At 41.9% G+C, this 72,089-nt stretch overlaps 2 pseudogenes across 1 annotated transcript; both read right to left on the reverse strand.

Moving 5' to 3' along the window:
• Positions 1-1,054: 1,054 nt before the first annotated feature.
• Positions 1,055-52,715, reverse strand: LOC114201132 (Y-box-binding protein 1 pseudogene; annotated as a pseudogene). The gene is made up of 3 exons (XR_015767881.1): positions 52,477-52,715; positions 3,541-3,605; positions 1,055-2,898 (listed from the first exon to the last, which is right to left on the reverse strand). The product of XR_015767881.1 is annotated as a Y-box-binding protein 1 pseudogene (transcript).
• On the reverse strand, positions 36,491-37,659 carry LOC114201133 (26S proteasome regulatory subunit 10B pseudogene; annotated as a pseudogene).
• Positions 52,716-72,089: the final 19,374 nt, after the last annotated feature.

Here is a 72,089-nt window from a genome sequence, read left to right on the forward strand (position 1 = left end):
CCATGGGGTGGGGCAGATGGGGGGGCAGCCACCCTGGACTAGCCCTACAGGAAGATGCATCAGTGCTGTGCCTCCCCCTTCCTACAAAGCTATCCAGGCTTCACAGGGCTTTGCCTCTCTGGCCACCTGAGAAGCTGCCTACTGGGCCTCTGATCTACTCTGGCCCCATGCTCTTAGGTGGCCTCACCTCGGGGTTTGGCCTAAATGCCAGCTCCCTGCCCCCACCCCCACCCCTGCTCCCAGGCTCTGACTATCCTGGGGTGGGTAGGGGTGGGGGTAGGGCTGGCACCCAGAAGAGAGTCATCAGGGTGGCCTGGATTTCAAGAGCCTTCACCCAGAGAGCTCTGTTCTAGGCAAGCTTTCTGCAGACAGGTTGAGGGGAGGATGCCAGGAGCCAGGAAGCCAGGTCCAGGGAATTCACCAGCTTATCCCAGAAGGTCAGAGATACTAGCCCTGGGGCCAGGCCATCAGCAAAACATTCCTGGGACAGGGTGTTGCATGTAGTTAGGCCATGGCAGAGCTGGGGCTTCACCTGGTCTTTCCCTCATGCCACCCAGTGACAAAACTTCCTGAAGGGCAGGGCAGTACCTACAGGTCCCAAGGCATCCACTGATTTCAGGTATGGCTCCAGCCCTCCATGTGAACTAAGCCCTTATCACCATCCTGCCCCTGGACCATCTCTAGTCTCCAAGCTGGTATCCTCATCTAAGTTCTACCCCTCCAAGCCCCTCCTGCATGCTGTCACCTCCCTCATACACCTAGAACAAAGGTCAGCAAACTAAATCCAGTCCACCACTTGTTTTATAAATAAAGTTTTACTGAAACACAGTCATAGCCACTCATTTATGAATCATTTATGGCTGCCTTTGGGCTACAACTACAAAATCAAGTATGACACTTTTGGTTTGAAACACTCTCAGGAGCCTCCTGGTGTAATCTGAAACTGATTCCTTTACTCAGAGGGCAGGGAGAGACCAAAGAAAGAGGCAGTCTACTCCAGGTTGGTAGGTGGCAGGGTTTTTTTATTTGTTTGTTTAAGACTTTTATTAATGGGTGCTTGCCATTTGTTGACTTTTTTAAAAAAATCAAGTAAATTTTTATCACACATTAAAAGTGAGGTTCTTAAAAATCTCAACTTGACCAGATATGAAACAATTTAAAAACCTTTAAAAATGTATTGAGGAAAAACCAGGCTTTAAAAAAAAAAAAACCACATTTGTCATTACCAAAAAGAAATATCTTTAGGTAACAATAATAAAAAACCCATGATGCATAGATAATGCAGATAGTTCTATTTATCTGGTCAGTGGGCAAAAAGCAAGCACTTAAGGTCTTCAGCTCCAATCTTTTGTTTCATTTCTTATTGCTGGAATTTCATCTTCATTTCTTCATGTTGGAAGACTAAACCAGATGATGGTAGAGATGGTAAGCCGGCATTTGCTCAGCCCCGCCCTGCTCAGCCTCCGGAGCTGACGAATTCTCAGCTGGTGGATAGGCTGCTTTCCTCTCTTTGCCATCTTGTGGTTTAGGGTTTTCTGGGCGTCTGTGTCGGTAATTGAAGTTGCGGCGGTACCGAAGTTGAGGTGGCTGCTGACCTTGGGTCTCATCTGCTTGATTTTCCTTGTCTTCCTTGTTGCCATCCTCTCTAGGCTGTCTTTGGCGAGGAGGACCCCTGCGGAATCATGGTCTATAACCATATACATATTCTGTCTCACTGGTCTACCTTGTTCTCCTGCACCCTGGTTGTCAGCACCTTCCATCACTTCTCCCTGCACAGGAGGGTTGGAATACTGTGGTCGCTGCCCAGAGGGTCTCCTCATGTAGTAAGGTGGGAACCGTCGCCTGCGGTAGGGCCAGTGCTGTAGGGCCTGGCCTCAGGAGCACTTTCCGACCCCTCGCTCTTTTGCCCACTCCCACTAATCTGGTAATTCTGCTGGGAAATACGTGGAGGACCCCTGCGACATGGATAGCGTCTATAATGGTTATGGTCTGCTGCATGTTTACTGCCTTGCATTGGAACTCCACCAGGGCCTGTCACATTTGCTGCCTCCACACCCTTTTCTCCTTCAAAAACATCAAACTCCAGTGTCTCCATCTCCTACATTGTGAAGGTACTTCCTGGGGTTATTATTTATGACAGTCTGGTGTACAAATACCATCTTTCTTACCATACCAAATGACATCTTCCTTGATGTCATTCCTGTTGATGAAACCATATCCATTTCTTACAATGAACCATTTTACTGTTCCCAAAACCTTCCTTGTGATGATGTTCTTGTCCCCGCCAGCAGGTGCTGTGGATGTAAGGCTGCCCGGGCCACAGCTCCCTGTGCCATTCCCTATGCTGCTATGGATAGTGGCAGCAGTGCTGAGGGCTGGGCGGTGGGCGGCCGCTGGGTCTCAACCTTGCTGCTCATGGTTGCAGTGATGGTGACTGGGGCCAGCGGCAGCAGCTGCGGCTCCTCCCGGGGTGTGATGGTAACTAGGCCCGCGGCCGCGGCAGCGGCAGGGTGGTTCAGGGCTCCTGGGGTCTGCTCTCCACTCCCACTACCAATTGAACTCGGTAGGTGGCAGTTTCAATAAGCAAAGGGAACTTACATACAAGGTTTTTCTTGGGTGGCAGCAAAATTAATGGATCCCTGCCCCCATTCAACAAATCTTAAAAGTTAACAAAGAGATTTAACTGGATTCAGACCAGTATACCACACAGGTGTTCTCAATATCACATCATTACCTTAAGGCTGTGTCCTTGGAGCAGACTCGGGGAGCAGGAAAGGCAACTACAACCCACATTCCAAGGACAGAGGAGGAGGGTGAGAAGCCTCTGAGAGCCCTGCTCCAGCTCTCAGATCAATCAGCAATCATGTGTTTCCCATGACATTCCCCAACAGGCACTACCTGTAACAGAGATAACATAGCCCAAAAATCCTAAAGTGTTTACTCTCTGGCCCTTTACAAAAGTTTGTCAACCCCTAATGTAGACTGTTTCACCACAGAGATTCTCCCTCAAGCACCCCCAGCATCTCCCAGTGAACATAGGATTTGTGGCCCAGAAGCAGACCTTCTGAATTCTGACCTTTTCTCCACCACTCTCTGCAAAAACTTTCCCTTCCTTTCCTGCATATGAGATTGTCTAGGCCTGCACTTTGCAAGAACAATTCCTTTAATGTTATGCATTGGTTGTATGGCCTATGAACACACGTGTGACCAGCCTGTGAATGTGCATGGTTCTTTCTAAGCAGTGCTGAAGGTATCCTTGAATAAGTCAGCATCATTATTCAGCTCCTCATCTAATCCACACATTAATAGAAAATGGAAGGATTCCCTTGGAAATTATTGTATGGGGGAAAATCAATTATTTACAACTCATATTCAGTTAAGTAATCATTCTTAATGCCTAGAGAAATTTCCTGGTGGGGCTCATGCTAATGCAGTAAGGTAGATGGTCATGTCCACAGCACCTGCTTTGACAAATCGAGGGGAAGTCCCCATTATATAGACCATGTCCAAGCCTGAGCTTGAAAAACAATTGCATCTCACCTTCTTGCTCTTCCCTGTCACAAGAAAGGACGTACCCCACGTGGTAGCTGCCCCGCAGTCAGGACCTAGAAGAAGGAGACATTGGGAGCAAAGCTGAACAGGGCCAAAGAGCAGCAACCACCCTCAGCACCAACATATAACGTAAGCAAAGTAAGTATGCTTGCAAGTCACTAAGACTGTGAGTTTGTTATGCACCAAAGTTGACTAATAGAGATAGAATTATTAGGATTTTCCAGGGTCCTTCTTGCACAACCTTAATCCTTTGATGACCTCAACTTTTATGCTAACATCTCTAAAATGTATTCCTGAGCTCCAGAACTATCATCTGCCTACTGGTTTTCTTCTTAGCAAGACCTAGAGGCATCTGAAGTACAACAATCCCAAAACTCATCCTCTTTCCTAAGATACGGCTTTCTCTTCCTAGGATTCCTCTGGCAACTTGCATCATGCCTATTTAACCTTGAACTACACTTCCCAGATCACTGACCCTGGGTAGTTCCAGGGTAGCGTAGCCAGAGAAGACATTTTGTGGAAGATTTAGAAAGTATAGCTAAAGAAGCAGCCATGTGCTTTATGCTTCAAAGTTGATACAGGGCCAGCTTCTCTTGGAAGTTGCAAGTACAAGTCAGATGGTGGGGCCCTGGGTACTCACCCAGGAACATGCAGGGGTTCTGGGGTCAAAGCAGGGAGGCAGTCCTGTTTGTGCAGGCAGAACTATAGGTACTGGAACAGTGCTTATGAGGGGCACTGAGTCAGACCTGGGCATGCCTACTCCAAGGGGCAGAAGAGGGTGAGATCTGTGATCAAGGTCATCTCAGAGCAACAGGTGAGCACAGAGAACTTAACAGGGTCAACATAGAAGAAAAGTACTCTCAGAGCACAGAAGAGGTCAGATGGTGAGCCACACAGGCTGCAGAGCTGGGGGGAGCGTGCTGTGCTGAATCTCAGGTGGGTTTTCCTCAAAGACACTGGATGATCTTGTCCCAGCACATCACCTCCCTGTTTCTTTGGATATCCCCATGTGTAATGAGAGGAGTGAGACAAATGATAGCTCTCTCAAGTCCTTTTAAGTTCTGGCATAAACACTATAATTTTATGTTTTGCAGTTCCTTCTACCAGCTGTTTTTGCATTTTCTAAAAGGAAATCATTTGCTTGTACATTTTGCCTTCTCTGCCCTCCTTTCCACCACAACCCTGTTTTCAGAATTATGCAAACTGCATTTGCCACCCAAGGTGAAGCTGATTAAAAATGCTAAATGAGACCTTAATGGAGTGTCTACCATCATTTCATCTTGCTTAACACTAGCGAGCGACCATCCGTCCTCATGCAGAGCTTCCTGCTCAGATCCCAGACACATGTCATCATTAACAGTGATTAACAGGCACAGGAAAAAATCATGCTTAAAGGTACATGGTGAGCACTAAAATTACTGATTGATAGCATGATTCTGAGAGTCTTGCAGAGACATTGCCTCCCTTTCCCCTTCCTTTACCCCCCACAACCACACAAACTTTTATTAGCATAACTTTAAATTTCTAGTACTCACTTCAGCAGGCTAGAAAATTTAATAAAAAGTACACCCAGGGGGCTCTCTCAAAAATCCTCTTTATTTTATAGAGGAACTGGTTTGAATTATAGCAAGAAAAATCTCAGCTACAGAAAAGAATCAGCAATTCAACAATATTAGTCTCTAGGAATTCAATCAAAATGACTCCAAAAAAAAAAAAAAAATGCAGCTGACTTAGTGTTTGACTGTTCTTGAAACATCTTTTTCCTGGCTTCTGTGTCATTTCTTGAAATCTATCTTCCTATATCTCCCATTTCCCAAGCTGCTTCTCAGCCTCCTCCATACTCACTCTCTGGGCCTTGACTACAAAGGACTGAGCTATTCAAGATGCCATTCTGTCCCCCATTTCTCCTTCTAGATGACTTACTCTGGCCAACACCAGCCACAGACACCATCTATATGACAGAAACTCATCCATTTATGTGCCCAGTACTAACTTCATCTGTGACCTTCAGACCAGCTGACTGCCATCCTACCCAACCTTGAACTTTCCTCTGTGGTATTACAAAAGTACAAAACTTGGCATGTCCAGCTGAGCTCATCTTGTTTCCCATACCAGTTAGGTTCTTCTCCAGCGTCCACATCCCAGTGGGGCTTCCATCAATTCAATGACACAAGCCAAAACCTAAGAACATCTATAATTGTCCCTCTCCTTCCTTATCCCATGGCCAGGCCATCATTGAGTCAATAAGTATTGGCTTCTAAGTCAGATAGATATATAGATAATAGGTAGATGATAGATGATTGATAGGTAGATAGACAATCTCTTAATATATATACTGAATTTTGTTCCATATAAGTAGTGAATATACATCATTTTCAAAAAAAAACATATAATCACAAAATTTGGTCATGTATAAAGCCAAAAAATAATGTCAAATAATTCCCTAAAGCAGAAATCATATGAACCACAATCATTAGCCATGATGCAGTAAAATATGGACCTCAAAAGCCTAGGCCTCCAAAAACTTTATTAAATCTAAAAATTTAAATATATTATTTACAATATATTATATATATTTCTCAGGGGCACCTGCGTGGCTCAGTCAGTTGAGCATCTGACTCTTGATTTTGGCCCAGGTCATAATCTCAGGATCCTGGGATGGAGCTCTATGTTAGGTTCACCACTCAATGGGAATTCTGCTTGTCTCCCTCTCCGTTTGTCCTCCCCCTCCCCCGCTCACACGCTCTCTCTCTCTCTCTCTTTCACTCTCTCTAAAATAAATCAATAAACTTTTTAAAAAATAAAATAAATATATTTTATTTACTCAGGCTAAAGAGAAATCAAAACTGAAATTTCAAACTAGAGGAGAAGGGAGCAAGATGGCAGAGGAGTAGAAGACCTGGATTTCCTCTGGTCTCAGGAATTCAGCTGGATAGGGATCAAACCATACTGAACACCTACGAACTCAACAGGAGATAGAAGAAAAGAATAGCAACAACTCTTTGAACAGAAAAGCGACCAGTTTCTGGAAGGTAGGACATGTGGAGAAGTGAATCGGAGGCGATATTCAGGAGGATAGATGGTGGGGGAGGGGGTCTCCATCTGCCTCTTCTGGCAAGTGATAGAGGTGAAAGACCGGGGGTGCCTGAGTGGTCAGAGCTCTAGGGTGTCAGAGCAGGGAAGCCAGCTGCAGAGACGGAGCTGAGGTGCGGCCTCTCAGCTCGGGGTTGCCATAAACTGTGATTGGTAACAGTCGGGCCACTGCTCCTCCATCAGGGACCCAACAAGCAGCAGATCCGGGGAGACTCCTCTTCCTCCCCCTGGAGGAGCAGCGTGGGAGTGCACCGCTGGGATCTGCTGGGTTTGAAGACTCCACACGGGATCGGGTGCCAGAGATAGAAATGCTTGGTCACAGGCGGGTGAGCATGGAGTGCTGCCGGACACCAGGGAGACAGGAGTGACTGACTGCCTTTCTCTGGGGACGCACTGAGAGGCGGGGCCCCGAGTTCTCGGCTCCTCCTGGTTGGAGATTAGGAGGCCAACATTTTCACTCTCGTCCTCCAAAACTGTATGGAAAGCTTGCAGGGAACAAAAGCTCCCAAGAGCAAACCAGAGCAGATTGCTTAGCCCGGCCCAGCAAGGGCAGGGCAATTCTGCCTCTGGCAAAGACATTTGGGAACCACGGCAAAAGACCCCTCCCCCAGAAGATCAGCACAAACAGCCAGCCAAGACCAACTTTACCAATCAATGAGAACGGGAGAACTCCAGTGCTGGGGGAATACTGCACATAGAATTCATGGCTTTTTTACCATGATTCATTAGTCTTTCAAAGTTAATTTTTTTAACTGTCTTTTTTTTTAAATTTTTCTTTTTCCCTTTTTCATCCAACATATCAATCCCTTTTTAAAAAAAAAAAACATTTTTATTTTTCCTTTTCAGAGTCATATTCTATCCCTTCATAGTAGTTACCCTTATTTTTGGCATATATATATGTTGTTCTCTCTTTAAAAATTTGAAATACAGTTTCATCTAATATATCAAAATATACCCTAAATCTCTAGTGTAAGGCTTTGTTCTAGTCTCCTGCCTGATCACATTCTCTCCCCTTTTTCTTTCTTTCTTTCTTTTTATCCTCTTCTTTCTTTTTTCAAACACCTTCTTATCAATTCTTTTTAAAAATTTTTTATAATTTTATATAATTTTTTATACTTTTATAAATTTCATCTTTAAGATCATATTGCATCCATTCATCATATCAACCCTTATTTTGTACATATTTAAGTCTTTCTTTCTTTAAAATTTTAGGAGGCACTATTTTCTAACAGAACAAAATACACCCAAAATCTACTGTGTGCCACTGATCTATGCACCAGCCTGATCATATTTGATCATATTCTGGTTTTTTTTGTTTTGTTCTGTTTTTGTTTTTATCTTTTCCTTTTTCTTTGTTTTTTCTCTTTCTTTTTTCTTTCTTTCCCTTTCTTTTCCCCTGGTATCAGGTCTTACATGATTTCTTTAGTGTATATTTTCTGGGGACATTGTTACCGCATTAGCATTTTGTTCTCTCATTCATCTATTCACCTCTGGACAAAATGACAAGACGAAAATAATCACCTCAACAAAAAGAACAAGAGGTACTACCGTCTGCCAGGGACCTACTCAATACAGACATTAGTACGATGTCAGACCCAGAGTTCAGAATCATGATTTTAAAGATACTAGCTGGGCTTGAAAAAAACATAGAACTTATTAGAGAAATGTTTCGGGAGAAATAAAAGAACTAAACTCTAACCAAGTCGAAATCAAAAAGGCTATTAATGAGGTACAATAAAAAATGGGGGCCCTAACTACTAGGATACATGAGGCAGAAGAGAGAATCAGTGATATAGAAGACAAAATGATGGGGGGAAAAAAGAAGCTGAGAAAAAGAAAGATAAAGAACCACTGGATCACGAGGGCAGAATTCGAAAGATAACCGATACAATAAGACGAAACAACATTAGAATAATTGGGATCCCAGAAGAAGAAGAAAGAGAGAGAGGGGCAGAAGGTATATTGGAGCAAATTATAGCAGAGAACTTCCCTAATGTGGGGAAGGAAAAAGGCATCAAAATCCAGGAGGCACAGGGAACCCTTCTCAAAGTCAATAAAAATAGGTCAACATCCTGACATCTAATAGTAAAACTTACGAGTCTCAGAGACAAAGAGAAAATCCTGAAAGCAGCTCGGGAAAAGAGATATGTAACCTACAATGTTAGAAACATTAGATTGGCAACAGACCTATCCACAGAGACCTGGCAGGCCAGCAAGGACTGGCATGATATCTTCAGAGCACTAAACAAGAAAAATATGCAGCCAGGAATACTATATCCAGCTAGGCTGTCATTGAAAATAGAAGAGGAGATAAAAAGCTTCCAGGACAAACAAAAACTAAAGGAATTAGCAAACACAAAACCATCCCTCCAAGAAATCTTGAAAGGGGTCCTCTAAGCAAAGAGAGAGCCTAAAAGCAGCATAGACCAGAAAGGAACACAGACAATATACAGTAACAGTAACCTTATAGGCAATACAATGGCACTAAATTCATATCTTTCAGTAGTTACCCTGAATGTAAATGGGCTAAATGCCCCAATCAAAAGACACAGGCTCTCAGATTGGATTAAAAAACAAGACCCATCGATATACTGTCTGTAAGAGACTCATTTTAGAACCAAAGACACCCCCACATTGAAAGTGAGGGGGTGGAAAACCATTTACCAGGCTAATGGACACCAAAAGAAAGCTGGGGTGGCAATCCTTATATCAGACAAATTAGATTTTAAAACAAAGACTGTAATAAGAGACAAGGAAGGACACTGTATACTATTAAAGTGTCTATCCAACAAGAAGATCTACCAATTGTAAATATCTATGCCCCTAACATGGGAGCAGCCAATTATATAAGGCAATTAATAACAAAAGCAAAGAAACACATTGACAACAATACAATAATAGTGGGGAAATTTAACACCTCCTTAAGTGAAATGGACAGATCATCAAGCAAAAGATCAACAAGGAAATAAAGACGTTAAATGACACACTGGACCTATTGGACTTCACAGATATATTCAGAATATTCCATCCCAAGGCAATGGAATACACATTCTTCTCTAGTTCCCGTGGAACATTCTCCAGAATTGATCACATCCTAGGTCACAAATCAGCTCGCAACCAGTACCAAAAGATTGGGATCATTCCTTGCATATTTTCAGACCAAAATGCTTTGAAACTAGAAATCAATCACAACAGGATAGTAGGAAAAACCTCAAATACATGGAGGCTAAAGAGAATCCTACTAAAGAATGAATGGGTCAACCAGGAAATTAAAGAAGAATTAAAAAATTCTTGGAAACAAATGAAAATGAAGACACAACTGTTCAAAATATTTGGGATGCAACCAAGGCAGTCCTAAGAGGAAAGTATATAGCAATGCAAGCCTTTCTCAAGAAACAAGAAAGGTCTCAAATACACAACCTAACCCTACACCTACAGGAGCTAGAGAAAAAACAGCAAATAAAGCCTAAACCCAGCAGGAGAAGAGAAATAATAATGATCAGAGCAGAAATCAATGAAATAGAAACCAAAAGAACAGTAGAACAGATCAACGAAACTAGGAGGTGGTTCTTTGAAAGAATTAACAAGATTTAGACACCCCTGGCCAGACTTATCAAAAAGAAAAGAGAAATGACCCAAATCAACAAAATTGTGAATGAAAGAGGAGAGATCAAAACCAACACTAAAGAAATATTATGAGAAACTATATGCCAGCAAATTAGATAATGTAGAAGAAATGGATGCATTCCTAGAGGTGTATCAACTACCAAAATTGAACCAGGAAGAAATAGAAAACCTGAACAAACCTATAACCACTAAAGAAATTGAAACAGTCATCAAAAATCTCCCAAAAAACAGCCCAAGGCCAGATGGCTTCCCAGGGGAATTCTACCAAATACTTAAAGAAGAATTAATACCTATTCTCCTGAAACTGTTCCAAAAAATAGAAATGGAAGGAAAACTTCCAAACTCATTTTATGAGGCCACAAATACCTTGATCCCAAAACCAGACAAAAACCCCATCAAAAAGAATTATAGACCAGAATCCTTGATGAACATGGATGCAAAAATTCTCACCAAAACACTAGCCAATAGGATCCAACAGTCCATTAAAAGAATTATTCACCATGACCAAGTGGGATTTATCCTGGGCTGCAACATTGGTTCACATCTGCAAATCAATCACGATGATACAATACATTAACAAAAGAAAGAACAAGAATCATATGATCCTCTCAAAGATGCAGAAAAAGCATTTGACAAGTACAGCATCCTTTCTTGATCAAAACTCTTCAGAGTATAAGGATACAGGGTACATACCTCAATATCATAAAAGCAATCTATGAAAACACCCACAGTGAATATCATTCTCAATGGGGAAAAGCTGAGAGCTTCCCCCTAACGTCAGGAACGTGGCAGGGATGTCCACTATCACCACTATTATTCAACATAGTATTAGAAGTCCTAGCCACAGCAATCAGACAACAAAAAGAAATCAAAGGCATCCAAATCGGCAAAGAAGAAGTCAAACTCTCACTCTTTGCAGATGATATGATACTTTATGTGGAAAACCCAAAAGACTCCACCCCAAAACTGCTAGAACGCATAGAGGAAATCAGTAAAGTGGCACGATATAAAATCAATGCACAGAAATCAGTGGCATTCCTATACTCCAACAACAAGACAGAACGGAGAGAAATTAAGGACTCGATCCCATTTACAATTGCACCCCAAACCATAAGATACCTAGGAATAAATCTAAGCAAAGAGGCAAAGAATCTGTACTCAGAAAACTATAAAATACTCATGAAAGAAATTGATGAAGACACAAAGAAATGGAAAAACGTTCCATGCTTATGGATTGGAAGAACAAATATTGTGAGATGTCAATGACCTAGAGCAATCTACACATTCAATGCAATCTCTATCAAAACACCATCCATTTTTTTTTCAAAGAAATGGAACAAATAATCCTAAAATTTGTATGGAACCAGAAAAGACCCCAAATGGCCAGAGGAATGTTGAAAAAGAAAAGCAAAGCTGGCGGCATCACAATTCCGGACTTCCAGCTCTATTACAAAGCTGTCATCATCAAGACAATATGGTACTGGCACAAAAACAGACACATAGATCAATGGAACAGAATAGAGAGCCCAGAAATGGACCCTCAACTCTATGGTCAACTCATCTTCGACAAAGCAGGAAAAAATATCCATTGGAAAAAAGACAGTCTCTTCAACAAATGGTGTTGGGAAAATTGGACAGCCACATGCAGAAGAATGAAACTGGACCATTTCCTTACACCACACACAAAAATAGACTCCAAATGGTTGAATGACCTAAATGTGAGACAGGAGTCCATCAACATCCTAAAGGAGAACACAGGCAGCAACCTCTTTGACCTCAGCCACAGCAACTTCTTCCTAGAAACATCGCCAAAGGCAAGGGAAGCCAGGGAAAAAATGAACTATTGGGACTTCATCAAGATAAACACTTTTGCACAGGAAAAGAAACAGTCAACAAAACCAAAAGACAACCGACACAATGGAAGAAGATATTTGCAAATGACATATCAGATAAAGGGCTAGAATCCAAAATCTATATAGAACTTATCAAACTCAACACCCAAAAACAAATAATCCAATCAAGAAATTTGGCAGAAGACATGAACAGACATTTTCCAAAGAAGACATCCAAATGGCCAACAGACACATGAAAAAGTGCTCAAAATCACTTGGCATCAGGGAAATCCAGATCAAAACCTCAATGACATACCACCTCACACCAGTCATAATAGCTAATATGAACAAGTCAGGAAACGACAGATGTTGGCGGGGATGCAGAGAAAGGGGAACCCTCCTACACTGTTGGTGGGAGTGCAAGCTGGTGCAACCACTCTGAAAAACAGTATGGAGGTTCCTCAAAAAGTTGAAAATAGAGCTACCATACGATCCAGCATTTACACTACTGGATATTTACCCCTAAGATACAAATGTAGGGATCCGAAGGGGTACGTGCAGCCCGATGTTTATAGCAGCAGCGTCCACAATAGCCAAACTGTGGAAAGAGCCAAATTGTCCATCAACAGATGAATGGATGAAGAAGAAGTGGTATATATATACAATGGAATATTATGCAGCCATCAAATGGAATGAGATCTTGTCCTTTGCAACGACGTGCATAGAGGTGGAAGGTGTTATGCTGAGCGAAATGAGTCAAACAGAGAAAGACATGTATCATATGACCTCACTGATATGAGGAATTCTTAATCTCAGGAAACAAAGTGAGAGTTTCTGGAGTGGGGGTGGCGTGGGAGGGATGGGGTGGCTGGCTGATAGTCATTGGGGAGGGTATGTGCTATGGTGAGTGCTGTGAATTGTTCAAGACTGTTGAATCACAGATCTGTACCTCTGAAACAAATAATGCAATATATATTAAGAAAAAAAGAAGAAGATAGCAGGAGTGGAAGGATGAAGGGGGGAAATCGGAGGGGGAGACGAACTATAAGAGACGATGTACTCTGAAAAACAAACTGAGGGTTCTAGAGGGGAGGGGGGTGGGAGGATGGGTTAGCCTGGTGATGGGTATTAAAGAGGGCACATTCGGCATGGAGCACTGGGTATATGCACAAACAATGAATCATGGAACATTACATCAAAAACTAATGATGTAATGTATGGTGATTAACATAACAATAAAAAATTTAAAAGAAAGGAGAATTACAGACCAATATCCTTGATGAACATGGATGCAAAAATTCTCACCAAAATACTAGCCAATAGGATCCAACAGTATATTAAAAGGATTAGTCACCACAACCAAGTGGGATTTATTTCTGGGCTGCAAGGTTGGTTTAACATTCACAAATCAATCAATGTGATATAATACATTAATAAAAGAAAGAACAAGAATGATATGATCCTCTCAATAGATGCAGAAGAAGCATTTGACAAAGTACAGCATCCTTTCTTGATCAAAACTCTTCAGAGTATAGAGATGGAGGATACATACCTCAATATCATAAAAACCATCTATGAAAAACCCACAGTGAATATCATTCTCAATGGGGAAAACCTGAGAGCTTTCCCCCTAAGGTCAAGAACATGACAGGGATGTCCACTATCACCACTGCTATTCAACATAGTATTAGAAGTCCTAGCCACAGCAATCAGACAACAAAAAGAAATCAAAGGCATCCGAATCGGCAAAGAAGAAGTCAAACTCTCACTCTTTGCAGATGATATGATACTTTATGTGGAAAGCCCAAAAGATTCCACACCAAAACTGCTATAACTCATACAGAAATTCATTAAAGTGGCAGGATGTAAAATCAATGCACAGAAATCAGCTGCATTTCTATACACCAACAACAAGACAGAAGAAAGAGAAATGAAGGAGTTGATCGCATTTACCACTGCACCCAAAACCATAAGATACATAGGGATAAATCTAACCAAAGAGGCAAAGAATCTTTACTCAAAAAACTTAGGGTACTCATGAAAGAAACTGAGGAAGACACAAAGAAATGGAGAAACATTCCATGCTCATGGACTGGAAGATAAAATATTGTGAAGATGTCAATGCCACCTTGAGCAATCTACGCATTTAATGCAATCCCTTTCAAAATACCATCCACTTTTTTCAAAGAAATGGAACAAATCATCTGAAAATTTCTATGGAACCAGAAAAGAGCCCGAATAGCCAGAGGAATGTTGAAAAAGAAAAGCAAAGCTAGTGGCATCACAATTCCGGACTTCCAGCTCTATTACAAAGCTGTCATCATCAAGACAGTATGGTACTGGCACAAAAACAGACACATAGATCAATGGAACAGAACAGAAACCCAGAAATGGACCCTTACCTCTATGGTCAACTAATCTTTGACAAAGCAGGAAAGAATGTCCAATGGCAAAAAGACAGTCTCTTCAACAAATGGTGTTGGGAAAATTGGACAGCCACATGGAGAAGAATGTAACGGACCATTTCCTTACACCACACAAAAATAGATTCAAAATGGTTGAAAGACCTAAATGTGAGACAGGAATCTATCAAAATCCTAAAGGAGAACACAGGCAGCAACCTCTTCGACGTCAGCCACAGCAACTTCTTCCTAGAAACATCGCCAAAGACAAGGGAAGCAAGGGCAAAAATCAACTTTTGGGACTTCATCAAGATAAAAAGCTTTTGCGCAGCAAAGGAAATAATCAACAAAACCAAAAGACAACCGACAGAATGGGAGAAGATATTTGCAAATGACATATCAGATAAAGGGCTAGTATCCAAAATCTATAAAGAACTTCTTAAACTCAACACCCAAAGAACAAATGATCCAATCAAGAAGTGGGTAGGAGACATGAACAGACACTTTTTCAAAGAAGACATCCAAATGGCCAACAGACACATGAAAAAGTGTTCAATATCGCTCGGCATCAGGGAAATCCAAATCAAAACCTCAATGAGGTATCACCTTACACCAAACAGAATGGCTTAAAATGAACAAGTCAGGAAACGACAGATGTTGGTGGGGATGCAGAGAAAGGGGAACCCTCCTACACTGCTGGTGGGAATGCAAGCTGGTGCAACCACTCTGGAAAACAGCACGGAGTTTCCTCAAAAACATGAAAATAGAGCTACCATACAATCCAGCATTTGCACTACTGAGTATTTACCCCAAAGATACAATGTAGTAACCCGAAGGGTACATGCACCCCAATATTTATAGCAGCAATGTCCACAATAGCCAAACTATGGAAAGAGCCAAGATGTCCATCAGCAGATGAATGGTAAAGAAGATGTGATGTGATATATATATATGATATATATATATATCATATATCATATATCATATATATCATATATATATCATATCATATATCATATATATATCATATATATATGCAATGGAATGTTATGCAGCCAATCAAAAAATAATGAAATCTTGACATTTGCAATGATGTGAATTGAACTAGAGGGTATTATGCTAAGCGAAATAAGTCAATCAGAGAAAGACAACTATCATATGATCTCACTGATATGAGGAATTCTTAATGTCAGGAAACAAATGAGCATTGCTGGAGTGGTGGGGGGTGGAAGGTATGGGGTGGCTGGGTGATAGACATCGGGGAGGGTATGTGCTATGATGAGTGTTGTGAATTGTGTAAGACTAATGAATCACACACCTGTACCTCTGACACAAATAATACATTATATGTTAAAAAAAAATAAAGATAGTAGGAAGGGAAAATTGAAGGGGGAGTGGTTCAGAGGGGGAGATGAATCATGAGAGACTATGGACACTGAGAAACAAACTGAGGCTTCTGGGGGGCAGTGGGGTGGGGGGATGGTTTAGCCTGGTGATGAGTATTAAGGAGGGCATGTATTGAATGGAGCACTGGGTGTTATATGCAAACAATGAATCATGGAACACTACATCAAAAACTAATGATGTAATGTATGGTGACTAACATAACATAATAAAATTAAATTTAAAAAAGAAAAAGATTTAAACACCTGCTTCTGTAGAAAGGCCTGGGAAAGAATCATGATGGAGAATAGAAGTGAAGAGTTTGATTGTGATGGTGAAGAAGAAGACAGAGATTGAGAAGCAGGTGAGACCCCAAATGGGTGCCAGAGGAGTAGGTGCCTATCACCCATTGGAGGGCTGGTGCCTTATCCTTCAGTCCCACTGAGGAAGCCCCTCCTCTCCATATTATCTCATGGCTGCCCTCACCCACATGTGGCTGCAGAGCCCAGTTCTTCTCCCATCTCAGGGCGAGGCATTTGGGTGTCCCTCTCTGGTTTCCCAGCCTCTCCCTCTCCTCTCAATCATCCCCATCAGTGAACAAATGTGTTCTGGGGTCTCCCATGAAAAGCAAACCACTCCTACCAGATACTTCTGCATTTATCTTCTTTTTTTTCTTTAACAAAACTTTTCAAAAGAACTATCCACACTCTGTCTCTCCTTCCTCTCTCCCACTGGCTCTTCCACCTTCTTTAGATGAGCATGAGCTCCAGTGCATTTGCCCTTTTATGTCTGTATTGACCTCTCACAATGACCAACATGGTCTCCTCCTTCAATTCTCTCTTCTCTTGTCTGCTATGACACCATTTTATCTGTTTCCCCTCTTCTATCTCTGACCTCTTTCAGCCTCATCCTGTATGCACTGCCCCTTTCCACGAAATGCCTTTCTGTCAGTCTTCCCATCACCTCAAAGCCATTGCTCCTGAAGGTCCCTCTGCCCACATTACAGCTCTTTACATCTCTCAGGACTCAACACATGGAGACCTTCCCTGACCCCACATCCTAGAGCAGTCTTTCCTACATTTTTTGCTCAGTCACATTACCCACTTATGTCCACCATAGCATAGTACCTAACTATCCTCTTTATATATATTATTCAATTGTTTACAAAATGTTCTCCTACTTGAAGGTAAACACCATGAAGGCAGGAGCCTTATTTGTCTTGCTATCAGTTATACCCTGATATGATGTAGGAACACAATCATATTCACTGAGTGGATGCATACATTTATTTATGAATTCACAAGGAAGAGCTGCATATCAATCCACATAAGCTGGGTTGTGCTAAAAGGAATAAACCAGCCCCAAATCTCTCGGGCTCAAAATAATAAAAGCATACTTTGTTGCTAACATTACAAAACTATTGTACTGTGTGTTTGCAGAAAGTCTTTCTCATTGCAGTCACAAAGGAAGCTCATTGGACAGCCAGCAGGCCAGAGGGAAGAGGAAATCCTGGAGGGTCACACAGCAGCAGTAAAATAGCCCAGCCCCAATTGGTGCATGTCACTTCCACTTAGGACTCACTCCCTAGATTTGCATGGGGGAATGCCAGGTGAGGACCAGCCTTCCGTGTGCCTGGAGGGAAAGGCAAGCCAGGCATCAGAGAAGCAGAGGACTGCCACAGCCACTGAGGGGACACTGGGAGGAGTCAGCCAAAGAGGTGAGAGAAGAGCCAGAAAGAATCCAAAAGGAGGTGGTCAATAATGTCCAGTCCTGCAGAGTGCATCTGCAAGTCTCCATTGCACTTGGTGACTCTAGCACATGACTTTCCAGGAGACTGAAAACAGAAGCCAAATTCAGTGGGTTGGGCCAAAGGGAGGCATGAAGAAATGGAACCATGACAATAGGCAGAACTTTCAGGAAGTGTGATTGGCAAGGAGGGATTGAGGCAGTAATGAGAGACAGAATGAAAGCAGTAATTTCTTAGGTCAAGAGACAAGCAGGTATGCACTATGGGACAGGTTAGAGACCAAGAGGACACAGAAGAGATGGGGAAAAGATGTGTCTCTTCTGCAGAACTTGGGGTGGGACTGGACAGAGGACAGTGAGGGGGAGGGTGCCTCTGATGGGTGGATTGGAAATGGGACAGAGATCCTAAGAGCTCTGGGGGACCCTGATAAGACTCTGCCTATTTTGTCAGCTATTACAGAATTATTATCCCATGCTCTGCTTACTCAACAAAATCAGAAACTGCAGTTGTGAGAGAAGGAGGCCCAGATGACAAATAACTGTTAAAAGAATTTTCCTGGGTCAAGTAATTATTACCCCACAGAGATGGGAAGAATTAAAAGGAGAAGGACACTGCCAACAGTAATCAGAGCACAGATGCTGAGAAAAAGAGGAAGACACATGTCAGGAAAGGAGGTAGATGGAGTGGCCAAAAGTCAGTCCCAAAGGTGGGAGGCCAGGTAGGTGAGGTCAGCACAGAGCCAACCACCACTATCCAGGTCAGCATGGAGGCTGGCAGTGACAGAGCAACTGGCTCCTGTTTGACCAACGGTCAAGGTCAAGGTGACTTTAATAACTGGGTAGGTAAAAGGATCTTAAAAATAAGACAATTTTCTTGGATGTGACATAAAAGCTAAACAAATCATTCAACAGAGGACATGTAAACAGAACTTAATCACCAAGAACCTGGTCATAAAAGGTGTTTCTAAAAGTGTAGAAGAGTGGAGGTGTTGGGGGCAGAGGAAGCGCGGGGGGTAAGGAGCCAGGCCTAACCATACAGCTCAGATGCACCTGAGTCCATGGGTGGGGGCAAGTGGGACACAAGAAACTGAGGACATTTACCTCTGTATCCTCTCACCCCTTTGCAGGCACAACCTCATGTCCTCTAAGGAGCCTGCCATGCTCAGGGCTGCCCTGGTAGCACTTCCCAGAGGAATGCTTCTCAGAACTCTGTCCTGGTTACCAAGGACAGACAAGAATGCTGCAATGCCTCCATCCTAATACTCCTATGTGAACGAATCTGTGTTAAAAAGTGTTTTCTTAGGTGAAGAAACTTTGGCAGTCACTCACAAGGGTTCCATAGGAGATAGACACCAGCTTGCTGATGGATGTTCCTTTATAAGGAAGTGGAGGCTTTTTGTGACTGTCAGCATATACTTTTAGACAATATACAGGTGTGGGTGGGGGTGTGTGCATGTGCACACACACACGCACGCACGTGCACATCTGTGGGGTTGTTTTATTTTTATTTTTTTAAGATTTTATTTATTTATTTGGCAGAGAGAGACAGCGAGAGAGGGAGCACAAGCAGCAGGGTAGAGGGAGAGGGAGAAGGCTTCCCACTGAGCAGGGAGCCCTATGCAGGGCTCGATCCCAGGACCCTGGGATCATGACCTGAGCCAAAGGCAGAGGCTTAATGACTGAGCCACCCAGGTGCCCCTGTGGGTTTTTTTTTTTTTAAGATTTATTTATTTATTTTAAAGAGAGTATGAGTAGGAGTGGGGGCAGAGGGAGAGAGAAAATCTCAAGCAGACTCCCCACTGAGCACAGAGCCCAGTTTCAGGGCTCTATCTCACAACCCTGAGATCATGACCTGAGCTGAAATCAAGAGTCAGACACTTAACTGACTGGGCCACCCAGGTGCCCCCCCTTCTAAAGATTTATTTATTTATTTTTATTTATTTATTTTAGAGAGAGAGATGCATTTTTTATTCTTGAGCATCATAGGGGCAGAAAGGTGGGAACAGAAGAGGTAGGTAGAAAAAGTCAAGCCCACCACCACTCTGATTTTTATAGATGTGGAAAAACTAAAGTAACTGCAAGAATGCTTGCTTTTAAGCAATGACAAGGATTGAAATTCTGAGGAAAATGCATATATTGTGTTTTCATACATTTTCGATATTCGTTAGTGGTACAGATTAGTATTGGGCTTTGTTAATTTTCCTTCCCTAATGCCAAAGTACACTGTGAAGCTTCCACTGCTAATTCTACCTCAAGTAATTACATTTCTCAACACAGAAACAAAATTTTAAATTAATATTCACAGCTTCCAAATCTCTATGATAGGTAGAGCTTTTACTTAGACTAAGAGTTAGCTACTCCAAGATAAGGACTTTTAAAATGGGAGGGGCTTGAAAGGGGGAATAATAGCACATAACATTGCTTCAGCCCTAAATTATGTGTTTTATGTACATTATCTCATTTCATGTCTTGGAATGAGCTGGTTAGATGGTTATTAATAATTTATTTGTTTCAACATAAGAAAATCAACCAGTGCAATAATACACCACATTAATAGAAAGGGGGGTAAGGGGAACATGATTATGTCAATGACACACACACAAAAAAAAAAATTTGACAAAAATCTATCCTCCCATGATAAAAAAAAAAACCTTCAGAAAACTAGAACAAGAAGAGAATTTTCTCAACATGATAAAGGGCATCTATGAAAAACCCACAGCTAACATTATATTCAATGGTGAAAGATTGAAAGTTTTCTCCCTAAGATCAAGAATAGGACAAGGATGTCCACTTTGATTACTGCCATTCAACATTGTGCTGGAAGTACTAACCAGAGCAATTAGGCAAGAAAAATAAATAAAAAGCACCAAAACTGGATGGCAAGAAGTAAAACTATCTATATTCACAAATGACATGATCCTATATGTAAAAACAAAACAAAACAAGAATCCACCACTAGAGCTAATCAATGAATTTGATGATGTTGCATGTTACAAAATTAACACACAAAAATCAGCTGTGTTTCTGTATACTAGCAAGAAAATTTTGAAAAGGAAATTATGAAAATAATTTTATTAACAAAAGTATCCAAAAAATAAAATAAATTTAACCAAGGAATAGATGTAACCAAGGAAATAAAAGACAAGTACACTAAAAATGATAAACATTACTGAAAGAAATTAAGGAATGCTTAAATAAATGTAAAGTATTCTCCATTCATGGACTATAAGATTTAATATTGTTAAGATGTCAATACACCCCAAAGTGATTTACAGATTCAGTGTAATCTCTATCAAAAGCCCAATGAATCAGAAAGAGACAAACCATATGAGACTCTTGACTCCAGGAAACAAACTGAGGGCTGCCAAAAGAGAGGTGGGTGGAGGGATGGGGTGACTGGGTGATGGGCATTAAAGAGGGCACGTGATATGATGAGCACTGGGCGTTATACATAACTAATGAATCAGTCAACACTATATCAAAAAATAATTATGTAGTATACAGTGGCTAACTGAACATAATAAAAAAATCAAGAAAGAAAACAAAACAAAACAGAACAAAAAACTAATGATGTACTATACCTTGGCTTATTGAATTAAAAAAAAAAGCCCAATGACCTTTTTTGAAGAAATGGTAAAACTTATCCTAAAATTCATATGAGATTGCAAGGAATAAAAAATAAAACAATATTGACAAAAAACAAACTTGGAGGACTCATACTTCTTGTATTAGTTTGCTTGGGCTACAACAACAAAATACTACAGACTGTGTGGTTTACATAAGAAAAATTTATTTTGTCACAGCTCTAGAGGTTAAAAGTCAAACACCAATCAACAGGACTGATTTCTTCTGAGGCCTTTCTCCTTGGCTTGTAGATAGCTGTCTTCTCCCTGTGTCTTTGCATGCTCTTTCCTCTGGGCATATTTGTGTCCTAATTTCTTTTTTTTATAAGGACACCAATCATGTTGCATTACAGCCTAAATTAAGATGAGATCTTAACTTAATCATCTCTTTAAAGGCCCTAACTCCAAATACACTCACATTCTAGGGTAGTGGGAGTTAGGACTTCAATATATGAATTTGGAGAGGACACAATTCAGCCCATGACACTTCCCAATTTCACAACTTACCAAAGGTACCGTAATCATAATAGTGTGGCACTGGCATAAGGATAGACATATATAAATAGAATAGAATTGAGAATTGAGAAATAAACCCATACATCTGAGGTCAATTAATTTTTGACAGGCATGTAAGACTATTCAGTGGGGAAAGAATAATCTGATATTTCATTTGCAAATATCTTCTCCCATTCTGTAGGTTCCCTTTTACTTTTTTTGACTATTTCCTTTCCTGTGCAAAAGCTTTTTATCTTGATGAGGTCCTAATCGTTCATTTTTGGTTTTGTTTCCCTTGCCTCTGGAGACACATTTAGGCCTTTCATCCATTTTAAATTTATTTTTGTGTGTGGTTTAAGAAAATGGTCCAGTTCCATTCTTCTTCATGTGGCTGTCCAATTTTCCCAACACCATTTGTTGAAGAGACTTTTTTCATTGTATATTCTTTCCTGCTTTGTTGAAGATTAATTGACCATGTAGTTGCAGGTCAAACTTTTGGGCATTCTTGACATATTGACAATATTAAATCTTTGACTCTGTAAACAGGAGATATCTTTCCATTCATTTTTTAAATTTAATTTAATTTAATTTTTTTTTGTTAGTCACCATACAAAACATCATTAGTTTTGGATGATAATGATCCATGATTCATTGTTTTCATATAACACCCAGTGCTCCATGCAGTACGTGCCCTCCTTAATAGCCATCACCAGGCTAACCCATCTCCCCAGCCCTCCCCTCTAAAACCTTCAGTTTGTTTCTCAGGGCCCATAGTCTCTCATGGTACATCTCCCACTCCGATTTCCCCCCATTCATTTTTCCCTTCCTTCTCCTAATGTTCTCCATGCTATTCCTTATGTTCCACAAATAAGTGAAACCATATGATAATTTACTTTTTCTGCTTGACTTATTTCACTTAGCATAATCTCCTCCAGTCCCAGTTAAGTATTCATCCTTTCTGATGGCAGAGTCATATTCCATTGTATATATGGACCATATCTTCTTTATCCATTCATCTGTTGAAGGGCCTCTCAGATCTTTCCACAGTTTGACTATTGCAGACATTGCTGCTATGAACATTGGGGTGCCTATGGCCCTTCTTTTCACTATATCTGTGTCTCTGGGGTAAATACCCAGTACTGCAATTCCTGGGTTATAGGGTAGCTCTATTTTTAATTTTTTGAAGAACCTCCACAGCATTTTCCAAAGTGGCTATACCAACCTGCATTCCCACCAACAGTGTAAGAAGGTTCCCCTTTCTCCACAACCTCCCCAACATTTGTTGTTTCTTGCCTTGTCAATTTTTGACATTCTAAATCGTGGAAAGTGGTATCTCAATGTGGTTTTTATTTGAATTTCCCTGATGGCTAAGATGATGAACATTTTTTCATGTGTCTGTTAGACATTTGTATGTCTTCTTTGGAGAACTGTCTGTTCATATTCTCTGCCCAATTTTTGACTTGATTATTTGGTTTCTGGGTGTTCAATTTGAGAAGTTCCTTATGGATCTTAGAAATCAGCATTTTGTCTGCAGTGTCATTTGCAAATATCTTCTCCCATTCTGTGGATTGCCATCCAAACCTCACTCAAAAAAAAAAAAAAATAGAAAACTCTTGAATTCACCAACTAACTTTACACCGTAAAGAGCTAGAGAAAAAGCAACAAACAAAGCCTAAGCCATGCATTAGAAGAGAAATAATTAAGATTAAAGCAGAGATCAGTGAATTAGAAACCAGAAACACAGTAGATCAGATAAACGAAACCAGAATCTGGTTCTTTGAAAGAATTAATAAGATTGATAAACCACTGGCCAGACTTATCCAAAAGAAAAGAGAAAGGACCCAAATTAATAAAACTATGAATGAAAGGGGAGAGATCACAACTAACACCAAGGAAATAGAAACAATTATTAGAAATTATCATCAATAACTATATGCCAATAAATTAAGCAACCTGGAAGAAATGGATGCCTTCCTAGAAACCTATAAACTGCCAAGACTGAAACAGGAAGAAATTGACAACATGAATAGGCCAATAACCAGTAACGAAACTGAAGCAGTGATCATAAACCTCCAAAAAAAAAAAAAAAAAAAAGAGTCCAGTCCTGATGGATTCCCTGGGGAATTCCACCAAACATTCAAAGAAGAAATAATACCTGTTCTCCTGAAGCTGTTTCAAAAAATAGAAAGAGAAGGAAAGCTTCCAGACTCATTCTATGAGCATTACCTTAATCCCCAAACCAGGCAAAGACCCCATCAAAAAGGAGAATTTCAGACCGATATCCCTGATGAATATGGATGCCAAAATTCTCAACAAAATCCCAGCTAATAGGATCCAACAATACATTAAAAGGATCATCCACCACGACCAAGTGGGATTTATCCCTGGGATGCAAGGGTGGTTCAACATTCACAAATCAATCAATGTGATAGAACACATTAATAAGAGGAGAGAGGAGAGCCATATGGTCGTCTCAATTGATGCAGAAAAAGCATTTGACAAAATACAGCATCCTTTCCTGATTAAAATTCTTCAGAGTATACGTATAGAGGGAACATTCCTCAATCTCAGAAAATCCATCTATGAAAAAAGCACAGCGAATATCATCCTCAATGGGGAAAAGCTGAAAGCCTTTCCCTTAAGATTAGGAACATGACAAGGATGCCCACTCTCACCACTATTGTTCAACATAGTACTAGAAGTCCTAGCAACAGCAATCAGACAACAAAAAGGAATAAAAGGCATTCAGATTGGCAAAGGAGAAGTCAAACTCTCTTTGCAGATGACATGATACTTTATGTCGAACATCCAAAAGACTCCACCCCCAAATTACTAGAACTCATACAGCAATTCAGTAATGTGGCAGGATACAAAATCAATACACAGAAATCAGTTGCTTTCTTATACACTAACAATGCAACTGTAGAAAGAGAAATTAGATAAATGATTCCATTTACAATAGCATCAAAAACCATAAGATACCTCGGAATAAACCTAACCAAAAAGGTAAAGGAACTATACTCTAGGAACTACAGAACACCCATGAAACAAATTGAAGAAGACATGAAAAGATGGAAAAACATTCCATGCTCATGGATTGGAAGAATAAACATTGTTAAAATGTCTGGTACAGAGCAATCTGTACCTTCAATGCCATCCTGATCAAAATTCCAATGGCATTTTTCAAAGTGCTGGAACAAACAATCCTAAAATTTGTACGGAATCAGAAAAGACCCTGAATCACAAAGGAAATCTTGAAAAAGAAAAACAAATCTGGGGGCATCATGTTGCCGATTTCAAGCTATATTACAAAGCAATGATCACCAATACAGCATGGTCCTGGCACAAAAACAGACATACAGACCAATGGAACAGAATAGAGAGCCCAGATATGGACCCTCAACTCTATGGTCAAATAATCTTTGACAAAGCAGGAAAAAATATGCAATGGAAAAAAGACAGTCTCTTCAATAAATGGTGCTGGGAAAATTGGACAGCCACATGCAGAAGAATGAAACTTGATTATTCTCTAACACCATACACAAAGATAAAATCAAAATGGATGAAAGACCTCAATGTGAGACAGGAATCCATCAAAATCTTAGAGGAGAACATAGGCAGTAACCTCTTCAACATCGGCAACAGCAACTTCTTTCAAGACACATCTTCAAAAGCAAAGGAAACAAAAGCAAAAATGAACTTTTGGGACTTCATCAAGATAAAAAGCTTCTGCACAACAAAGGAAACTAATCAAAACAAAGATATCTTTCCATTCACTTATTCTTTCTTTCAGCAATGTTTTGTAGTTTTCACTGTATAAGTCTTTCACATCCTTGATTAAATTTATTTCTAGGTATTTTATTCTTTTGGATGCTATTGATTATTATTTGTTGTAAATGGAATTGCATTCATAACTTTCTGTTCAGATTAGTCTTCACTGGTGTATAGAAGTGCAACAAATTTTTATATGTTGATGTTATGCCCTGCAACTTTGCTGAATTTATTTATTGGCTGTAGATTTTTTGTGTGGATTCTTTACACATTCTATATATAGAATCAAGTAACTGTGAATAGGTTTAGTAATTATTGATTTTATGTTGGTAATTATAAATTTTACATTGCTAAGTGATTTTTTTTTTTTTTTGGTTTCTTGTTGAAGAGTATTGAGCTTTATCCTGGAAGGTAATAAATTTTCCTAAGGATAATGTTGAGCCTGAAGAGGCTTGTATTTGCCTTTCTTAATGTATCTAGATTAGTCTTTCTTAGCCATGGTTTCTAATCTGAACCACAGAATGCAAAAAATAAAAAATGTTTTTAGTGAATTTTTTTCTCAATTTCCTGATGATAGTAATAACTACTAACATCTTAGATACATAGAATGGAGAAATGAAATTCATTATGTACAATGGATGGTTTGGAGCATTAGCACTTAATTCTCTTGAACAATCTCAGTAAGAGATTATAAAGAATTTATCAAACTCAACACCATAAAAACAAAAAACCCAGTCAAAAAATGGGCAGAAGATGTGAAAAGATATTTCTCCAAAGAAGACATAGAAATGGCTAATAGACACATGAAAAAATGCTCAACATTACTCAACATCAGGGAAATACAAATCAAAACCACAATGAAATACCACCTCACACATGTCAGAATGGCTAAAATTAACAACTCAGGAAATGACAGATGTTGGCTAGGATGCAGAGAAAGGGGAACCCTCTTACAATGTTGATGGAAATGCAAACTGGTACAGCCACTCTGGAAAACAGAGGTTCTTCAAAAAGTTAAAAATACAGCTACCCCATGACCCAGCAACTGGATACAAACATAGTGATTCGAAGGGGCACATACACCCCAATATTTATAGCACACTATCTACAATAGCCAAAATATGGAAAGAGCCCAAATGTCCATCAACTGATAAATGGATGAAGAAGATGTGGTATATATATACATAATGAACTCAGCCATCAAAAAGAATGAAATCTTGCCATTTGCAACAATGTGGATAGAACTAGAGTGTATTATGCTGAGTGAAATAAGTCAGTAGAGAAAGACAAATACCATATGATTTCATTCATATGTGGAATTTAAGAAATAAAACAGATGAACATAGGGGAAGGGAAGGAAAAATAAAATAAGATAAAGGGACACCTGTGCGGCTCAATCAGTTGAACATCCAACTCTTGGTTTTGGTTCAGGTCATGATCTTGGGGCTGTGGGATTGGGCCTGCATAGGGCTCTGCACTTAGCATGGAGTCTGTTTGTGCCTCTCCCTCTCCTTTTGCCCAACCCCCTGCTCACTCTCTCTCTCTCTTTCTCTCAAATAAATAAAATCTTAAAAAATAAAATAAAATATTAAAAACAGAGAGGGAGGCAAATCATAAGAGATTATTAACACTAGGGAGCTAACTGAGGGCTGCTAGAGGGGAGGTGGGTGGGGGATGGAGTAAATGTGTGATGAGCATTAATGAGGGCACTTGTAATGAGCCCTGGGTGTTATACACAAGTGATGAATCACTAAATTCTACCCCTGAAACTAATACTACACTGTATGTTAACAAATTACAATTTAAATAAAATCTTGAAAGAAAAAAAAGATGTTCATTAAAAATAAAAGAGGAATACCCAAAATATATCTAAAGATTCAGTAGGATTTTTTTGCAAGAATATACCAATCCTGGGTGCCTGATGGCTCAGTTGGTTAAGTGTCTGCCTTCAGCTCAGGTCATAATCCCAGGGTCCTGGGATTGAGCCCTGCATAGGGCTCCCTGCTCAGCTGGGAGTCTGCTTTTCCCTCTCCTTCTGCCAGTCCCTCTGCTGCTCCCTCTGCTTGTGCTCTCCTTCCTTCTCTGTCAAATAAATAAATATATTCTTTAAAAAAAAAGAATAAAACAATCCTAAGATTCACATGGCATTGTAAGGAAATCTAATAGTCAAATAAAATTGAAAAAGAAGAGCAAAGTCAGAGGACTTACACATCTCAATTTCAAAACTTACAACAAAGCTATAGTAATCAAAACGGTGTCCTGCTGGCATAAAAATAGACATATAGAACAATGGAATAAACTTGAGAATCTAGGAATAAGCCTATATATTTGTGACCAGTTGGTTTTATCAGTGATGTCAAGACAGTCATCCTAGGGGAAACGAATAGGCAAACAAGTGGTGCTGGGACTAGACCTCCATAAGCAAAAAAATGAAGTTGGACCTCTACCTCACACCATATACAAAAATCAACTCAAAATTAGTCAAAGATCTAAATATATACCTAAGATGTAAAACTCTGGGATAAAAAACATTGAGGTAAGTCTCCATACCTTGGATTTGACAATGTACTCTTAGACATAACTTCAAAAACAGGAGCAAAAAAGAAAAAAGGATAGATTGGATTTGTCTAAATCAAAAAACTTTTGTGAATCAAAAAACATTATCAAGAAAGTGAAAAGACAGTCTAAACAATGGGATGAAATATTTGCAAATCATATATTTGATAGGGTCTATTATCAATAATAAAGATTTCTCACAACTCAACTACAAAAAGACAAAAAAAAAAAACCCAGCTAAATTACAAGCAAATAACTTGAATATACCTTATGCCAAAGAAGATATACAAATAGCAAACAAGCATTAGTTATTAAGGAAATGTAAATCAAAACCACAATGATACCTCTTCATACCCATTAGGTTGGCCATAAAACACACACACACACACACACACACACACACACACACTCACAGACACACAATAACAAGTGCTGGTAAGAATTTGGAAAAATTGGAACCCTCATATATTGCTGGAATTGTAAAATACTGCAGTCACTGTGGAAAACAATTTGGTGCTTTCTCAAAAAGTTAAAACAAAATTACCATATGACCTTGCAATTCTACAACTTGGTATATGCCTAAAGGAATGTAAATACATATCATAGACAAATTTGTACACAAATGTTTATAACAACACAAATCACAATAACCAAAAGTAGAAACAACCCAAATGTCTATCAGTGGATGAATAGCTAAACAAAATTCATGCAATGAAATACTCTTAAACCATAAAAAACATGACATACATGCTACAGTGTGGATGAACCTCCAAAACATTATGCTAGGTGGAAAAAGCCAGACACAAAAAGTCACATATTATTTTATCCTTATTTATTAAATACCCAGAATAGATAAATCCTAGTGGTAGAACAAAAATGCAATTTCCAGGTGCTGAAAGCTGAAGGCAGAGAGGAAAGAGGAGCAATTGCTTAATGGATATGAGGTTTTACTTTGAAGTGATAGAAACATTTTAGAACTGGATAGAGGTGGTAGTTGAACAACACTGCAAATATACTAAACGCCACTGAATTGTTCACTTTTAAAAAATGGTTAATTTTACGCTATATGGATTTTATCTCAATAAATGAAATGGGGATGGGTATTAAGGAGGGCACGTGTTGTGATAAGCACTGGATGTTATACGCAGCTAATGAATCATTGAACACTACATCAAAAACTAATGAGGTACTATAACAGTGGCTAACCGAACATAATTACTAAATAAATAAATAAATAAATGAGGGAAAAGTAAAGGGATGGAGAAATATACACTCTTCTAATACTAATCAAAAGGCAGCTGGAGCAGCTATATTAATTTCAAACAAATCAGACTTCAGAACAAGGAAAGTTATCAGGAAAAATAAGAGATGTTATATAAAGTGACCAATTATCAAAGAATTTATAACAATCTTTGACAAATAAACCTAGCAAGGGAGCATCAAAATACATGAGAAAAAAACTGACAGGACTACCAAGAAAAATAGACAATCCACTATTATAGTTGGAAACTTCAATGTCATCCTTTCAGTTATTGATAGATCAATCAAATCAGATATAGCACAATCGAACAACTTTGATCTACTCCAAATAGAAACAGAACACTTATTCTTATCAAGCTTGAATGAATATTCACCAGGATATACCACATTCTGGACCATAAAATACACTTTAACAAATATAAAAGAATAAAAATCTTACAAAATGTTTCTCAGATTACAATGGAACTAAGCTAGAAATCAATAACAAAAGCATAGCTGGACTATATTTGGAAATTAAACTTATTAACTTCTAAATATCACATGAGTCAAAGAAGTATAGAGAGAAACTTGAAAATATTTTGAACTAAATGAAAATGCAACTTTTCTGTGAGGTGCAATGAAAGCAGTGGTTAGAAGGAAATATAGAGCATTAAATAGATATATTGGAAAAGAACTAAAGTCAATAATCTAATAAACTTTCACCTTAAAAAAAACAAGAGAAAAAAGCAATTGAATTCTAAAAAAAAACAGAAGAAAAGAATAAAAATTAGAACATAAGTATATAAAATTGGAGGTGGGAAAACAATAGAGAAAATCAATGAAACCAAGAGCTGATTTCTTTAAATATCAATAAAAATCATGGAATTCTAGCCTGGCTTAACAAGGATGAAAGAGAGAAGGCATGAATTACCAATATCGGAAATGAAAAGGGGATTACCACTGCTGATCCCATGACATTAAAAGGTTAATAAAGGAATACAATGAACAACACTATGTCCACATATTAGTTAGCTTAAATAGATCAATTCCTTGAAGGATATATATTATAAAAACTCAAAGAAGGGTAAACATATAATTGAATAGACCACTGCATACTAAAGAATTGATTAACTAATAACCTTCCAGATAAGAAGTCACCAGGCCCAGATGTTTTCATGGGTGAATCCTACCAAACATTTAGGGAAGAAATGAAACGAATTACCCCCCCTCTTACAGAAAATAGAAGCAGAGGAAATATTTTTTAACTCATTCCATGAGGCCAGCATTATCCTAATTCCAAAGCAAGTTAAAGATATTATGAGAAAAAAAAAACTACAAATTGGTGCCATTGATGCAAAACTCCTCAACAAAATGTTAGCAAATTGAATTCCACAATGTATACAGAATTATACAATACTACCCAGAGGGATTTATTCCAGATATGCAAGACTGGTTCAATATTTGGAAATCAATTAGTGTAATTTACCACATCAACAGGCTAAAGAAGAAAATTCATATGATCATACCAAGTGATGCAGAAAAAAAGTTTTGACAGTATAAAGGAATGAAATACTGACATGTATAACAGCATGGATGAATCTCAAAAACACTATTCAGAAGGAAAAAAGCCAGACTCATAGGAATATATACTGTCAGATTCCATTTACATGAAACTCTAAAGAAGATAAATCTAATCTTTGATAGAAATCAAAACAGTAGCTTCCTTGGGTTGGAGGGACTAACTGCAAATGCGCTTTAGCACTTTCTGCAGTGATATATAGGATCTGTGTCATGATAAGGCTATAGGTTACATGGGCATGTGCATTTGTCAAACTCTACATTTAAGATCTGTGAATTAAAGTATACTTCAATAAAATAAAGGTTTCATAAAGAAAAAATGGGCACTCTATAAAGGAATGTTAATAAGTGATTGGCATTGTTCTCAATATTATTTTTATTTTTTTAAATCAGGGGATTCTTTTTTCAACCAATATAATTTGTATTTTAAAGAGTATCTAGGATATAGAGGCTATCAATAATTGTTTGTTGTTGGGTTAATGACTGAGTGGGAATATTCAAAGGTATACTTCAAATTATCTTCAGTTCTGTGAATTCCATTTACTAAATAAAAATAATTTCTTTTCACAGTTACTCTGACAAGTAAATGATACATTACATATTACACAAACTGCTCTGTAATGGTGGTGGTGGTGATGGTGGTGATGGTGGTGGTCAGAGGTGTGATTGAGATTGCGTTGCATGCTGTTGATGCTCTTGAAAATCTAATCTCACCATCAATGGTGCCTCCATTTTTCTGCGGGAATAAAATCTTTGCCTCCATACCTCTTCTATAAGTGGGTCTGTATGTAAAACCTCCAAAGACTGATGGGAAATGATGGTACTATTCTGAAAGTCCTATAATACAGTTAACAATAAACCTTGGTCTCTCATCCCTTACTCCACAGTGACAGAAGACAAAGAGCCCTTAAATATTTATATGTTCTGTTTAGGGCTTCACTCTGACCAAGATGATTAACAATGTACCTTGATGTATACAATATGTAAATTAATATGATATAGTCCTAGAAAAAGCAAATAAATTTCTGAAAATTAAATCCTATTTTTTGTTATTATATCCTAGGGAGTTTTTATTTTTAATTTTTTTAATTTTTTATTTTTTCCCCAGCTGCTGTGCATGTTGTGTTTTTTTAAAATTTTTTTCTTGTTATGTTAATCACCATACATTACATCATTAGTTTTTGATTTAGTGTTCCATGATTCATTGTTTGTGCATAACACCCAGTGCTCCACGCAGAATGTGCCCTCTTTAATACCCATCACCAGGCTAACCCATCCCCCCACCGCCCTCCCCTGTAGAACTCTCAGTTTGTTTTTCAGAGTCCATCATCTACCATGGTTCTTCTCCCCCTCCGACTTATTCCCCTTCATTCTTCCCCTCCTGCTATCTTCTTCTTTTTTTGTGCTTAACATATACTGCATTGTTTCTTTCAGAAGTACAGATCTGTGATTCAACAGTCTTGCACAATTCACAGCACTCACCATAGAACATACTCACCCCAATGTCTATCACCCAGCCACCCCAGCCCTCCCACCCCCCACCACTCCAGTAACACTCAGTTTGTTTCCTGAGATTAAGAATTCCTCATATCAGTGAGGATATGAGGAATAACATAACATAACAGCATAACACCCTCCAGTTTCATCCACGTTGTTGCAAACTGCAAAATCTCATTCCTTTTGATGGCTGCATAATATTCCATTGGGCATATATACCACATCTTCTTTATCCATTCATCTGTCCATGGACATCTTGGCTCTTTCCACAGTTTGGCTATTGTGGACATAGCTGCTATAAACATTGGGGTGCACGTACCCCTTCGGATGACTACATTTGTATTTTGGTGATAAATACCCAGTAGTGCAATTGAGGATCGTATGGTAGGTCTATTTTCAACTATTTGAGGAACCTCCATACTGATTTCCAGAGTGGTTGCACCAGCTTGCATTCCCACCAACAGTGTAGGAGGGTTCCCCTTTCTCCGCATCCACGCCAACATCTGTCGTTTCCTGACTTGTTCATTTTAGCCATTCTGAATGGTGTGAGGTGGTATGTCATTGAAGTTTTGATTTGGATTTCCCTGATGCCGAGTGATGCTGAGCACTTTTTCATGTGTCTGTTGGCCATTTGGATGTCTTCTTTGGAAAAATGTCTGTTCATGTCTTCTGCCCATTTCTTGATTGGATCATTTGTTCTTTGGGTGTTGAGTTTGATAAGGTCTTTATAGATCTTGGATACCAGCCCTTTATCTGTAGTGTCATTTGCAAATATCTTCTCCCATTCTGTCAGTTGTCTTTTGGTTTTGTGGACTGTTTCTTTTGCTGTGCAAAAGCTTTTTATCTTGATGAAATCCCAAGAGTTCATTTTTGCCCTGGCTTCCCTTGCCTTTGGCGATGTTTCTAGGAAGAAGTTGCTGCGGCTGAGGTCGAAGAGGTTGCTACCTGTGTTCTCCTTTAGGATTTGGATGGACTCCTGTCTCACGTTTGGGTCTTTCAACCATTTGGAGTCTATTTTTGTGTGTGGTGTAAGGAAATGGTCCAGTTTCATTCTTCTGCATGTGGCTGTCCAATTTTCCCAACACCAATTGTTGAAGAGACTGTCTTTTTTCCATTGGACATTCTTTCCTGCTTTGTTAAAGATGAGTTGACCATAGAGTTGAGGGTCCATTTCTGGGCTCTCTCTTCTGTTCGATTGATCTATGTGTCTGTTTTTGTGCCAGTACCATATTGTCTTGATGATGACAGCTTTGTAATAGAGTTGGAAATCCGGAATTGTGATGCTGCCAGCTTTGCTTTTTTTTTTTCAATATTCCTCTGGCTATTCGGGATCTCTTCTGGTTCCATACAAATTTTAGGATTATTTGTTCCATTTCTTTGAAAAAAGTGGATGGTATTTTGATGGGGATTGCATTGAATGTGTAGATTGCTCTAGATAGCATTGACATCTTCACAATGTTGGTTCTTCCAATCCATGAGCATGGAATGTTTTTCCATTTCTTTGTGTCCTCTTCAAATTCTTTCATGGGTATTTTATAGTTTTCTGAGTACAGATCCTTTGCCTCTTTGGTTAGATTTATTCCTAGGTATCTTATGGTTTTGGGTGCAACTGTAAATGGGATCGACCCCTTGATTTGTCTCTCTTCTGTCTTGTTGTTGGTATATAGGAATGCCATTGATTTCTGTGCATTGATTTTATATCCTGCTACTTTACTGAATTTCTGTGTGAGTTCTAGCAGCTCTGGGGTGGAGTCTTTTGGGTTTTCCACATACAGTATCATATCATCTGCAAAGAGTGAGAGTTTGACTTCCTCTTTGCTGATTTGGATGCCTTTGATTTCTTTTTGTTGTCTGATTGCTGTGGCTAGGACTTCTAATACTATGTTGAATAGCAGTGGTGAGAGTGGACATCCCTGCCGCGTTCCTGACCTTAGGGGGAAAGCTCTCAGCTTTTCCCCATTGAGAATGATATTCGCTGTAGGTTTTTCATAGATGGCTTTTATGATATTGAGGTATGTACCCTCTATCCCTATACTCTGAAGAGTTTTGGTCAAGAAAGGATGCTGTACTTTGTCAAATGCTTTTTCTGCATCTATTGAGAGGATCATATGATTCTTGTTCTTTCTTTTCTTAATGTATTGTATCACGTTGATTGATTTGCGGATGTTGAACCAACCTTGCAGCCCAGGGATAAATCCCACTTGGTCATGGTGAATAATCCTTTTCATGTATTGTTGGATCCTATTGGCTAGTATTTTGGTGAGAATTTTTGCATCCATGTTCATCAAGGATATTGGTCTGTCATTCTCCTTTTTGATGGGGTCTTTGTCTGGTTTTGGGATCAAGGTAATGGTGGCCTTATAAAATGAGTTTGGAAGTTTTCCTTCCATTTCTATTTTTTGGAACAGTTTCAGGAGAATAGGTATTAATTCTTCTTTAAATGTTTGGTAGAATTCCCCTGGGAAGCCATCTGGCCCTGGGCTTTTGTTTCTTGGGAGATTTTTGATGACTGCTTCAATTTCCTTAGTGGTTATAGGTCTGTTCAGGTTTTCTATATCTTCCTGGTTCAGTTTTGGTAGTTGATACATCTCTAGGAATGCACCCATTTCTTCCAGGCTATCTAATTTGCTGGCATAGAGTGGCTCATAATATGTTCTTATAATTGTTTTTATTTTTTTGGTGTTGGTTGTAGTCTCTCCTCTTTCATTCATGATTTTGTTGATTTGGGTCATTTCTCTTTTCTTTTTGATAAGTCTGGCCAGGGGTGTCTAAATCTTGTTAATTCTTTCAAAGAACCAGCTCCTAGTTTTGTTGATCTGTTCTACTGTTCTTTTGGTTTCTAGTTCATTGATTTCTGCTCTGATCATTATTATTTCTCTTCTCCTGCTGGGTTTAGGCTTTATTTGCTGTTTTTTCTCTAGCTCCTGTAGGTGTAGGGTTAGGTTGTGTATTTGAGACCTTTCTTGTTTCTTGAGAAAGGCTTGCATTGCTATATACTTTCCTCTTAGGACTGCCTTTGCTGTATCCCAAAGATTTTGAACAGTTGTGTTTTCATTTTCATTGATTTCCATCAATTTTTTTAATTCTTCTTTAATTTCCTGGTTGGCCCATTCATTCTTTAGTAGGATGCTCTTTAGCCTCCATGTATTTGAGTTCTTTCTGACTTTCCTCTTGTGATTGAGTTCCAGTTTCAAAGCATTGTGGCCTGAAAATATGCAGGGAATAATCCCAATCTTTTGGTAGCGGTTGAGACCTGATATGTGACCTAGGATGTGATCAATTCTGGAGAATGTTCCATGGGCACTAGAGAAGAATGTGTATTCCATTGCTTTGGGATGGAATGTTCTGAATATGCCTGTGAAGTCCATTTGGTCCAGTGTTTCATTTAAAGTCTTTATTTCCTTGTTGATCTTTTGCTTAGATGATCTGTCCATTTCTGTCAGAGGGGTGTTAAAGTCCCCCACTATTACTGTATTGTTGTCAATGTGTTTCTTTGCTTTTGTTATTAATTGCCTTATATAATTGGCTGCTCCCATGTTAGGGGCATAGATATTTACAATTGTTAGATCTTCTTGTTGGATAGACCCTTTAAGGAGGATATAGTGTCCTTCTTCATCTCTTATTACAGTCTTTGTTTTAAAATCTAATTTGTGTGATATAAGGATTGCCACCCCAGCTTTCTTTTGGTGTCCATTAGCATGGTAAATGGTTTTCCACCCCCTCACTTTCAATGTGGGGGTGTCTTTGGGTCTAAAATGAGTCTCTTGCAGACACCATATTGATGGGTCTTGTTTTTTAATCCAATCTCTTTTAATCCAATCTGTCTTTTGATTGGGGCATTTAGCCCATTTACATTCAGGGTAACTATTGAAAGATATGAATTTAGTGCCGTTGTATTGCCTGTAAGGTGACTGTTACTGTATATTGTCTGTGTTCCTTTCTGATCTATGCTGCTTTTAGGCTCTCTCTTTGCTTAGAGGACCCCTTTCAAGATTTCTTGGAGGGCTGGTTTCGTGTTTGCAAATTCCTTTAGTTTTTGTTTGTCCTGGAAGCTTTTTATCTCTCCTTCTATTTTCTTTTTTTTTTTTATTTTCCTTAACTTTATTTTTACATTAAGCCCGGTATCTGTCATGCAGCCATCAAAAACCTTCCAGTAAATTACACAGGTTTGTAGTCCAATTTAGACTCTAGCTTCTTAGAATCAGCCACTTTTCTGACTGCTTTCGTGAAGTCTTCCTGTACTACAATTCATGATCAGCACGAATTGCAAACAACCTGCTTCAGTACAAACATTTCTCAGGTCTGCTCCATTAAAGCCATCTGAAAGTTTCACAATTGTTTCATAATCTATTTCACCATGCTTTGTAATCGGACCTGCATGAATTTTCAATATATCTAATCTTGCTTGTTTGTTTGGTAAATCAGTATGTATTTTTCTATCTAATCTTCCTGGACGAAGCAAAGCAGGATCCAGTGTATCTGGTCTGTTTGTAGCCATGATCATTTTAACTCTTTGTAGAGTATCAAATCCATCCATTTGATTCGGTAACTCCATCAAAGTTCTCTGATCTCTCTATCAGCTGAAGTACCCTCAGAAAACCGACGACCACCAATAGCATCTATTTCATCCATAAAAATAATGCAGGGTTAGTGATCCCTGGCATAATTAAACATTTCTCTGATCAAACGAGCACTTTCACCAATGTACTTGTCTACAATAGAACTAGATACAACCTTTAAGAAATTGTAGTCCAGCTGGCTAGCAACAGCTCATGCCAAGAGTGTTTTTCCTGTGCCTGGTGGTCCATATAACAAACAGCCTTTTGGAGCTATTATTCCTACACGCTGGAATAATTCTGGGTTTGTAAGAGGTAATTCTATCACCTCTCTTAATTCCCGAATCTGTTCTGATAGTCCCCCAATCTCAGAATAAGAAACATTCTTAGGGTCCTCATGAGACATGTTGTAGACCAATGGATCCACCTCTCTTGGCAAATATCTCATGATAGTTAGTGTAGTCATATCCAAAGCAACTCTTGTTCATGGCCTCAGCTTACTTTTATCAAGCTGTTGACAACAACCCACAACATATCTTGGTCCATTTGTAGCTTTAACAATGAATTTTTCTTCAGTTAGTTGCTTAAGTACTTCACCCACAATCTGTCCAACATTCTGTAGGGCCTTCAGATCATTTTCAGACTTTTCATACTGCTTGGTAAGTTCTTTTAATTGTTCCCTTAACTCCTTGAGGTGGCTGTCGATCTCCCTGTGCTCCGGCAGCTCTCTCCTTCTATTTTCAATGACAGCCTAGATGGATATAGTATTCCTGGCTGCATATTTTTCTCATTTAGTGCTCTGAATATATCATACCAGTCCTTTCTGGCCTGCCAGGTCTCTGTGGATAGGTCTGTTGCCAATCTAATGTTTCTACCATTGTAGGTTACATATCTCTTCTCCTGAGCTGCTTTCAGGATTTTCTCTTTGTCTCTGAGACTCGTAAGTTTTACTATTAGATGTCAGGATGTTGACCTATTTTTATTGACTTTGAGAAGGGTTCTCTGTGCCTCCTGGATTTTGATGCCTTTTTCCTTCCCCACATTAGGGAAGTTCTCTGCTATAATTTGCTCCAATATACCTTCTGCCCCTCTCTCTCTTTCTTCTTCTTCTGGGATCCCAATTATTCTAATGTTGTTTTCATCTTATTGTATCGCTTATCTCTCGAATTCTGCCCTCGTGATCCTGTAGTTGTTTATCTCCCTTTTTCTCAGCCTCTTTATTTTCCATCATTTGGTCTTCTATATTGCTGATTCTCTCTTCTGCCTCATTTAGCCTAGCAGTTAGTGCCCCCATTTTTTATTGCACCTCATTAATAGCCTTTTTGATTTCGACTTGGTTAGATTTTAGTTCTTTTATTTCTCCAGAAAGCGTTTCTCTAATAACTTCCATGCTTTTTTCAAGTCCAGCTAGTATCTTTAAAGTCATGATTCTGAACTCTAGGTCTGACATCGTACTAATGTCCGTATTGAGTAGGTCCCTGGCAGACAGTACTACCTCTTGTTCTTTTTGCTGAGGTGATTTTTTTCGTCTTGTCATTTTGTCCAGAGGAGAATAGATGAATGAGAGAACAAAATGCTAACAGGTTAACAACGTCCCCAGCAAATATACTCTAATCAAATCAGAAAAGACCTGAAACCAGGGGAAAGGAAAGGGAAAGAAAGAAAAAAGAAAGAGAAGGAAAAAAAAAGGAAAGGATAAAAATAAACAAAAACAGAACTAAACAAAAAAAACAGAATATGATCAAATATGATCAGGCTAGTGCATAGATCAGTGCCACACACTAGATTTTGGGCGTGTTTTGGTCTGTTAGAAGAAAGTGCCTCCTAAAATTTTAAAGGAAGAAAGACTTATATATGTACAAAATAAGGGTTGATACAATGAAGGGATGGATGATGACTGTAAAGATGAAAATTATAAAAGATTTTATAAAAGAAATTGATAAGATAAGAAGTTGTTTGAAAAAAGAAAGAAGAAGATTTAAAAACAAAACAAGGGAGAGAATGTGATCAGGCAGGAGACTAGAACAAAGCCATACACTAGTGATTTAGGGTATATTTTGGTCTGTTAGAAGAAACTGTATCTCAAAATTTTAAAGAGAGAACAACATATATATATATATATATATATATATATATATATATATATGCCAAAAATAAGGGTAACTACTGTGAAGGGATAAAATATGACTCTAAAAATGAAAAATAAAATTTTTTTTTTAAAAAAAGGGATTGATAAGATGTTGTTTGAAAAAGGGAAAAAGAAAAATTAAAAAAAAAAACAGTTAAAAAATTAACTTTGAAAAACTAATGCATCATGGTAAAAAAGCCGTGAATTCTATGTGCAGTATTCCCCTGGTGCTGGAGTTCTCCCGTTCTCCTTGATCGGTAAACTTGGTCTTGGCTTGCTGGCTGTTTGTGCTGATCTCTGGGGGAGGGGCCTGTTGCCATGGTCGCAAATGTCTTTGCCGGGAGGTGGAATTGCCCCATCCTTGTCAGTCTGGGCTAAGCAATCTGCTCGGGTTTGCTCTCAGGAGCTTTTGTTCCCTGCAAGCTCTCGGTACAGCTTTGGAGGGCCAGAGTGAAAATGGTGGCCTCCCAATCTCCGCCCAGAGGAGCCGATAACTCAGGGCCCCACTCCTCAGTGCGCCCCCAGAGAAAAGCAGTCACTCTCGTCTCCCCGGTCTCCGGCCACACTCCGCGCTCACCCGGCCTGTGACCGAGTGTTTCTATCTCTGGCACCTGACCCCATGTGGAGTCTCCAAACCCAGCAGATCCCTGCGGTGTGCTCCCGCACCACTCCTCCCCGGGGAGGAAGGGGAGTCTCCCCAGCTCTGCCGCTTTTTGGGTCCCTGCTGGAGGAGCAGTGGCCCGACTGGGCCGCGGATCACAGTTTATGGCAACCCCGTGCTGAGAGCCCGCGCCTCAGCTCCGTCTCTGCAGCCGGCTTCCCCGCTCCGATATCTGGGAGCTCTACCGCACTCAGGCATCCCCAGTTTCTGTGACCCCGAGCGTCCTGAGACCACACTGTCCCGCGAGGTTTCCACCCCCCGCTTAGCCACTGGAGCAATGTCCCTCAGCGGAGCTCACTTCTAAATATTCTGGTTTTGTGCTCTGTGGCTCTATCACTTGCCAGAAGCGGCCGACGGATGCCCCCTCCCCCGCCATCTATCCTCCCGAATATCTCCTTGAATTCATTTCTCCACACGTCCTACCTGCCAGTAAGTGGTCGCTTTTCTGTTCAGAGAGTTGTTGCTATTCTTATCTTCGATCTCCTGTTGAGTTCCTAGGTGTTCAGAGTGGTTTGATCCCTATTCAGCTGAATTCCTGAGACCAGACGAAATCCAGGTCTCCTACTCCTCCGCCATCTTGCTCCGCTCCCCTAAATCCTATTTTTTAAGGATTTTATTTATTTTAGAGAGAGCAAGAATGCGAGTGCACAAGCAGGGGGAGCAGCAGAGGGAGAGGGAGAAGCAGTACCATGGGATCATGACCTGAGGCAAAGGCAGATGCTTACTTGACAGAGCCACCTGGGTGCCCCTTAAATCCTAGTTTAAATTCATCCAACAAGCTGGATATTTATGAATAAGCCTCCCCGTTTCTTTTAGAAAAGTGCTAATGTTCACATATTGTGTTTGCTTAAAGACATGGACAGTGTCAGTCTTCCTTAATCATTCTATACCCTTCACAGCCCTGGGATGAGCACTAGAGAGTAGCAGACAAGTGAAGGGCACAGGCCCTGACCCTACAGAGCCTCCAAGGAACAGTAGTTCCTCAGTAGTTCTCCAGCTTCTACTTGATATTTTTGTACTTTTCAAAGACCCACTTCTTCCACCATTGATGGAAGTTCCTAAGGGGGGGTTGGTCTTGGGGGAAAAGACGAGTAGCCCAGATATTCCTAAGCCCAAGTTAAGAATCTCATTTGTCTTTACTTATATTAGTTTTCTTACAACTCACAAAAAGTCCTTAGGGTATACAGGTCAGGACTATTGAGATTATAATTACTATTACCATTTTATAAATGAGCAGAGAATGACAGATCCGAGCCCAGACCCAGTTCTCCTAGTTCTCCAGTTCTCCCCAAGGTGGGCTTCCTACCCACAGTTCTTGCCCTGTCCTACTCATCCATCTCTGGAGGTAAACCAGTTATAGCACCATGTCACTACAAAATGTCAGAGATGTGATATCAACAAACAGCCTTATTTAGGGTGCATAAATATCTCTTTTTTCCCCCAGAGCTTTTAAGTGGGAATATTAGATGAAATAAACTAAAAAGTTAAAGAATATTCAAATCAGTTCAATTAAATAATATTTATGGAGCAATCAGTACTAAGTACAGAAGTTAAAGCAATGTTTTGAGGAGCTCAGAGTCAAGGAGGCACAGAAGAGCAAGTAAATTGCCTCTTGCTGCCACACACAATAGCCAAAGAACACACCCCACCCCTCAGGGGCAATGGTATGAGGAGGTCCATGTTATCCATGGCCTGGAGGCAGGGTCAGGGCATCCATGTCAGTGTTGAGGGCAAACAGGAGTTCAGCAGGGTTGTAAGTGGGTAACTGGCATTTGCAATTCTGAACAATCCTTGAAAGATGAGTTCACTGGACAGATTTGTGATTCTAATAACTACTCAACATGGCTGAACTTGAAGTGGATGGCCTGTGGCTTCTTCCATCAGCCCTGCCTAGACAAACCCTTGCAAACCACAGACTTCTTGACCCTGGGAGATGGTCACCCCTTTGCCCTCCTGGAAGGACAGTGGTTCATGTAGAAGAGAGAGGGAAGCAGGAGCTCATGCATGCTTCAGACCCCAGAACAAAGGACTTTAGGCTGGTAGCAGGGCCTCACCATATCAGTCCTGGAGGAGAGCTACTTTCCATGCCTAGAACCCAAAGCTGAGCCTACTGCCTGGGAGATCATCAGTGTCCATCCCCATCCCAGACCCCTCCTGGAGCCCACTACACATGAGCTCATCAGTGTCCAGCCCCATCCAGGACCTCCTAGGAGCCCACTACCCATGAGCTCATCAGTACCCATCCCCATCCCAGAACCCTCCTGGGAGCCCACCACCCATGAGTTCATCTGTCCCCAGCCCTATCTCAGATCCCCTCCTGGGAGCCCACTACCCATGAGCTCACCTGTACCCAGCCCCATCCCAGACCCCTCCTGGGAGCCCACTGCCCATGAGCTCATCAGTGCCCAGCTCCATCCTAGACCCTTCCTAGGAGCCCACTACCCATGAGCTCACCTGTGCCCAGCCACATCCCAGACCCTGGGAGCCCACTACCCATGAGCTCATCAGTGCCCAGCCCCGTGTCAGACCCATCCTGGGAGCCCACTACACATGAGTTCCTCTGTCCCCAGCCACATCTCATATCCCCTCCCGGGAGCCCACTACCCATGAGCTCATCAAGGCCCAGCCCCATCCAGACCCCTCTTGGGAGCTCACTGCCCATGAGCTCATCTGTCCCCAGCTCCATCTCAGACCCCTCCTGGGAGCCCACTGCCTATAAGCTCATCATGCTCAGCGCCATCTCAGATCCCACCCTGGGAGCCCACTACCTGGGAGCTCACCTGTCCCAAATCCCATCTCAGATGCTTCTTGAGCTCCATCCTTCCAGTCTAGATCCTTCCTAGGTAGCTCAGGAGGCACTAAGCTCTCTGGGTCACTGTGTGGCACAACCCCAGAAGAATATCTGTCTTATCACTCTCCCTCCCACAGGTCTTCAGGCTAGCTCAGTACCCACCTCCCTAGGAAGCTCATCACAGATCCCAGCTTAAAATATATCAGAACCACTTGGCAGGCCCAAGCCACCTACTGACATCCATGTTAAGGGTAGAATTTCCCAACAGAGACTCCTGTGTCTTGCCACTGAATATCCTTTAAGACATTCATCTTTCCCTGTGGACTTGGTGTCAAGATGTTTCTTTAGATTGTGCTACAGGCAGGAGACCTGATTCAACCACTCTTAGAACAGTGTTACTAAACTTTTCATCTCTAATCTCATCATCATCATCACCATATCACCCCCCAAGGACAGAAATTAAGTTTAATTTTATGAGAGAAATAAATGAGAACTGATAGGAAGAGAGTGGGGATAAGTGAAGCAGTTAACAGAGAAGATAAAAAATGTCTAGGGACTACTCTATGTCAAATGTACATTAATTTAAGAAGAAAGAAAAATTAAATACAAAGGAGTAGGAGTTTGTCATATAGAGTCGAGCTTTGGAGAACCAAAGTGGTACAATATTACCATTGTAATATCTAAGGTTTTTTGTCCCCTAAGAACCAATTTTTATTCCTTTGGGGATCATATCACTGTGTTGAGATTCATGTCACACAGAGAAATTCATAAAGTGAACACTTATGTTAAAATGAGGTCCTAGACCAGCTCTTTTCTCCAGCACCTGTCGCCTGAGATCTGCAGAGGTAGGCTAGTACCCACCTCTCAGTACATCTCCAGGATCAACATCTGCAGGCCCCACCTCCTCCCAGCTCTGGCTGAGCATTCCTCCCATTGTTCTACCACGACTTCAAACTCGGTTTGCCCCAAATTGCAAAACACGTCTGCAGGAGCAGAGAGAGGTGCTCCCAGCAGCCCATAGATTTGCTACCTATGTCAGGAAAAAATCCTGCTGTCCCCGGGACCCTGCCTTGCCCAAGAAGCTACTGTGGTCACTTTGCACCTCTGATGTAGGACCTCTTCCCTACACAGACAGGCCATCCTGACCCCTGTGGTGTGGAGGGGGTTAACTGGATTGTGAAAGTAGGTAACAGCTCACTGTTTCACAGTCCTCTAATTATTTACTAATTAAAAAGAACCACAACCGTTTATCAAGGGACTGAATGTATATTAATGGAGCAAGGATATTTGTGTGATGCTTTTTTGATGGGGAAACTAAATATTACTTGACACTTTACCACAGAGCTTTCTGACAGGGCTTTAAACATCAATCAGTTATTTAAAGTCTCACATATATTGACTTTTTTTAATTACAGAGCTTTCCAGAGTGGAGGGAGTATAAAGGAAGAAAGAATGAGGTCACCACAAAGAATACTCCATTTGTCTTAGAATTTCATCTATTTCCTTTCTGTTTTATTAAGACCTTGCTTTGTTTTATAGATCCTATGACCAGGTGTCAATTTTTTTCTAAGACATAGTGTTTGCTTATTTTTTTCTCAGGGCAGAAACCCCTTAATTGGCATATCTGGGATGGATGCAGGCCTCAAGAGAGGGCATGCATTCTGAGCAGTTTGATGTTCCTTCTGCAGAACACAAGGCCTCTGGGTAGCCCACCCCCACCCCAATCACCCACTCTGGTATTAGCAATACCACATTGTATATAATATTGTATTAGCAATACCACATCAAGGAAGGGAGTAACAAGAGTGTGCAAAACCTTTTCCCAAGGGGAAAAAGTAGAACCACACATTTGAAAATAGAGCCACATTTATGGAAGCCCCTATCTATACATAAGTGGTACTTTTAAAACAGTAAATAGAGATACATAAGGGATAGTGTTCCTTCATTCCAGAACACAACTCAGTCTAGCAGGCAGTCAAGTTTATTTATTTATGAGCATCAAGCCTCCTCTTGGGCACTACAAACACTGCAAGTAGGGCAGTATGGCTGCCTTCAAAGAGCTTACAGACTACCTGGTAAAGACACCCAATAAATATTTAAATAGATGAACAGAATAACTTCAGGTAGGGAGAAGTACTATGGAAAAGATAAGGGTATATCACCAAGAGCTGAAAGCAGCTCCTTATTTAGGATGGCCAAGGAGAGCCTTGCTGACCTGGTGGCATTTGAGAGGAGACATGAGTAATGAGATAGGTGATTCTGTGTGGATGTAAAGGAAAAGCATCCCAAGAGGGAGGAACAGCAGGTGCTAAGGCCTTGAGACACAGCAGGAAATATCTCAGCATGTTTGAAAGAGAACAAGAGGCCCATGTAGATGTGAATGAGGCCAATGTGTAAGCAGGACACAGAGAGAAGGCTGAAGGTGAGATGGCATAGGCTTGCAGGCCCCTTGCGAGCCAGGGTCATTCAAGGACTGCAGTGAGAGTTAGGAAAGCCAGGCAAACCTGAGCAAGGAGGAGAAAACGTTCTCCTCCCCTTATCTCATGTTGCAAGTCCGGAATGCCTGGATCTGCAAGAAGTGGCTCTTGCCTAGATTAGAGGCGTTCCTTCTTAGGACAAGAACATACTGTCTCCAGAGGGAGGGTGGCTGAGAGAATTCTTTAATTCAGCGAGCATACATTCTGTTCTTGATAAATCTTGTGTATCTTTCTTCAAGGATGTTAGTTTAATCCCATTATGTGTGAAAGTACATATTGTTATGCTTACCTGATTGCTGCAAGTATATAGCTGTGTGGAAAATAAACGACAGCATGCAGTTGCAAGTGCTGCCTTTGCTCTGCATCCCCTGTGTCCCGGTGATTTCGCGGCCCTTACCCAGGGACTCCAACGCACTAGACGTTGACATCAAGGCTGTGCTCTCTCCTTAATGTAATGAGAAGATCCTGGGGGTGGGGCATGGCAGGATCTCCCCTGTGCTTCAGAAAGAGCACCCTGTCTACTAAACAATAATTGGACCATCATGCACAAGAGTGGGCAAAAAGACCAGGCAAAAGACTATTGCTGCAGTCCAGGCAGAAGATGTGGTGGGTTGGACTATCTCTGCCACCACCTGGCAGGTCTTCTTGGGGATGCCCTAGTGCTGCCAGGGATGATGTCCATGCAGGTACTTAGTCTGACACTCCATCATGAGCAACATTATATTTGGCAAAGATCAAAGAGGGACCCTCCCAAGGATGCCCACTTTCCGGCTGGCCAGATGTGATGGCTGATGTAGTCTAACAAGTAGGAGCAATCTTTTCAATTCTTTCTCACACTCCAACCTCAAAGATACCTTTACTCCTGCTAGTCTTGCCATTCCCTCGCTCACCCATCTGTCCATTCAGAGCCAGGGCTTCAGTGTAAATAAGAAAGGGAGCCAAGGGGTTCCTGGGTGGCTCAGTTGGTTAAGCGTCTCTCTTTGGCTCAGGTCATGATCCCAGGGTCCTGGGATCAAGTCCCGCATTGGACTCCCTGCTCAGTGGAGAGCCTGCTTCTCCCTATCCCTCTGCCCCTCCCCCGCTTGTGCACTCTCTCTCTCTCTCTGTCCAATAAATAAATAAAATCTTTTTTAAAAAAAGAAAGGGAACCAGATCAACTGTATGTCTTTAGGATGTCCCACTCTGGAGGGGGAGAAGGACATAAGCAGCACCATGTCATAGAGTAGTGTGGAACTGGATGCAAGAACAAGGCATAGCAGACGCACACTGCAAAGACTGCTGGAGACTGCCTGGGGCAGTCAGGGATGGCTTCCTAGAGGTGTTTCTCTAGGTGAAGAAGCATGCCAGGCAGAGGAGGATGGGTAAGGGAAGACATGTACCTGTTTGTGTAAGGACCCAAAGGCATGAAGAACATCTAGGCAGCGAGTAGCAAGAGAATGGGGTAGGGCTGCTGAAGTTGAGGTTTATCCTGATATTCTTCTAAGTGACCTATTTCTTATCAATTTTCAGAGTCTTGAAAGATGGAGTTACATGAAATGGAATATTAAACTGTTGTTAGACCTAAAAGGGGCGTCACAAACCATAGTGGACGTTGCAGCCACTAAAGGACATACACTCAACCATAAGCAAGTCCTTGCCAGCAGACTCCAGCCTGTTCATTTTCCATCTTCCTCCATGCAGCCATGTGCTCCAGAGAAAGGGGCTCATTCCCAGAATGAGAGTGGGAGAGAGCCTGCCAAGCATTTCTCATGCCAGTGATTGGTCTAGGCATGGACCTGTGATATAATTTTGGCCACTGAGACACCAGAGGAATTTTCTAAGTTTTTTGGAAAAGTTTCCCACATTGATTAAAAAAAAAAAAAAAAAAAAACTGTGGGAAGAAATACTCCCTCTTTTTCCACTGAAGTCTGATGCATCAGCATGTGCCACCTGGCACTGTGGCAACCATACTGGGATCCTGAGGATGATATCACTGACAGGCTGAGAACAACAGAGTGGGAATGTGGACAGAGACATAAACCATCATTATAAGGCTGGATTCACCAAACCTACAGCCACCTAACCTCAGGTGACAAGCCTGGAAGATTGCCCTCTGAGGCTCCAGAACCCCTGGCAGGCTGAGGATACCTGCCAAGTGAAACTTCATGCCAATTAAAACCCTCCACTTACACATAGGTATAGACTCAGCAATTTAATGCCCCAATGTGCAGTTTGTATATACTTTTGCAACTGACTCAGGACCAAAGTTCTAGGTTAAAGAGATGAAGCTCTGACTAAATGTTTAATCCCCTGAGTATCCAAGAGGGAACAGAAGTCAGATGGGTGGAACATCACAGCTGGGAGTTTCTACATAGAGCCTCAGAAAATGATCTAGTCAGTGATCTGCTCCTCAGCTCACCCATAGGGAAATAGATCCCACAAGGAGTCTGTGATGGAGCTGGGGCTGAGCCCAGAGTACAGGACCTCAGCCACTGCTCCTACCCTCACACTGGTTCTAGAGGAAGAGACTTTGAGGTCAGGGACCTGGCACTGGATCAAGGCCTGGCTCTGCAACTTATGCAGCGGGGTGTGTCAGACCCTCCCCTGTGAATACCTGCCTCTCACAGCTATCACAAGGATTGCAGGAGATCATATGTTGTAGAAAGGCTGCCAGTGCTCCCCTATCTCCTTTCCTCTTCCTGGGGACAGGAAGGCCAAACTTCCCAGGCTTCCTGGAGTCTGGTTGGGCCAGTGGCAGCTGGGCACAAGTGGGTACTGCACCTGCAGGCCTGGCCCACCCATCTGAGCCACTCTCCCAACTTTCTCCCCTGACTGTTGGTGCACAGGATACAGGGCTCCCAGGGGGAGGATGCTGAGGAGGCCCTGGAAGACCGCAATACTAACAAGTAGGAGCTTGGACTCATCAGTCATCAAGTGAAAGGCCGTCTACTGAATCCCTGCTTAGGCTTTAATGTGAGCAAGAAATAAACATCTATTATGTTAGGCTTTGGGTTGCTTGTTACAACAGCTAGCATTAATAATCCTGACTAATAACAAATGTCATATAAAACATAATAACAATAACAGATGCTCAAAAAAATTGTGATTTCCCTTTATACCTTTCCCTTCTCCTCACTTCCTAGAACACATTCTGCCCCTTTAAAATCAAGGAGCAAGCATTGTTGCAGAGAAGGCTAGCAGGAGGCTCCTTTAAAACCCTGCCTGTGACCTCTGTTCCCCTCAACTCCTGTTGCTCTTCTCTGAAACCTACAGAAATTCAGGATCTGTGCCATGTGGAGGAGGTCTGCACTTCCAGACACTTCCTCCAACCCCAGTCTTAGCCCAAGGTGCTAGCTTGCCCTGGGACCTGGAGAGCACAGAGCTCTCTCATGTCCTCTTACTATGACCTCATTAATTACCCTGTCTCCAGGAGCCTGGGGAAGTCTGGGCAATGTAAGTGAGGTTCGGCCTTCAGGGCCAGCCCTGAGGACTCTGTTCCATTCCAGGGCCATGGGGACTGGTCATGCCCAGAGACCCATCTCTGAAAGGATGCTTCCACCCTGAGCACCCACAGAAAAAAGAGAGAGTGTGTGACCTCACACAGGATAGTATGATGATCTGGAATCCCTTCCCTTAATAGGAACCAGTACGTCAAAAGGTTTTTTTGTTTTAAATCTATCTTCTCAGTCATTAATCCACTCTTACCCACCCACCCACCTGTGTGTCCAGTTCTCTGACCCCTGCCTTCCCATTCACAGTCTCTGTTTTCTCTCAGAACCCAGCACCATTTCAAGGTCCCAGAAAGCACATCTAGACTCTGCATCCAGAAGTTGGCAAGCATCCAGACTCTGCTCACAAAGGATAGATAGAGAAGAGGAGAATTAAATTACATATCCCTTGGCCAAAAACTTTTAAATTCTTGTTAGACATTGCAGTCTTCTTAAAGCCAACCCACCCATGCCACACAGCCACTGCCCCCTAAACTCCAGGGCCCCTCCCTCCCCTTCCTCTATTTTGCATGGGACTCAGCACTTGCCAGCAGCTGGCCCCAAATCTGCATAACAAGCCCACAGTGACCTGTAGGACTAAGGCAGTTGAGTTCCACATGTTCTCTGAGCTCCTGCAGGGACCCAGTGCTCTGCCAGAGGAAGATCCCTCAGAACAAATCATGTCTCCTTGCCATACATTGTTATCCATGCATCTCCCTCAGCCGCCCCTTCTCATCTCCATGCAGCCAAGAGCTGTGCTCACCTGGCCAGGCAGGGCAGAGGGGCTGAACTGCATGTTCTCCTGACCTAACACATGGGCCAGCTGAGAGAAAAGCAGACAAGTGAGAAGTCATATGATCCAAGAGGCAATCAATCATAAGGCAGGAAGGGAGAGGGCTACAGGTGGCTCTTATTTTATCAACAGCTCAATTCAAAGGAGGAAGCCCCTCACCTGGATCACAGTCAGGACAACCCACCTCCTACCCTGACGATGGGTGGGTCTGTGGCCTGGCACAGTCCAGTAGAGGCTGAGACAGAGGAAATCCATGGGCTAGTGGGGATAGGGAAGGGCAGGAGGTGTTAATACAGACCTTGGGCAGGTGCTGAGGGGAGCAGAGGACACAGAGGGCATGAGTGCTCATGCATCCTATGCAGTCAGACTCTAGACCCATTTCCCAGTCAGAGGCACTCAAGCCTTCCTCAGAACACTTCAGACAGAAGCAGCAGGCAAAGGCTTTTGGTGGAGGGAACACACTTGGCCAGAAACCAAAGGAAGGCCAGTATGGCTAGGGCACGGGGCCTGAGGACTGATGCCCGATGTGTCCAGAGAGGAGGTGACCAGATGGTACAGGTTCTTATAGACCACAACAATGATTTTTGTTTTAACTTAAGAAGAGTTAACAGTCATTGAAGAATTTCTAGCCAGGCAGTGACTTTCGGTTCATAAAGTTCTCTTAATGAGAAATCAGGCAGAAAGTTGTTTGTATTAGTCCAAGTGAGAGATGATGGACACTTGGATTAGGGTATTGGCCATGGAGAAGTGCATGCATTCAAAACATAATTAGGAAGAGAGGATCCATGGGAATAAAGGAGAAGGTGGTGTACAGGAGGACCCTGAGGCCTCTCCTGCCCACGTTGTGAGGCTGCTTCTGCTGAGATGGGTGGTTGCAGGGTAAGCCCAGCTGGATGGGAAAGACCAGCACCCAGGCCAGGGCGGGCTGGCTGGTGATGCTTTCAGGACATCAGAGAGGCAACTGGATGTGTTGTCCGGAGCCAGGGGCAGTCTGGGTGAGAGTTATAGATTTGGATGACATGGGCATGACAGCAAGGGGATGACAAGCACATAGGCCTGGGAGAGAGGAACTGTGGGCTTCAGTGGTCAGGGAGGTGTCCTGGCTGGGCATGGCCACATGAAGGGCACCAAAGCTAGTGACCAGCAGGGAGAACTGGCCCTTCAAGTTCCAGCAAAGAACATGCTTTCTGCATCTCCAGAAAAGACTCCTCCCTCATGAGCCTCACTCAGAGCCACTTTTAGATGGAGAAAGACTAGCACATACCCCACGTGCAGATTAGTCAATGGGACTAAAGGGAATGTTCAGCCTGTGAGTCACAGGGCTTGGGCTTCAGGCAGCCCCCCAACACCAGCTTTAACCCCCATGAGTCATGGGCATTTTGTGCTCCTCAGGTTTCTTTCTGTGAATGAAAAACTATCTTAGTTTTACCTCTGTGGAAAATTAAGAGAAATTACTTCAGGACTCATTACAAATGGTGCATTCATGCATGCCAGGATTACTAACAATGGATATGAAACCTGAGGGTTGCTCAAAGAGGCTTGTCTTTAGGAAAGCTTACTGGGTGAGAGGACACCGTTCAAGTATGAGGAATAAATACGAACCCCAGATCTCACTTTTATCTTCCAGAAGACAGGCACCCACCACCTCCACATTCTTACAGAGTGATAAATCAGGGAATCTTTTGCTTAAAGCAGTCATCCCTCTTCACAGCCAATGCACACCAACCCCTGGGTATGATTTTGCAAAGTGAGCATTGGACTAAGGAGCCCAGGTTCACAGCCTGGCTTATTCACAATCCGTGTGAACTTGGGGGAAAAAGTGTAACCCCTGTGCCTCAGTTTCCTCAGCTATCAAGTGGAAGATTTCACTTTTGCCTTTCAAACCTTACCCAAGTGTTACATTATGAGGTTCAAATTAGACCACGAAAAGCATGAACATACCTGAAAAGTAAATGGAATCAATTATCAAAAGCAATTAGCAGATTCTGAGTCCATTAAACTGATTATGGAAAAATGAACAACTTAGGACCTCCTCCTCCCCAAAATTGACTTTAACAGAAAGAAGTGATTCAATCTAGTGGTGTCAGTCAGGTCCATCAGACTATTCTCTGTGTACAATTCATCCTACATGAAATTAAACCAAGAAAATGTGCTGATTCTGATAATGCTGTCAAGATGCCACTGTTCTACCAGAAAAACACCCAACATGATATCAACAGCTACCCCATTCCTCCCTCCCTTTCCCAGTTATTTCTGTGCCCAAAATTTTCCTCTGAACATTCTTGCCAATGCCTTTTACTTCGGGTCTTCATTATGTCCTGAAAGATTATTCATGGCCACACTAACCATTGATTTCTATATTCAGGAGAGAAACACTTTAATTAACAGAACAATAAGAACCTATTGGAATATTTTTCATGGCTCAAATCTGCTGAAGAAATGCAAAACATTAATTTAGGAAAGTATCAATATGTCCTCTGCAGATAATACACTGCCCATTGCCTGGTACATTTTAAAGGGATTTGAGACAGACAGGAGGCATTTGCAATTATGGGTCTTGTGAAATATAGATGCCGCATTTTTTGTTAATAATAAACCTGGACACCCAAAGAGTATAAGCAAGTGATATAAAAGGAACTAATTATCACAACAGACCGGGACAGCAGTCTTTAACACATAGATAATGCAGCATTCTTTTAGACAAACAGGTGGGAAAATATATTTTTTCTCCAGAAATGTCTTTACAGAAGGGATAAATGTAGATAAGATCATCTTTTATGTTGGCAGAAGACAGTCCCAAAGTGTGCCTCCAAATTTTCAATGTATTCCCCACCATGCAGCCCTTTCCAAAAGACAGTGTAGCTGGGTCACAACTTCAAACCTTCCATGCTTCAGTGGCCCCAAAATACAGTCCAAACTCCTTGCCTGGCTCACAAATTTTGCACAATGTAGGTCCAATGACCCCATCAGCCCCCTCCCACCTCCACGAACACCGTTTTAGGTCCAGAATACTCTCTCCTCCAGGTGTACCACACTCTCCTGCCCACTCCTTGATTTGCTATGAGCAGCTCAGTTGCACTTCTCAGAATCTGCATTCTGAGGACACGGCCAGCATTACCTGTATCTGACCCTCAGTAGGCACTCAGAAATATTTGTTGAATAAATAATAAATATTTGATGAATAATCAAGTAAATGGGAGAATACTTACCAGGAGTCAGCCCATGTCTTTGACCAGCTCCAACAGGTGCTGTGATGAGAAAGTGGCTTACAGGCACAAAGATAAGACAATGTCTGTCTGGAGCAGAAAGGGTTGCTGCCAGTGGCCGGTATCCAGAGCCAGCCCTGGCCAGGACCCAGACTACATCTGCAGATCTACATCACTCCATACTCCAGTTAAGATACAGTTTGAATCAGCAAAGTCACTGAGCCTGTGACAAGCCTGGGAAAGCTGACATGCTTTCCATTCTAAAAAATGTGTTTCCTTCTGCCTCAGTGAGCAGATAAACAGGGCATGACTCTCCTCTTCCTGTGTGGCCAGTGCAGCTCAGTGGAGAGATAAGGGACATTGGTTGGAGGTGCTCTGGTGGTTCAAAGGTGGCTGTCTTCAGGAAAACAGGACCAAAGCTTTCTGAACCTCCCCCACCCACCCAGTCAGGCCAGCATTCCTGAGAGAAACAGGATCTTGGAGGTTTCCAATGATGTCGCCCTGAGACTGGGCTATTGAGGTTTGTTGGATGACAGCCTGCAGGGGCCTACAGTGGACAGAGCCTCCTCCAGGGAAATCCCACCAGGAATGAGGTCCAAGTCTGTGGAGCAGTGAACCACGAACTGCACAGTATGATACTATGCTGCGCAAGGCTAGGAATTACAGCTTCTCTGTATATACAAGTTGATGTCCCCAAGGGCTTGGTCTAGGGCCTTCTTGTCTATTCCCTCTACCTCTATTCCATAGCTACAATCACCACCCATATTCCCATGTCTCCCAGGCCTGGATTTCAGCAGTTTTCTCATCAGAGTCACAACCTAATACCCCATAGCCTGGCCACATGGATGACCACAGGAGCTTGACCTCAAAACTGAGCTTACATCATTCTGTGTGCCCCCTTCCAATGAACTGAACTGATAGTCACCCAGTTTCTCAAATCAAATGCTAGAACTCATCCTTGACTTCTCCCTTACCCTCTCCCTCCCCATCATATCCAGTCCCCAAGTATCGTTGACTTTACCTCTCAAAGAACTCCCCCATTGATCTTGTGTCTATGACCAGCTTTCAGAGCTTACCTCCAAAACTACCACAACAACCTTCTAAAAGTTCCTCCTGACTCCATTCTTTTTATTCCACCCTCCACATGGGCCACCAGGGGGTCCATGTCATTTTGCTGCTTAAAATCCTATGCCTTTCAGCCCCAAGCCCAACCTTCTCTACTCTATTCTCTGACAATAAGTTTGGAAATCTGCAAATGACCATTCCCAGGCTTCAGGGCCAGCCCATCTCTGTTTATGATGTGCCACTGGAAGGCAATCACAAGAGAAGGGGAGGGTGGACTCTCCTAGGCACCCAATGTTTGCTAGCCTCCCTGTAGGGATAGGAAAACACTTTAACTCCAATATCTTTTGGAACTTCCAGCCCTGGTTCTGCAGTACACCCCCAGAAATATGAGAACTAATCTTGTAGCCCCCCTCAGCAACCCAACATAGATGGTGTGCCCTCAGAAGTCCAGCCACCAGCCAGTTGTGCCCCCTTAAACACCCCAGTGGACCTGCCTCCGGGTTCCTAAGCCAGGGACATCATTTCTATTTTTTTCCTACAATCTTAGGAGTAATAGCTGCTTCTTGCATTTACACATATCTGAGTTACTGCAGGGTTCCTTGTATTCTGTTCTTTTAGCCCTCTAATACCTGTGTTATCAATACCTTGTATTAAATCTACTTTCATTGAAATACCTAGCATGGTTTCTCTCACCCTGACTGTATCTCAACTGATATAGGTAGACTGAAAACACAAGTTTTTCTACTCCCTCATAAAACACCAGTAAAATAAAAATAAAAGCTTAAAAAATGTAAACCTTCAAGGACAAAGAAAACACATGAAAAGGTAACAGCAGATGAGTGATATCAACCAAATTTTACAGAATGAAGAATATCTGAAAAGGAAGTAACTGATATAGTGGACCAGAGAAAGCAAAAACTCAGGTACCTGAGGTTGCTTCGAGGCAACAGGAATGAAGGCAATTTAGATTGCAGAACTTTAGAAGAGACTCAGAAATGGGAACTACAGACTACTTTCAGTTGAGTTTGCAGAGTGATGCCTAAAAGAGCAAAAAGATTTAAGCCTGTGCATATATGTAAAAGGAGCAAACAGATCCCTTCTTCCAGCTAGGACAGCTAGAAGCTACCTTCCCACTGTAGCTGAGCAGACCACTCTTGGAAAGATGAGCTAGAGAGGGTCTGCAGAGCAGACAGCTGAGAGTGAGGGGAGTTGTTTATGACCACAGGGGCATTCAGGAAAAGTCTGCAGTGTAAATCAGTTCACTCCTTGTGTCCTCCCCATCCATTCCTCAGGAAGCTACCAGAGAACATGCAGCAGCAATAGAAAGCCATAAATATATATATTTTTAAGATTTTGTTTATTTTAAAGTAATCTCTACAGACACAAAAAGTCACATATTATATTATTCCATTTATATTAAATATCCAAAATACCTATATCATAAACACAGAATGCAGATTGGTGCTTGCCAGAGATGGAAGGGAGTGGGGTCTGGGGAGTCAGTGCTTAATGGGTGTGAAGTTTTACTTGGAGTGATACAAGTGTTTTGGAACTAGATAGAGGTGAAGTTTGAACAATATAGTGAATGTACTATATTGCCACTGAATTGCTCACTTCTAATAGTTAATTTTCTGTTATGTGAACTTTATACATTTCTTAAATATTTAGAAAGACCAGTGTGTGCAGATTATATATGTCTCCAGAGCCCACAAGGGCCAAAGAAATGAACATGATTGTCCTGAGGGGCAGGAGTCAAAGATTGGAATGGGTGAGAAGAGGACTTCTGTTTTTCTGACTCAGTAAATTATGAAATGTATAACTTCGAAGAAAATAAAGTTAAGAACAAATTTTGGTGAAAAAGGCAGGTGGAAAAGAATATTCAAATGTGAGAATTCAAGCAATACAGCACCCATAAATCCCAGTTTTTTATTTCATGGATTTTTAAAATGTTTAATGTAATCCATGTAAATGGTTTTAAAAGTTAACGCTCAAAGTTTATAGTATTTTCCCAATGAAACAACTTAGAGAAATGAGCTCTTTACCCTTAGAATTCCTAAAGCATCCATAGAATTTCCATCAAGGATAGTCTTAGAGAAATTAAAAAATAGCTTGATATGCCCTGGAAAATCTCAGTGGAAAACTGATAGGATTATCTAGATATGTCACAGCAAAAATATAGCAATTTTAAGAAAGCACTTGCAGTCAGTTGACCTGATGAAGCAAATTGCTTGTGTGCATGAGGTGTTCAGATAATTAAATATTCTACACTAGCCTTGCCTGGACAGATATCGTAATGGCCGAGGAATAGGAATCATGCCTTCACTACAGAAAATTCATGGAGCGATTTTAAGAAGGATTATGACTCCAGATTATGATTTAATTAACTGGAATATTCCTGAGACAGCAGGGATAACTTTTACACAATATTTTCAATTTTGAAATGTACTTTATAACTTAATTGGTCTGACAGCCAGCAATTCAAGTCTTTCATTGTCCTGTGACTGTCCCTCCATCAGGCAACCACACACACACTAACCCTCACACATTCATAATTCAGAAACACGTGGCACGGTTACACTTAGGCCATTTAAGATGTAAATCTCTTTGCAGCCTCTGATCTCCTTTTAGATGTGTTGTAGCAGTAAAACAGCTTGGCGTGGATCAATTTGATATGCTGATGATCTGGTTGCTAATAGGAGCGCCCTTGCTGTTCCTCATGACCAGTTTAGTCAGCCTCAGGGTGGGGTCAGGGAAGGTCCAGGGAGGTGTGTCCTTAGGAGAGCCTAGAGGAGGAAGAGGAAACCACCAGAGGGAGTCAAATACAAGTGCTGTTATTTGAAAACTCTCAAAGTTCCCATGGCAGGACCATGCCAACCGTAGCCAAAGAGGAAGGCAAGCTGGGAACACTGAGGGAAGCCAGACGGCATGTCCAATTAAGGAGCAAGGCTCAGGTTTATGGCCTGGGCATCAGAGGAGGAGTTCAGGGAGCTCACAAGAGTGGCAGAAGGTAGGTGGCACCTGTAAGAGGGAGGCTGAATGATGTATCATGCCACAGAGTGTGCTACTTTCTGCAGCTCTTCCTTTACTCTTCCCATGTCTATGCTCACCAGCCTCAACCCACTTCTCTTCTGAGACCAGACAAGGAGACCTTCCCAGAGACCATTTGTGAGCTGCTCCATCAGTGGGTGAGCCCACTGTGGGGCTAGCTTTGGACTGCTACCACCAGACTTGATGGGACAAGGCCTTTTTCCAAGCCAACATGAAACATTCCCTGGCAGCATGTGTTGAAGACAAAAAACATCCCTCTTTCTCTCTTCCCAGAAACCTCCTTCACCAACCTGTGCACGTTTGAAGCCAGTAGTTCTCATGCTTCAGCCTGCATCAGAAACACCTAGGGCCATCAAAACAGAGTGCTAGCCACTCAGGTGCTGGTGATGATGCTAGCACAGAAACCACATCTTGAAAACTCTAAATGTTCTTTCCCATGCATTGAGCAAGTTCTCTGGCCTTCAGGCTTGTTTGATAGCTGTGTGACCTCAGAGAAGTTCTTTAACCTCTCTGTACCTCAGTTTCCTTATCTGTACAATAGAGATAATACCTTCCCTCTCACCCTCCCCCGCCCCCTGCTCACAGTATTGTTGAGAGGATTGAGTGAGCTAATGCACATAAAGATTTAGGACAGGGCCTGATACATAGTAAATGCTATATATGTGTTTGAGATTCTTATATTCTCCCAAAATGACAATCCATTGCACAAGATCAGGTATTTAATTGATGTACTTGTGATATCTAGTGGGAACCCTGCTAATTTTCTCCCAAGAAATGGATCTGGTGCCATTGTTTCTGCCAATATCCCAGTTGACATTTCAATTTAGATGCCAGCTGCATACTTCCTTTCACAGGTGAGTAAATTAACCAGGCAACTTGGAGTCAGAACTAAGCTTCCAAATGTTATGTGCTGGCATCTGCTCTGTACCTCTTATTATAATTCTTCTCATATAGTTCAAGGTCTGGACATCTAACTGAACTGTGCTCCCTTTAACCAATTTTTCAACTTCACACCAGGCTGGGGATAACTCAGAGGCTGGCCTATATAGTCCAGGTGAATTTAAGGATAACAATTATTTGACCCCTGTGTCATGGTTTTATGTCCTTAAATAAACTGTAAGTTCTTTACACACAACAATCCCTTCTCTTACCCCCCTGTGCTGGCTAGAAGTGTGAGATGGAGGCATGCTCTGAGGTAGAGAGGTGCTTAAGCCTGAATGAATCTATTGGCAGAATGAGGGGTCAGGTGGGCAAAGAAGACACGGTGGTCTCACAGAGACACAGCTGGTTTGAAAACCAAGAGGACGTGGTCAAAGTGCTAATGCTGCCATGCCCTGGTGGGCAGCTCCTCACCTTGCTGGGACTTAGTTCCTCACCTGTAAAATGGGGATGACATCTGCTTCCCAAGCCCCTGGAACACAAGTGGCTGTAAGTGCATGACACATGCACACATGGTGCTCCATAAAAGTGGGGATCCTTCCAGCACCCAGCACATGCATCTCCCCAGATACCATGAGGTGGGACCACGCTGTACATGTCTAATCCCAGCACCTAGCACAGTACCTGGCACATGGAGGGGCTCAGAAAGTATGTATGGAATGGGAGGGAAGGGCTTACAGTTGAATTCTACAAGCACATCCTCCCTGCTGCTAGGGGAAGGAATGTCAGTCATTCTCCTGCCATTCACTGTCTGCACTGGCATACTGATTTCTCTCCTGGGCAATTATAAATTGATTATTTGATGATCTGTTCCAGCATCTTCTCACTTTTCCTGTTAAGTAGACAGTTATCAAATTCTAGACCCATCCCTGCTAAGGGTGGATGCTCTGTGACTAGAACTCCTTTGGGGTCTCCAGGGAGGCCAAAAAAAATCACTGCAAACTTATAGTTCTGCTCTGAGCTGGTGAAAGTTCTTTCTGCAGGCTTTTGATCTGATCCTCTAAAGTGGTAGTTCTCAAAGTGTGGTCCTCAAACCAACAGCATCACCTGGAAATCCCACATATATTATCTGAAACTTGGCATGGCCAAGGGTCCTCTTGATCTCAAGCATACTGATTCCAGGTGTCTTGGGGGTCCAAGGGAGGTGTGGAGATAGCAACTGGATGTGTGGATCTGGAGCTCTAGTGAGAGGCCCAGCTAACAATAGCATATGATGGTCTTTATCCCTGGGGAGCGTGTTCTGTGGCTCATGAGACCACCCAGAGACGGCTGAAGGAGAGGATGGCACTGGCAAAGGTGAGAAGTTCATCTCTGAGGACAGGTTTCCAAGCTGGATCCCCTTGTCTGCTTGGTTAGTTGTGTCTCTACAATAGGAGAGAGGAAAGAGAAGACAGGGCAGCATTGGAGAGGTGATAGTGAGGGGTTCAGGGATGGGGCCAACCCTCTGCTTCCTCTGCCTGACAGACCCAGAGTAGGTCTCCCAGATACCTGTCTTACAGCTGTGAGGAAAGGCTGGAGGGTGGGCAGGCATTTCATAAAAAATGGCTCTGCTCTGTGTGGGTCCAGGTATCAGACAGCCTTAGTTCAAACCAGCTCTGACCAGGATTTGATTGTTGGCCCCTAGGGAAGTCTACATGGTATCCCACAGCCTCATCTTCCTTGTTGCAGAAGAGGGTTAGTCACAGAGTTTGCACTGAGGCCACTAATATCATCCTGGTGTGCCTAGCACCTGGCACTGTGCTGGCCCACGAGGGTGATGTATAGTCAATGGTGGCTAGAGATAAAGCCATCTCATAGGCTCCTCATGTCAACTCACTATGCAACCATGCAGACTCTCACAAATGTGTTCAATGAACTACACACTGGGAGAAGACCTCAACTTAATTGCCTTTTTCTCACCCTAATCTAAGTATCTTAACTGTGAACCGCAACAATGCTTGTTGCCCTTGGCTTTAAGAGGCCATTCCCTTTAAAAAGAAATCTCTGGATTTTCTAAGGCTCTGGAGTAAGCTAAGCTAGTTTTTCTAGAGAGGCTTACATGCACCTGGCCTGCCCATGCCCCCATGAAGCCAGATGTGGATAAAACAGCCCCTGCTCTGAGGCACATGCCAGCTGCCTGGCACTGTGGTGTTCCCTTCTTCCTCTCCACTGTTGCTGTGCCCGGGCCTGTGGGAGAGATGAAAGGAGCAACAGCCTACATTTGAACAACCAGAGGGCCAAAGATGCCAGTAATGGCTAAATTCCAAAGGAAGTGACATTAAAAATGTGAGACTGGGCTCTCAGGAAGAGAGCCTTCCCTCTCAGAGTATCCCCATTAAAGAGCTTTGAAAACTGACCTCCACAACTTATTTCAAGGCTCGACTGTAATCAAGCCTGAACATCTGAAACTATATAAATTAACACTCTCATTAGGGTCTTAGTAGCTACAGGCTCTGTGCAAAACAGGCCCATTTAAATGTAAATTTTGACATTCAGCCCAAGACTAGAAAAGTAATAGTTTCCACACTAAGCATTGGGAAGGAACATGAGAATTAAATATTAATTCTTTATGAAGACTTTTTAATCATGTTTACTTTCAGACCATCATGATTCTGGGTCTTTTTCCTTTATAGAGAATACTAGATTTTTAATTCCCTACCTAAAACCCAGAGCCAGCATCCACACACCTTTCAGATTCTCCCTTGTGGCCACAGGTAGTATGATTATGTGTAATTTTTTGTTAAAAGTGGAGCTCCCAGCACTGTTAATTGACAGGGGTCCTGGAGATACCGAAGATAATCAAGCAGAAATGAAAATATGTAATTCTGGCTGAAAATGAAAAGAAAAAGCTGCCTTGTATGATAAACTGCATGGTGATAGAGCTTACGCTCTCTGTAAGACAGTAGAAAAGCTAACATCCCTCATTCCTACATATTATGCTCTGTGGAAACAGTACTGGCAGAAATGTGGTCATTTTAGCTAAGGGCAATGTGATTTCCATCTTATCAAAGAGAGCACTAGCCTGGGCTCAAATCCCCGTGCTTCCCTAATTAAATAGGTGACATTCAGTGAGTCATTTAATGCATTGGAGCTTCAGTCTGTTCATCTGCAAAGTGGGGTGAGAACAGCTTACTGGTATGATGCTGTGAAGGTTCAATGTGATGGCCCAGACCAGGGACGAGGACCCTGCTCCCTCACAGAACCTTCCCTGACTCCCCAGCCACCCACTGGTATGGCTACACAGAGCCTGCAGCAGCATAGCAGAGTGCAGGAGAAAGGACCACGTTCTGGCTTTTCTTATTAGTAACTCTGCAACCCTGAGAACATCACACAACTTTCATCACCCCAGCATCCTTGTCTGCAAAATAGGGACAGCATCACTTTCCTGGGGAGCTAAGAGGACATACCTGGCATCAAGCTGGTGTCAAAAATACAAGCTCCCTATCCTTCCTTCCCTGAAAACTTCCTCACTTCCCACCCTCAAGGGCACAGGCACCTGGGAACATCTCTAGGGAAATGTGAAGTAGCAGAACATGGATTTCCACTCTTGAAGGCATTACTATCTACTTAGAACACACATCTCTACACACTATGAACAGAGAAAAGGCACCCTGTACAGAAACACAAATAAGACAACCAGCCCAGGATATCTGATGGGGTTCCAAGATGTCTGTGGGCAAGTCCTCAGGGGATGGGCTACACACTCAGTGCCCCAGGTTGGACCCAATGGGGTGCCTATAAACCCTGGGCACCAACACGACTTTGGCACCCCATGCACCTCACCCCACACACCCACTCACATGAAACACACCCAGTTTAAAATTAGTGCTCCCCATGCCTCTTCCTCAGGACACCTGCATGTCCTTTAAGAATGTCCTTATGTGAGTTCTGCCCTCACACTCCAACCTTGTGAGAATGAATATCTCATTCATTGTATCCATGTTTTGATTACTGACCCATGTACCATGCTATCCCTCCACTCATTCAGACATGTACCCAGGGTTACTGTGTTGCCAGACACTGGCATTAAACAGCAGAGGTCTCAAGGGGATCCTTGAAGATTTTTAGAACCCCATCTACCAGTCCCCAGACTACCTGAAATTACCATTCAATTTCAGCAAAAGCTATGTGCTATCTAAATGTAACTTTCAAAGTAACACCTAACCCCCTAGCAGATCCTGAATCCTCTACTACAGAAATTCTGGGCAGCAAGATGAATAAGACCAAGTCTTGCTTTCAAGAACCTCACAGTCCTAAAATTTGTATGGAACCAGAAAAGATCTCAAATAGCCAAAGAAATGTTGAAAAAGAAAACCAAAGCTGGAGGCATCACAATTCCCGACTTCAAGTTCCATTACAAAGCTGTAATCATCAAAACAGTATGGTACTGGCACAGAAACAGACATATAAATCAGTGGAATAGAATAGAGAACCCAAAAATGGACCCACAACTATATGGTCACTAATCTTCAATAAAGCAGGAAAGAATATCCAATGGAAAAAAGACAGTCTCTTCAACAAATGGTGTTGGGAAAATTGGACAGCAACATGCAGAAGAATGAAACTGGACTACTTTCTTACACCACACACAAAAATAGACTCAAAATGGATGAAAGACCTAAATGTGAGACAGGAATCCATCAAAATCCTAGAGGAGAACCCAGACAGCAACCTCTTTGACCTCAGTCAAAGAAACTTCTTGCTAGATGCATCTGCAGAGGCAAGGGAAACAAAAGCAAAAATGAACTATTGGAATTTCATTAGGATAAAAGCTTTTGCACAGCAAAGGAAGCAATCAACAAAACTAAAAGGCAACTACAGAATGGGAAAAGATATTTGCAAATGACATATCAAATAAAGGGCTAGTATCCAAAATCTGTGAAGAACATATCAAATTCAACACCCCTCCCCCCAAAAAAGTCAAGAAATGGGCAGAAGACATGAGCAGACATTTCTCCAAAGAAGAAGCACAAATGGCCAATGGACAGATGAAAAAATGCTCCACATCACTCAGCATCAGGGAAATACAGATCAAAACCTCAATGAGATAGAATGACCAAAATTAATAACTCAGGAAACAGCAGTTTCCTCACACCAGTCAGAATGACCAAAATTAATAACTCAGGAAACAACAGATGTTGGTGAGGATGTGGAGAAGGGGAAACCCTCTTACACTGTTGGTGGGAATGCAAACTGGTGCAGCCACTCTAGAAAACAGTATGGAGGTTCCTCAAAAATTAAAAAATAGAACTACCCTAACATAGTGATTCAAAGGAATGCATGCACCCCAATGTTTGTAGCAGCAATGTTCACAATAGCCAAACTATGGAAAGAGCCCAGATGTCCATTGACAGATGAATGGATAAAGATGTGGTACACACACACACACACACACACACACACACACACACACACACACACACACTGGAATATTATTGAGCCATCAAGAAGAGTGAAATATTGCCATTTGCAACAATGTGGATGGAACTAGAGTTTATTATGCTAAGCTAAATAAGTCAATCAGAGAAAGACAAATACCACATGATTTCACTCATAAGTGGAATTTAAGAAACAAAACATGAACATAGGGGAAAGGAAGGAAAAAATAAAATAAGATGAAAAATGAGAGGAAGGCAAACCATAAGAGATGCTGAACTATAGGAAACAAATTGAAGGTTTCTGAGGGGGTTGGGCAGGGAGGGATAATTGGGTGATGGGCATTAAGGAGGGCACTTAATGCTTGATGTAATGAACCCTGGGTGTTATATGCAACTGATGAATCACTAAATTCTACCTCTGAAACTAAAAAAAAAAAAAAAAAACCTTACAGTCCAGTCAAGAGCATGGTGGTCAACAGTCAAGAGAACATCACAGCACCAGAAAGCTCATGGGTGAACCAAGACCCTATATTCCCTAAAGCCAGTGTTTGGTACCTATATGGTTAGAGAAAGATGGGGCTAGTGAGATGGGCAGGGACCAAGATCCCAAGCAAAATCTGCATCCCAAGATAAGAAACTTAAACTTTATTAGGACAGTCTTATCTGGGGAGTAACTCATCAGCTTGAATCTTGCTCCAGTGTAGACATTGGACTACAGGAGATACAGTGGAGCAAGTGGACCCTGGGGATGTTGTTTAACCACACCCCCACCCTGATCTATGGCTTTTAACATGTAGAATGTTATAGAACATGTTGGAGGGAGGATAAGAAGCACCTTGAGAAATCTAATTACAGATCCTCTTTGTTTTCCAATACCTGTACAGGGTATTGGATGTATTCTAACAAACTCTTAAAGAGCACTTACTATGTGTCTTACTTGCTACATACAGAGTTACAACATGGTCAGGACAGACTGGGTTATTCTGAGGTAACAACTAGCTCCAATTCCAGTGGCTTAACAACACCAAGTACACTTTCCATCAGTGCTGTTTCTGTCAGGAGCTGTTTGATGGGGATAGGGCGCTACTCCATATACTCCCTCAGAAAACGAGGGTGAAAGAGGCTCTACCTTTTAGCAGCTGAATCATCTGAATCTGAATCATCTGGAGTTCCTTGTTTTCTCAGAAGGCAGCAAGCAGATGCAACATGAGCACTGACTCTTTGATACTTTGATAGGCCCTATTCCCACAACTAGTCACCTGTCCCAGTCTGACAGCAAGGGCCTGGGAAGTGTAGGAAAGCAGACTGAGTGTTTGATGAGCAGCTCTGTCTCTGCCATAGAGATACTCTTCCTGGGTAAAAAAAAAAAATTGGAGGCTCAGAGAAGTTAAGTCCCTTGTCCATGTTCACATAGAAAATAATTGTCAGAATCAGGCTGTGTAGCCCGAAAGTCCCTGTTGGTAACCACTACACTGTATTGCCTTTCTCACTGTCTTGACATTGATATGAATGATTTGGGCCATAAGTTGCTATTTTCCTGACAGACACATAAATCCATCCTATATGGAGAAGAGGGATGGAGAGAGAGGAGGGGACATTTCTACTAGGGACCAGGCAGGGTGAGTTTGGATCTGGAGCATACTCAGGCCAGGACTTAAGGCTGGCTGGCCAGTGAAAGGGTGACAAGAAGTAGGATCTATGCAGGAGAGGAGAGGTACCCACATACTAGTATGTGCCCCTTGTGAGCAGCTGAGTATCCTTATGGGAGGAGAGCAGGAACTGAGAGAGTGCTCCTCCTGAAGACCCCCTGAGCCTCTCACAGCACAGGGATCCATGATGTGGAGATCAGATCGCTCTACATCAGTCTGTAGCTGGACAGGCTATGTCCACCAGAGTCCTGACTGCAGGTTTGCATGAAACACATGGTTCAGGGGAGAAGTTCTCCCCAGAGAATGAACAGCCAAGTGTTGCCCAGGTGGCTCAGGAGGTCAGGGGCTTCTCCTTATGAACCCCACAGTGCTCCTCCTCAGAACACTGAAAATGCCTTGTGTATTAGTAGCTCCAGTGCCCATCAGAGGGCCTGGCATGACCAGTGCCAGTACCATTGGGTGAGACATGATGAAAAGATGGGTGGATGGGCACATGGGGATGCTTAGACAGCACCCTCAGACCTCCTCTATGCCTGTGCTTCTGTAGGACTACAGAGTGTGGTCAGCCCATGGTGTGTGAGGGGCCCATAGAGCCCAGAATAGACACTAGTCTGTTCCTTGACCACAGGTGATTTCCGGAGTCTTTGAGATGTGTCCTACTATTTCAGAAAGCAGAGGGAAGCTCCAGCAGTCACTGCAAGGAAAATAAAAGAGTCTAAAACAAGAATTCAAAAGAAGCAAGTTCTACTTTGCATATTTGTAGTAAAGGGAATTGCCCCCCATGAAATTATATGGACTCCTCCTTTTATAGGCCAGTGAGAGAGTGAGTTGTGAAATACTGGAAATTTCAAGATTTAATTAAAACCCAGTTCACTGCACTGAAGTTCGCTTACAAAATATAACAAAGATTAATGGGAGATATCAAACCAAACTATTTGTGCACTACCTGTTGAGTCACAATTTATGGGAACAAGAGGAAAAGAGCAAGATCATTGCCTTAAAATAAATTTACTGCTTCTCTGGCTAAGTAAAATGGAAATCATTAAAAACCCTCAGTCAGCTCAACCACACCAGGATAAAATGGCAAACCCAGCCAAGTAGGTGACAATTATTCAGCAGGTGTTTGTCAGGGTGTACTGGATGTTCCACTGTACTTGCTGGGAGGGGCACTGGGGAAGGAGAAGGGGACCCCTCCTATTCTATTTATTCCTCACATGACTACATTGGTGACTATCCACACTTTCTAGGTGAGCAAACCAAGCCTCAAAGGGACAAAGTGACTTGCCCAAAGCCACACTCCTAGAAGGTGTCAGAGCTGGCATTTGGGCCAGGCCATCAGGCTCAGAGTCCATGCTCTTTCCACCATAAACTGCAGCCTCCCTTGTGTTCCATCCTTGAAGGGACCTGACCCATCTAAGTGAGGGGACATGGTCTGGGTATGCCAAACACCAGACCCAGGCAGGGACACTTGACTCAGAGCTAGAGCAACTGGACAATGGACCCCCAAAAGACTTCCATGTGCTGATCCCTAGAACCCATGAGTGTTACCTATGTGACAGTTAATTTTGTGTGTCAACTTAGCTGGGCTATAGTTTCCAGATATTTGGTCAAACACTGTTCTAGGTGTTTCTGTGAAGGTATTTTTAGATAAGATTAACATTTAAATCAATGGACTTAGAGTAAAGCAGATTATCCTCCATAATGTGAATAGGCCTCATCCAATCAGTTGAAGACCTTATGAGCAAAGATCGAGGCCCCCCAAGGAAGAGAGAATCCTGCCAGCTGGTGGCCTTCAGACCTGGGAGGCAACACCAACTCTGCCCTGAGACTCCAGCCTGCCAGCCCACCCTGCAGATTTTGGACTTGCCACCTCCAGTTGTATGAGCCATTTACTTAAAATAAATCCCTCTAGATAGGTAGGAAGGTAGGTAGATAGACAGGTCGATAGATATGGATGGATGGATGGATGGATAGCTTGATTGATAGATACATAGATGACAGATAGGTAGAATCTACCCATATAGATGTATATCTATATAGATAATATATTATAATGTGTATATAGATTAACATAATATGGAGATCAGCATATATATATACATATGTGTGTATAGAGATGTTCTGTTTCTCTGGAGAATCCTGGCATACACACTATATGGCAAAAAAGGATTTTTAAGTTATGATTAAATTAAAAGTCTTGAGATGGAGGAGCTCATCTTGGATTTTTCCAGCCAGGGCCAGGGCAGTCACAAGTACCTTTATAAGAGGCGGGCAGAAAATGGACTGACGCAGTCACAAGTCTTCTAATGTAGTCACCAGAAGAGGCAAGGAACAGATTATCCCCTGGAGTCACTGGAGGGGACATGGTTCTGTTGTCATCTTGATTTTGGCCCAGAGATACTGATTTCAGACTTCTAACATCCAGAGCTATGAGATAATAAGTTTTTGTTGCTTTAAGTGAAACTGTTTATGGAACCTGCTACAGCAGCCCCACAAACACTACACAGTGTGTAACTCTGTGTAACACAGTAACACAGTGGTCACTCTCAGAGGAGGGCAGGAAGCTCTGGACCTTTCCTGGTGGGGAAGAGGGTGGTGGGTGAGGTATCTATTGTTGAAGAAAAGTCAAGGGGCACACTGTTTGGTATGCTGCCTCTCCCACCTACCTGAACCCCCTATGAATCTCACCTCTGGAAGCCTCACCTGAGGCTGCACTCTGTCCCCTTTCCTTTCTTGGACAGAGCCAGCCATGACTACAGCACAAAGAAGCACCTTTGCAGCTCCTGGGCCTGCCACACACCATCCCCATCCTACAACAAATACAGCTAAACTATGATGAGAGCACGTGATGAGGATAATAGAGCCATGGAGACAGGTAGGTGGGGGTGATTTCTAAGTGACTCAGGCTGGGAAGGGAAATGGAATCTTCTGTATATATTCATTTTAGCAATTATGTCCCTGGCCCCAGGCTGCTGGGTAATTGTTCTGCCTTCAATTGACTTTTAGCAAAGAGGAGTCCCAGCTCCCTCTCACAACCACCACAGAACTCTGTGACTCTGTGACTCAAAAGCAGGACTATGGTAGCACCCCAACCAGTTCATACGTTGAGGAACTCGAGCCACAATTGAGTCCAGGGCCCAGCCCTGTGGCCTGCTCAGGGACGGCCATCCAGACCTATACTGACTGCTGAGAACTGCCCCCTCCCCAGTCTTGGGCAGGCTGCTTAGGACGCCCACTGAACCCCCGGTGAGCCCTGTTCTGAGTGCAGGTTCTAGGAGCAGGAAGTGGAGAGAGAGGGAGAAATGAGTGTGCAGAGGGAGAGACACTGTAGTTGACAAATACCTATGTAGAGGATGGTAATGACAATGACCACTGTCATGGTCTGTGGATAGACCATCACAGACTCTGTAGCATTCCACTCTTCCCCACACTCTGGTGTCATTTGCCAATGTCACGGTTAATCCATGTAAATGTCTGTCCCTTGTGCTTCCTTGGTGCTCTGAGGACATACTTGATGCTCAGTTCATGCCTTTTAACTGCTGCAATTGTCCCAGGATCCACCCAGGCAAGCCCCATTGAGATATAAGGAGAGGAGTGTGACAGAGCTAGGCTTGAGCTGTGTCCATCTGACTTCAGAGACATTGTCCCAAAAGCCTCACTGTCTGCCCCCAACATATCTGAATTCACATGGGCTTCAGAGAATTCTGTGACTTTAGGCAACAGTAAGTCATTTGATGCAGCTAGATGCAAAGACGAGCGCCAAGCAGAGGTAAGCCCATTTGAGGTCATGTGCCAATGGCTTCCTAACAGAAATGGGAAGCCATTTCATCAAGTTATATTACAGAGCTGTGGTAATCAAAATAGTATCGTACTGGCACAAAAATAGACACATGGATCAATAGAACAGAATGGAAAACAGAAATAAACCAACAACTATATGGTCAATTAATCTTCAACAAAGCAGGAAAGATTATCCAATGGGAAAAAGGCAGTCTCTTCAACAAATGGTGTTGGAAAAATTGGACAGCAACATGCAGAAGAATGAAATTGGACCACTTTCTTATGCCATACACAAAAATAAACTCAAAATTGATTAAGTACCTAAATGTGAGACATGAAACCATTAAAATCCTAAAGGAGAATACAAATAGTAATAACTTCATTGACATCAGCCATAGCAAATTCTTTCTAGATATGTCTCCTGAGGCAAGGGAAACAAAAGCAAAAATAAACTATTGGGACTTCATCAAGGTAACACTCTTCTGCACAAAGAAGCAGTCAACAAAACTAAAAGCAACCTACAGAACAGGAGAAAATATTTGTAAGTGACATATCTGATAAAGGGTTAGTATCCAAAATATACAGAGAACTTATAAAGCTCAACACCCAAAAAATGAATAATTCAATTAAAAATGGGCAGAAGACATGAACAGATATTTTTCCAAAGAAGACATACAGATGCCCAAGAGACACACAAAAAGATGTTCATCATCATTCATCATCAGGGAAATGCAAATCAAAACTCCAATGAGATATCACCTCACACCTGTTGGAATGGCTAAAATCAACAACACAGGAAACAACAGGTGTTGGCAAGGATGTGGAGAAAGAGGAACCCTCTTGTACTTTTGGTAAGAATGAAAATGGTGCAGCCACTCTGGAAAATAGTATGGAGGTTTGTCAAAAAGTTAAAAAATAGAGCTACTCTATGATCCATCAATTGCACTACTGGGTATTTACCCAAAGAAAACACAAACACTAATTGAAAGGGATACATGCACCCCGATGTTTATAGTAGCATTATTTATAATAGCCAAGATGTGGAAACAGCTGAAGTGTCCACTGATAGATGAATGGATAAAGAAGATGTGGTGTATATATACAATGGAATATTACTCAGCCATGAAAAAGAAAGAAATCTTGCCATTTGCAATGATGTGGATGGAGCTAGACAGTATTATGCTAAGTGAAATAAGTCAGAGAAAGACAAATACCATATGATTTCACTCATGTAGAATTTAAGAAACAAAACAAATGAGCAAAGGGGGAGAAAAAGTAAGAGAGAGGCAAACCAAGAGACAGACTGTTAATTATAGAGAACAAGCCTGCGGTTACCAGAGGGGAGTTGGGTGGAGGATGGATGAAATAGGTGATGGAAATTAAGGAGTACATTTGTTGTGTTCAATACTGGGTCATGTATGGAAGTGTTGAATCACTATTTTGTACACCTGAAACTAATATAACACTGCTGTATGTTAACTAACTGTAATTAAAATAAAATTTTTTTAAAAAAGGAAAGAAATGGAAAGCCCTTAAAAAGCATTCAACAAAAGAGTGTCATGGTGAGTTTCACCTCTCAAGAGAGGAGCTTACCCCATTCTGTGATCACAGTGAAGCCCATCATCAGAGTGTGGGCTGCAGGGCCGTCACCCAAACCAAACTGACATCCTTAGAGATGTGCACAGAATGTCCATCACAGATTTACATGTAAGAACTAAGACATGCAAATGACCCAAATGTACACCAATAATGGAATAAATAAATGATGGCAGACAGTGGAATAATATAAAGCCACAAAAATGACTAAACTGCAATGACACAAAACAGGAACAAATCTCACAAGCAAAATGTTTAATGAAAGAAACCAGACACAGAAAGAGGACATATTATTTGTACAATAGAGATAAGGATTACCTTTGAGGAAAGAGGGAGTCATAACCAGGAGGGGCTTGAGAACACAAAAGCTTCGTGGAAATTAAAAATATGATAGGTGGGGTTTTGTTTAAAAGTACCAGAAAGATTACCTGCTCAGCAGGGAGCCTGCTTCTCCCTCTCCCTCTGCTGCTCCCCCTGCTCGTGCTCTCTCTCTCTCTCTCTCTGTCAGATAAATAAATAAAATCTTTAAAAAATAAAAGTACCAGAAAGATTAGAAAATAAAATTAAGGAAATCTCTAAGAAAAGTCAAGATAAATGTAAAAAATTATAAGAAAATTGAAGGCTCAGTGTAGTAGGTTTAATAATAGGAATTCCAGAAACAGAGAACAAGTGATGCAGGGAGATGGTCTCTCTCCTCATGCCACTTAGTTTTCTCCTTACAATGAGAAACAACCAAAACACCATGACAATTCCTTCCCCCAGGAGAGACCAGCTGCACTCTGCAGGTCCCACATTCAAAAGCCTAAGGGAAGTCGACAACTGAGCTGGCTTGGGTAAAGGCTGATTGTAGGCTCTGGTCAGATGTTGCCAGGGACAGGGGTTCTGCAAGAACACAGTTGGAGTGAGCACAACGGTGGTTCTCAGGAAAGGTCGCCTGACAAAGGGGTCTAACCCACCCATGCATCTATCTGCTCACCCATTCATTACACACACACACACACACACACACACACACACACACACACACACACACATACAGTAGCCTCTAACCAGCCATTCTCTGGCCTCCAGGCTGGGAATGCAATGGTGTTCCTCCCCCAGGAAAGTGGACGGTCTAATGTCCTGTGGCCACAGCCAATAGTGTGTGAATATGCAAATCCTCAAGAAAGGTTTACTTAGCAGCCTAGTTGGAATGAAGAAACACCATAGGATGTACCTGGGAATTTAGCAATGCCAAGAAAGTTTGAGCTCTTGAATTTCCTGCTTTGCAATCACTTCTGCACAGCTGATTCCCCTTAGTTGATGTCTTTGGAAGGAAAAGGAAACTTAAATACTTCTTAAGCATCTATTAGGTTTTACATTTAATTAATGCACACCTAGGAACACCTGCACTGTGCATAAGCATCTCAGAAAGGAGACAACAAAGTGACAACAGTAACGAGTACAAAATCAGATGCCAAAAACAAACTTGTAGGAAAATGTTATTTTTATGAGGCTGAAACACCTGTTTGTGTGATGGGGAAATTCTGTTCCCCACTCCTTGTGGAGGGAGACCCACTGGCATTAATACCAGCCTATGCCCTTTAGTCACTGGTCTCAAAACAGAGGAGGGGTCTGCCCTACTGAAGGGGTAGGAGAAGGGGGATCCCTGTTACCTCCCTCCCCTCCCACTGTGCTGCTTTTGCCTTACTAGGCTCACCCCCATGAGGCAGTGCAGGTCTGGACTTCCTAAGTAGCCTCGCATGCAACTCGAGTGGGCATGCCTAAAGCTGATGTCTGGTGTTAGAAAACTCCATTTCTATCAGAAAAAAAAGTGACATTGCGGCCTCCACTATCTCAGCATTTGCCTTTCCCTTAAGTGATTCAGAGCTTGAAATGAAGAGAAAGGAGCAAACCCCAAACTTTGGCTAACAGGGAAGTCATGCCCAGTTTCTCCAGGCCTCTGGGGTCTCTGAAAGGATTAACTCTATCCCAGTATCCACAATCAGACTCATGGTTTCTATGCCCTCAAGCCTCACTGCCCCCTCTGCTCCTGTTCCTGGGGCAAGTCTCCTGCAAACTGCATTCCTAGAGGAAGGGCCCCTCCCTGGAGCCCAGTCCACCACAGCCTGACACCCAGCAACCATGCATTCAACAATCAGATGAGTACCCTGGCCTCCCCACTTCCTGAAGCAAGGTGAGA

This window comes from Eumetopias jubatus, unplaced genomic scaffold (assembly GCF_037043125.1).
Source record: "Eumetopias jubatus isolate StellerSeaLion01/CBP00866 unplaced genomic scaffold, mEumJub1_p1.0 scaffold_3, whole genome shotgun sequence".
In the NCBI taxonomy this organism is placed as follows: Eukaryota; Metazoa; Chordata; class Mammalia; order Carnivora; family Otariidae; genus Eumetopias; species Eumetopias jubatus.